This window comes from Hemicordylus capensis, chromosome 4 (genome assembly GCF_027244095.1).
Source record: "Hemicordylus capensis ecotype Gifberg chromosome 4, rHemCap1.1.pri, whole genome shotgun sequence".
NCBI classification, from domain to species: Eukaryota; Metazoa; Chordata; class Lepidosauria; order Squamata; family Cordylidae; genus Hemicordylus; species Hemicordylus capensis.
In genome coordinates, this window is record NC_069660.1 from 70,789,816 (window position 1) to 70,861,904 (window position 72,089).

At 44.6% G+C, this 72,089-nt stretch overlaps 1 protein-coding gene across 4 annotated transcripts; it reads left to right on the forward strand.

Moving 5' to 3' along the window:
- Positions 1 to 18,948: 18,948 nt before the first annotated feature.
- On the forward strand, positions 18,949 to 57,584 carry FMOD (fibromodulin). Of its 4 annotated transcripts, XM_053313555.1 has the most exons (5): positions 18,949 to 19,139; positions 20,225 to 20,348; positions 24,684 to 24,773; positions 38,324 to 39,328; positions 55,153 to 57,584. In XM_053313555.1, the coding sequence occupies exons 3-5, from the start codon at positions 24,692 to 24,694 to the stop codon at positions 55,302 to 55,304; spliced, it is 1,239 nt and encodes a 412-aa protein (XP_053169530.1). In that variant the 5' UTR covers positions 18,949 to 19,139; positions 20,225 to 20,348; positions 24,684 to 24,691; the 3' UTR covers positions 55,305 to 57,584. The 4 variants fall into 4 exon arrangements, with proteins under 4 accessions (XP_053169530.1, XP_053169529.1, XP_053169533.1 ...); XM_053313554.1 differs by lacking the exon at positions 20,225 to 20,348; XM_053313558.1 differs by lacking the exons at positions 20,225 to 20,348; positions 24,684 to 24,773.
- Positions 57,585 to 72,089: the final 14,505 nt, after the last annotated feature.

The window sequence follows — 72,089 nt, forward strand, 5'->3', positions numbered from 1 at the left end:
CAGCCCTACCCAGATAGGCTGCCCAAGTCTGGGTAGGGCTGCTCATGTGAACAGCTTCATTGAATGTGATACAGGGCTGTGGCTATAACTGAACTGTTAATGCAACTGTTTCCGGGGACTTGGCGGGACCCTGAGCTACATTTTAGGCTTGTGTGGAGGAATTAGCTATCTTAAATGTCCAGCTTCATAATAAATTTTTTCAAAGCTTTGGTGGCAGAAAGAACTGAATGAAGAGGTCAAAGTTCAAAATAAAATGTGGTTTATTGAAGGGTTTACAGGAAGAGAAAAAAATGGTTATTAAGCAATGATATTTAAATGATATGGACCAACAGGACCAACAAGTTACAAAGACTAAGTTACGGCTCACAAGGAATTAATCTGGCTTGGGTTTTCGAATTAGGTTCACTCAAGGCTGTCTAGCAAGAAATGAACCGAATTAGATTTTAGGAGAAATTAGCAGAAAGGTAAGTAGAGTTTAAGGATAGGGGTTATATTCTCACTCTTTCCAAGATAAATGCATTAAAACCTTGCAGCTCAGTCTTTACCGAGAGGCTTATCTTCTCCAGGGCAGGAAGGCAGCAACAGGGATCCAGAGGCCCAGCAGGAGTCCAGGAACCAAAAGTAAATTTAAAAAAAGAACGGGTTCCCGAAGCCATGAGTGCTGGGCAGGCTGGGTTAGGAAAAGCCAGTGTGGAGGTGCAGGGCAAGACAGGGCAAGATGGAAGCGCCAATGCGAAAACGTGGGGGAAAGAATGGTTGTTCCGAAGTACGCAGAAGGCACTGGTGACCCAGAAGACACATTGATTGATGGCGTCTTCACCAGTTATAGGCAAATTCTTGCCTGAGGGCATTATGCTAAGTGAAGAGTAAACTTCTTCCTGGAGAAAAGTTATCTTCTTCTTGGGCGAAGTCTAGGGAAGGTCTGAAAAGACCTGTGTGGGGAGAGGCCAAATGAATGCATCAAAGTTTATCTCTCGTGTCTGTTAGAATATCTGTAAGTAACTAAAATCTAAACAAGCAAACTTCCAGTGCCTTGAGCTAGCCATTCATGGGCTCATTATCAAAGGAGACAACCTGTTGCTTTCTTATCACTCCTTCCTGAGGAGGTGCTATCTTGACTTAATTTGCTGTACCAACACAGGGAGAATACTTGGCTTATTCTTTAAATAATAGCTCTTGACTAAATCGCAGATTCATAGTGGACAGGTCTATCAATGGCTACTAGTTTGGTGGCTGTGGGCCATCTCCAGCCTCAGAGGCACAATGCCTCTCAATACCAGTTGTAGGGGAGCAACAGCAGGAGAGAGGGGCATGCACATACCTCTTGCCTGAGGGCTCCCAAGAGGCATCTGATGGGCCACTGTGTGAAACAGGATGCTGGACTAGATGGGCCTTGAGCCTGATCCAGCAGGGCTGTTCTTATGTTCACACCTACTTCAGCTTCCCACCTGTTGAGTAATCAGGGGGCAACTGAGCGGGGAGGCCCTCCTGCAGTCTTATGCTTTGAACTTAACCTAAGAGTTCCTTCTCCCAAGCTGCTTGCCAAAGTGACATGTCCTTTGAGTTAGCTACAGGTGAAACAAAATGGAGAGCTCATGATCCCGTGAAGTCCAGGGTGCAAACAGTGGTAACTACAGTCTTGTACTTCCAAACATAGAGGGGTGCTTCATGGGGAGTCCCTGAACAGGCTCTCATGGTAGCAGAACCCAGGCCCCTGAGCTCCTGAGGGGCCCTCAGCTCCACCCCTCCCTATTTTCTTCATTCCTCACTCTGAGTGGCTGATGAGGAGAGGGCAAATACAGAACCCACTCTCCCCTAGTTACACCCCTGATGTGATAGAAAATAACTTTATTATTTCCATATAAAATAAGCAGATATAAAAGTAGGCAATATTAATCATGGTCCAGACTGCCTTGAGGCCTCAACCCCACCTTAAAACACTTCAGGGGTGCCTGGGTCTGCTGGCTGTTAAAAAGATGGAAAGAAGTCTGCTTCCCTTCTGTTTGTTTAGGACTAGGAGCAGACTTTGGAGCAGTGCAAAATACTCAAAGGTTCTTTCAAAACATGAATGAAAAACTGTGACTAAGGAACTGCAACATTTTCCCCTTTCCAACATCTTGAAGAGCTGTTGGCGGTTCTGGATCCCTTGATATGAGAGAGAGAGAGAGAGAGAGAGAGAGAGAGAGAGAGAGAGAGAGAGAGAGAGAGAGAGAGAGAGAAATGAACAAGCCCACTACATTGTGCCCACTGTGTGCGTGGTGAAAGCACTCCAAATACCAAATTAGGGCAGAATTAGTCGATAAAGACCAGACTACATCAGGTGACAGGATCTAAACATCTTGTCCTGTGGCGCCGCTTCATGTCCTCTTCAACCAAATGTTTAGGCTTTTTAGTGTTCAGGTCTTTTATCCCCTTCATCTAGAGATGAAGGCAATGTCTGATGTGTTTGGCACAAATATGGCCTCCATATGGAATTATATAAGCTTATGTTAGGGAGATGCACTTCACCATTATTATAGATGTGCCCCACCAAAATTCACAAACAAATAGACACAGAAGGGAGTCTGGAACTATGTACCAAACAAAATTCTGAAGTCTGTCACAAATTTGAACATCTGCAACTATTTGTCATGCTCAGAGATTTTTGTATTGGAATGCTGCTCTGGACCTCACTTCTCTGAGCAATGAAACGTTCCAGGTGTTGCAGTGTGTCTTGGATTCTGGTTTCCATTGAGGAAGGATTACTGGAGACTTATGATGTCTTCATAATATTTGGTTTATTTACACAAATATACAGGCTGAGCATTAGATGTAATTGGAAGAGGAGAGCATTCCTTATAGCACAGCGACAGTTACATCCATTCCTAGAGAGCCCAGCCTTGCATCCTAAGATCCCTCAGCTCTGTTTGGAGTCTTCATTCTAGGCTCCAAAAATAAGTTTGTCCCTCTTTCACAAAGCAGCTGCTTCACAAACTACTCTTTTGGGGGGTGGGGTGCAGAACATTCTGAGGTCGGAATGTTCCATCTTGAAATTGGCTGTTTCATGTGTCCCAAGCTTGGAACAGAACACCCCTAAAGGGGGTGGGGGGGCTGTTCCAAACTTGGAATGGAAAGAATGACCCATTCTGAGGTGGAACGTTCTGACCCAAACACAATTTTGGAATCCAAAATGGCGCTCGGAACAGGATCGGACCATTCCAACACACTAGGGTTGTTCCGACTGAACGTTTCATGCATTTTGCATTCCATTCCAAGGGCAGAATGGAATGCAATATGCTTTTTATGCATACCCCAATTCTATTTGCCAATCTGCTAATGACCCCAATCTCTGAGCAGTATTAATGTTATCATTTGTTAGACAAAGAAGATGGCAATATTGCATTTGGCTTTCAATAACATCTGCTGAGTTCAAATGTAGCAACACAAACCATAAACTGGTAAACAGAGTCATGCTTTGGGCTTGTGTGCTTCCTCCCACCTTGTGTGCTCCATATCACTTCCTTCCTTTCCCTGGTTTGGGCAAACTATAGCTTGCTGTTATTACTTATTATTTATTATTTATTTATTGCATATATAAACCGCCCCATCTTGGGTGGTGTACAACAAATTTTAAAAGACCTAAAAACACACATCATTTAAAACACAGTTCTAAAAACAATATAAAAACAATTCAAAAACCATTTTAAAAACCATTTAAAACTAATTAAAATACTTTAAAAAAAAAACAATTTAAAAACCTTGGAAGGCCAGGCCAAACAAGTAAGTTTGTAGGGCTCTCTTAAAGGCCGACAGTGAGCCTAAACTGCGGATATCTGCCGGGAGTGCATTCCATAGGCCAGGAGCAGCTACAGAAAAGGCCCAGTTCCAAGTTGTCACCAGACGGATCGGTCGCAACCGGAGACGGACTTCTCCAAATGACCTCAACAAGCAATGGGGATCATACCGAAGAAGGGACTCTCTGTGGTAGCCCGGGTACAAGCCATTCAGAGCTTTAAAGGTAATAACCAGCACTTTGTATTTCGCCAGGAAACATATCGGCAGCCAGTGCAGCTGTTTTAAGACAGGCATAATATGGTCTTTCCGGGTTACCCCAGAGACCAATCTGGCTGCTGCATTTTGAACTAACTGAAGTTTCCAAACTACGTACAAAGGCAGCTCCACATAGAGTGCATTGCAGTAGTCGAGCCTGGAGGTTACCAGCTGATGCACCACTGTTTTCAGGTCATTCTCTTCAAGGAATGGACACAGCTGTCGAATCAACCAAAGTTGATAGAAAGCGTTCTTGGCTACAGCCTCCACCTGAGACACAAGGGCGAGGCCAGGATCCAAGAGCACTCCCAAGCTGCGTAACTGTTCCTTCTGAGGGAGCGTAACCCCCAACCAGCACAGGAAGATCTAACTCATCCCTTAAATTCCGATCCCCCACAATGAGCACCTCCGTCTTGCTTGGATTCAGCTTCAATTTGTTATCCCTCATCCAGCCTATTACTGCCTGTAGGCAGGCATTTAGGGAGTGAATGCCATTTCCTGAGGAGGAGGAGGAGGAGGAGGAGGAGGAGGAGGAGGAGGAGGAGGAGGAGGAGGAGGAGAAATAGATTTGGATATCATCAGCATACTGATACCAAATCTCCTGATGACCTTACCCAGTGGTTTCATGTAAATGTTAAAAAGCATTGGTGACAGAATGGAGCCCTGAGGGACTCCATATAATAGCCCCCATTTTGAAGAGGAATTGTCACCAAGCTCCACCATCTGGAATCTGCCTGAGAGATAGGAGCAGAACCACTGCAGAACAGTGCCTCCTATTCCCAATTCCACCAGGCGATCAAACGCTACCGAGAGATCCAAAAGAACCAACAGAGTCACACTCCCTCTGTCGATTCCCTGGTAAAGGTCATCCATCAGGCCAACTAAGGCAGACTCTACCCCATAGCCCGCTCTAAAGCCAGTTTGAAATAGGTCTAGATAATCAGTTTCCTCCAAAACAGCCTGAAGCTGGTTAGCCAGCACTCTCTCAATCACCTTGCCCAACCATGGGAGATTGGAGACCATCCTATAACTATCCATCACTGAGGGATCTAGGGAAGGTTTCTTAAGAAGCGGTCTAATCATTGCCTCCTTCAAACAAGAAGGCATCCTACCCTCCCTCAGCGATGAGTTAATGATATTAACTAGGCCCTCTCCAACAATTTCCCTGCTAGATAGAAGCAGCCAAGTTGGGCAAGGATCCAGAGAACAAGTGGTAGGCCGCACCGCCCAAGCAGCTTGTCCACATCATCAGGCATCATAGATTGAAACTAATCCTAATACTGAATACTTGAAACTAATCTAATACTGCAAGAGGGATTGCTAGACACCCCCTTCATAGGTTTTGCAGAAACAGTGGAATCCAAGTCAGCCCAAATACAAGAAATTTCATCCACAAAGAACCCATTAAAAGCATTGCAGCAGAACAAAGTCCCCAGGGATTGGTTCGAATTGGAAGGAGCCTGAATCAGACTCCTCACAACCCGGGACAGCTCTGCTGGATGCAAACCTGCAGAAGCAATGCAGGCCGACCAGAATTGGGTTTTTTGCCACATGCACCGCCTCCACATAAACCTTCAAATGGTAAGGGAAATGGTAGCCTTATGGACCACAGCCACTCCACCACCACCACCCCGCTGCCCACTTCCCCTAGCCTGCTCCAAAACAGAGTAGCCTGGTGGAAGAAGCTGGGCCCAAAGTGGGCCACTAGCCTCCACCAGCCAGGTTTCAGTTGAGTTATGCAAGCCAGGTCAGCTCCCTCATCCATGATCAAGTCAAGTTATGGCCTGAAGAGCAAACTGGTTTTATTCCACATACTGTTGTGAGAAAACACCTGTCTAGAAAACCAGATCATAGATTTATAGGACAGTAAAGCCATATATTGGACACTGAAGATCTGCAGGGCTCAAGTTACTGGATTGAAGTGCTTTATTGTGATATTATAAATATGTCACTGGTGTCCTTATGAGCCAAATGAAATACATCATGGAGCCAAGATGGACTTATTTTTAAGTGCAGTTGTGGGACACTGACACAAATGCCCCTTAACTACCACTCTTCACATGTTTTAATGCATGTTTACATATAGAATAGTGATTGTGAATACAGAACCAGGATACAGAATCCACTTATTAATCTGGAATAAACTCATGCAGTTCTGTGTATGTATAGAACTGCTTGATTGAATGCACTTTTGTTCTACCTTGACTTCTTCACACACAACATACAACCAAGACCAAGACCTGTGGCTGGTATTATCATAATTTCTACAATTCCTATTTTGTGGTACCATGCTTATACACCTCACTCATGAGCTATATAGGGTTTCATCCACATCAGGTTTCTGCAGTATTCTGTGAATGACAAAATCAAAAATTGACTTTCTAATGGATTGATCATCAATAACAATAACAGAGGTGCTTCAAGCATTTTGGGGGAGATTGCACTGTTGACAAGCTGACAAGTGCATTGAGTGTGGGAAATAATGATACAGAATTCTTTCTTTGGCTTATTTATCCCATTCCTAATGAAATCACTCAGAATATTTGTATATCACTTTTAAACAAAAGGTTTCCATGGCAGTTTACATTTTTTAAAGCCCTCTTCCTCTTATCTTTCCCTCCTCTAGCATATCATGGAGCCCTTTCATTGGTTAGGAGGAGGCAGCAACAATAAAACTAAGAAAATTTAAAATGGTTTCAAAAATGAATGGGAATGAAAACAATGAGCCCCATTCATTTTCACTTGGCTTCCAATGAGAATTAAAAATGAATGGGCTCTGAAATCTATTCATTTTTTTTGTTTTGTTTTGTTTTTCTTTCATTTTCATTCATTTTTATAGGAGCCTTCGGGAGCTTTGACACAGCCTGTATAATGTGTAGGTTACAGAAAGTTCGCAGGGAGGACTGGGGGGGGGGAGAGAGAGGGGGGGCTATCTTGGTTCCCTATACAGCAAGCTCCTTTTATTCCAGCTCTCTGAAAGTTGCAGGGTCTGACTGATCTTTCCTTTGTAGGGGTCATAGAATACCTTAACATTTCATGCTAATAGGATGGAAAATGCAGAAGAGGAGTTGCTAGAGGAGGAAGAATATAGAAGGATCATTGAGGTTATATTTTTGTTAGACATTTTTACATTCCTCAAGCCTGTACAAGCCTGAGATCATGGGATCTCAATGACACAAGTCACCCTCATTCTCGATGGGATCTCAGATCTGTCATTATAGAACTGAGGCCTTGGGTTTTCCCAGCATCTAATCAACCTGTGAGGAGACAGTGTTAATTGCACTAGGCTCCAAGGCCCATGTTCTGAGCTATAATTAACATGGGCCAGCTCAGAGTGTGGACCAGCAAACTAGTTTCCCAGCACTCAGAGAGTCAGGAGCTGGATGAGAGTTTAATGTGAGGCTTGTGTGTTGTTCCCTTCTCCAAAGAAAGTTCTCAGTTTAGTCAGAAGCCCTTTGTAGTGACCCCACATTTGAACTACTTGCTTTGGGGCACTTCCTTTTTGCTCTTTCTGACCTCTTTGTTTGCCACATGTGCTTAGATTTCTATTCACTTTTCTCAGTAATCCTTTTAAGCCGGGCAAAACCAGTTCAATCCCACAAGGTGCGGATTACCTAAATCACGAGAAATCACGAGAAATCTGGCACAGAACCTCATGATTTTGATGGTTCCACTTAATTCAGCCAGCTCTTCCCAAAATATCAGATTGGAGCAACAGAGCTCAGATAGAATAAATCAGGGAGGTTATGCAAGAGTACTGTCAGGTAATGCTAAGAATGAGATTCAAAAAGCTTCATTCACATTGGGGTGGTTCAGGCGAAATGTGGAACAGTGGGTCCAGTGGAAGAAGCACTTTTGCTTTCTGTGTTGAGGGAGGGTTGCCCAAGGCCAAGTCACCACCCTCCGTGCCCCAAAATTACTGAATGGCGAGCTGACCAGTAAGGGTTCCATTTCCAACTACCCCCAAGCCATGAAACCCTGAGGAGAATCCCCCTTCACTGTAATGGTGCTTCTGCTTGAACACCATTGATGCAAGCTTACTTCCTCAAAGCCCACATGCACCCGCCATTGTGATCAGGGCAGTGGCGTAACTAGGGAAAACGGTGCCCAGGGCAAGCACTGAGATTGCGCCCCCCGCCTCCCCCCCCCAACATACATCTGACTGACACACATGTTTCAGAAAACTTTTATTTTAAAAATTACAAAAATTACAAAAATTACCAATATCATACATGTGGTCAAGCTCCTATCTACCACTTCAGATTTATTTTTTAAAACTATCCAAATTGTGGGGCTATCATTAATTTGTTTGGATAGCTCAGGTTAAAATGCTGGAAAATGACAAATTTCAGTATTCTGGGGCTCATGAAATCCCCAAATATTATGTGGAGTTGTACTTGGAAAAACTAAAAGAAGTGCCTGTCTAATTCTCTGCTATGCATTGTAGCATCACGATTACATAAGTTTTAAAAATAAATGGAGAATTTGACTTTTCCCAGATACTCTGAAAATAATTAAACGATATGCAGAGTAAACTGTGTCACTGCTTGGAATATATTCTAGTATTTCAGAAAGACAGTAAAAATGAGAGAAAGAGCAAGAAACTCCCAGTGGGCCTTAATACTAAGGATTTCACATTGATTCAAAGACAAACTGACCATTAATAGCCATATTATTAAGACATCACATTTAACTCACTTATCACAAGAAGCAAAGTAAGAGCAAATGGATACAATCTTAGTTCATAAACTTCAGCTCAGTATTCACAAGCCCTTATTCTCTGTACATAGTGCCAATCTGAATATGTGTACAGTGACATATTATATTAATTAAAAAAAAATTACCTGTAGCCCCTTCGGGGGACATCTTAAAAGGCTGGGGGGGGTCTGCAAAGTTTTCCCCTCCTCCCACTGGCCTCTAGGGCCTCGCAGGCACCAATTGAGCATGTGCGGTGGTCATTAAAAAAATTTTTTTTTAAAGAAAATGGCCGCTGAAAACAAAATTGCCACTGTGCATGCTCAAATGGCCTCTGCGAGGCGTGGCATGCCCTAGGGCCTCACAGAGGCCATTTGAGCATGCCCAGTGGCCATTTTGTTTTTGGTGGCCATTTTTAAAAAATTATTTAATTTTAAGAAATTGCGCCCCCCTTCAAGTGGTGCCCGGGGCATGTGCCCCCCCTGCCCCCCTATAGATACGCCCCTGGATCAGGGCTACACTACACTTCAACAGCAAGCACCACTAACCTAGTGTCCAAATTAAAAAGATGTAGTGGAAAGTAGGTGGGGGGAAATAATGTGTGGCTAATCAGGTCGGGGGGGGGGGAATCCTACTCAGCACCAGGCAGGTGACCGGCTATCCCCCACTGAGCAATGGGTGTGTGGATGCTGAACTAAGCGTGAATGGAAGGCTGTGGGTGATACCAGCCGTCATGCCCCCAGCCTATTTGGCATGCAAATCTTGAGCCTCATAGATTGTGAACCAGTGTGCCCCCCCCCACAAGGCTGGGTGAAACCTTGCCCCTCTGACCCTGTGCAGGGTGCTGGGGGTAAGAACAGCTATATAGCAACTGCATAAGATAGGTCATCATTATAATACACATTACAAATGGGGGCTGAAGCTCGAAGACAGCAGCTTCTTTAAGGTATCTGATGAGTTAATGCATGATTCCTTGTATGTTGTTGGACTACAACTCCCATCATGCATGGGTTTCTAGATATTGTTGGACAATGGGACAATGGCCAATGGAAATGATAAAAGTTATAGTCCAAAAAGAAGTTATAGCTTGTTAGTCAAGCATTTTCCTGCTGTGCCACTTAAGGTGGTTACATCTTAAGTGTAACCCCTGCTAACTTGGCAAAGAGGCACCTTTTAACATGGTGATTCTCTTTTATTTAGCAGGGGGAGAGTAACTGGCCCTATCCACCCCCAGCACAGTACCTCCAGTGACTGTTGCTGGTGACTGTCTTATCTTGCTTTTTCAATTGAGAGCCCTTTGGGGACAGGGATCCATCTTATTTATTTATTATTTCTCTGTATAAACCACCCTGAGCCATTTTTGGAAGGGCGGTATAAAAACTGAATAAACAAACAAACAAACAAACAAAAATCTTAATCATCATTCCACATAAGTTACAACCATCCAAGTCTTCCCAAATGTAATGCAAATCAATGGAAAGTCCATTGCCTCATGCACACTGTTGATTTAGGGTTAAAGGAAAGCAGGAAAAAAAGAGGAAGATGGGTAGGCGACATGGGTGGGCACTTTAGGGATTAAGAGAAAAGAATTCTGGGAGAAAATTATGGTTGCACCAGTAAAGCACAAGAGGTACAATCAACAAAAGGGCAGTTAGCTTGGTTGCTGTCTTATTCATGACACACCCTGGTGGTAGTGATAGTAGGGAAAGGGCTGTAGCTCAGTAGTAGAGCATGTTTTGCATGCAGAAGGCCCTCAGTTCAACCCCTGGCATCTCCAGGTATGGCTCGGAAAAGAACCATTTGAAACTGTAGAAATCTGCTAGCAATACTGACTTAGATGGACCAGTAATCTGATTCAGTATAAGATAGCTTCATATGATGAAGGTAGGGAATCAGGAAAGGAGCTTTCCTAGTAAAGTCCACTTCACAATTATTTCATTGCAGGTAAGCAAACATTTGTCAGGAGTGCTGCTGCTGGGTATTGGCAAACTGTAACATAATTGGAAACAGACTACAAGCATCCCATGGGAATAATGTGACAAAGTAGAATATGTATAAACATGCAATAACTGACACCCCTCCCTTACCATCCCATTCCTGTTCACTACAATTCTAGGCCCAGAATATAGAGGCCTTGTTTCAATATGCCAAAAGATTTAAAGTATCTCCTAATGGACTCTGAAGATCTAGACAACAGGGATGTTTACACACAGCAGGCTTTACTGCAAGTTTACTGGGAGACTTAACTGTGAACTCAAAGTTGTCCCAAAAAACCGACACAAATAGTGGATTTTTTTTACCCCCAATATAAATTGGGCTATACTCTCACAGGCAGTGAAAAACCTGAATTGTGTGTGAACTGCTCCCCGATAATTTGCAGGGACTTCGGGGTAAATCTGGCCGATATGTGAATGCACCCCCTCCATTCTGGAGAAGATGCGAGTTAACGGGCTTTAAAAGCCCCGTGTGAAAAACTTCCAGCAGTGGCAAATGTTTCCTCTTAACACACAAAGGAAGTTTATTGAAAGAGAACGCCTACACTCCTTGGATTCATAATTTCCAAGAGTGATGATGGAACTGACTGCTTTAGTCACTTTGTTTCACAGCATTTATTTATCACTTTCTTGAATTGAAATTTCAATTCAAGAATGTTGTTTGGATTGAAAAAAAGGTTATTAGGAAAAGTGAGGTCATGGGTAAATCGAATCCAAAAGGAGCCCATCCAATTTCATCCATGACCTTTGCATTGACTGAGAGAGGGTAAAATAGCTACATGTTGCAGACAGTTTGCTAACATCAATATGGTGCCTCTTCTGTACATCTTAAATAATATTTCATAGACATTATGTCAGAGGGCTAGTACATGCTCCTCCTCCCCTGAATGAGTATTTGGATCCATCAGTTACCTGTTGTGACATTATAAATTAGTTTTTTGCAGATAATATCTCTCGTATTCGAGCTGACCTAGATTCATCAGTTATTGCAGAGTCTTTTGTGGAGGTGTCCAGCTGCTCCTCTTGTGCAGTTAAATTGGATCAATTTCAGTTTGTGACTCTTGAGGATGAGGACAAGATACTTGGGACGTTGTGCCTCACCACCTATTGTCTCAAGCCTTGTCCAACATGGCTTATACGATCTAGCAGCGAGTTTATTGGAGATGGCCTTGTTAAGATCATTAATGCTTCTATGAGGGGGGGCAGGATGCCTCCTTGTCTCAAGGAGGCGATTATTCGACCGCTCTTGAAGAGGCCTGCATTGGCTCTCTTAGAATTGAGCAATTATAGGCCTTTCTCCAACTTCCCATGGTTGGGCAAGGTGATCAAGAGGGTGGTGGTGTCTCAGCTCCAGGCTGTCTTGAAGGAAGCAGATTATCTGGACCCATTTCAAACTGACTTTTGGGCAGGGTATGGGGTCCAGACGGCCTTAGTTGGCCTGTTGACTGATCTCCAATTAGGAATTGACAGGGGGAGTGTGACTCTTTGATCCTTTTGGATCTCTGGTGGCTTTCAGTACCATTGACCATGGTATCCTTCTGGGGCACCTGAAGGAGTTGGGAGTTCCAGATGGTGTCAATGGGAGACTGTTGCTCTTCAAAACAAGAGCTCCAGTATGGAATCCCGCAAGGCTCCATACTGTCTCCAATGTTTTTTAACATCTACATGAAACTGCTGGGAGAGATCATCGGGGATCTGGTGCAGGGTGTTATCAGTATGCTAATGACACCCAAATCTATTTCCCCATTTCAACTTCATAAGGAAATAGCCTAACATCCCTAAATCGAAAATAATAATAATAATAATAATAATAATAATAATAATAATAATATGCCTGCCTAGAGGCAGTAATGGGCTGGATGAGGGAGAACAAACTGAGGCTGAATCCAAGAAAGACTGAGGTACTCATTGTGGGAGGTCAAGACTTAGGAAGTGGTTTAGTTCTGCCTGTTCTGGATGGGGTTGCACTCCCCCAGGAAGAGCAGGCTCATAGTCTGGGAGTACTTCTGGACCCTAAGGGGTATACTTGTGGGTCAAATGGGTCGTAACTCAAAATTTGGCTTAAAATAAGCCAAATATGGCAACAGGAGCCAGCATGGTGTAGTGGTTAGAGTGCTGGACTAGGACTGGGTAGACCCGAGTTCAAATCCCCATTCAGCCATGAAACTAGCTGGGTGACTCTGGGCCAGTCACTTCTCTCTCAGCCTAACCTACTTCACAGGGTTGTTGTGAAAGAGAAACTCAAGTATGTAGTACACCGCTCTGGGCTCCTTGGAGGAAGAGCGGGATATGAAATGTATAAACAAACAAACAGAGGCTAACCAGGTTGGGCGTCCCTAGCCCAGGTTAGGCTGCAGTTGAGAACAGCCTCTCCTTGTATACCTACAAATCAGGATTGTCTTTAGAGTAGAACTATCATCCCTCCTAACCTGCTTTTTACGAGAGAGAGAGAGAGAGAGAGAGAGAGAGAGAGAGAGAGAGAGAGAGAGAGAGAGGCTCAGATTCATTTGGAAAAAGGGCACTCGCTGCCAGTGTCAATATAAGATTTTTTTTGTAATTTCAAAGTCGGCGGGGAAAGCAGAACTGGCAGGAAGGAGCCTGCATGGATGAAAACACTCAGACAAGCCAGCCAGGAAACATGAGGCCTGTTATCCACAGTCCTGCAGGGAACCATCTTCTGGGTCTGAAGTCAATTAGTCTTGCTTTTCTTCTTCCCACTGAAATCCTCCAGATCTGAAGCTCTGTTTATTCCGGCCATTTCTTAGTTTCATCCAGTCTGTCTGCCTACACGTGTTTCTAATACTTTGTTTATATATTGTATTCAAATAAACAGGCATCTCATTGTTTTGCTTTTATTTGCTGTCTGAGATGGAATAAGAATTTAGCTTTGGCTACACAAGACAAATCAAAACCATACAGGTGAATTCATAACTTGATTTTTTATTTAGACAGATTATTATGTGTTTCCCCGAAAATAAGACAGTGTCTTATATTAATTTTAGCCCCAAAAAATGCACTACGGCAATTAGCGGTACATCAGAAATTACTGCTTGGTCTTACTTTCAGGGGAAACAGGGTCACAGACACAGACACACACACTCATACTTCCTAGGGTTAATCATTTTTTTAAAAAAGTTAATGACAACTTCAAAACCGCCAGATTTGTCTGATATTGTATTGATCATACAATATTTTATTCATCATATTATATGGTTTCATAAAATTAATTTGTGTTTTTATAAGTGGATTTTTTTTTCTGCAGAAAATTTTCTGAAATATTTTCTATTTCAGGAAATGTTCCATGGAAATCTTTCCACACCACATCACTGGTCAAGGGAAAGGGTAGGTGGAAAGTACAAATGCGCAGCAGAAGCCATAGCTGTCTCATCTCCCATGTCATTGGTAAAGACATTTAAGGTAAAGAGCAAATGTCCAGATTGCCCCCTGACAGCTGTATATCTAATAAACACAAGAAATGCCCTTCATCAATGCTAAAATGGAGATGGGGGAATCTAGAGAACTGAGGTACTGGAGGTGTAATGAGTGGGCATTTGATGTTGCCTTGTTCAAATCTGTTCCCCTTGAGTTACATCTGAACCCAGCAAGTCTTTATTTCTCAAAGCTGAAATTCATTTGCTTCATACTCAATTTCCTGTAACTTATTCGGTTACAACTTCAGTAAATAAGAAAACTAAGGCAGGGACTGAGTGGCTGAGGTCCAAGTCAGAAGCCAAAAGTTAGGGCCAAGGCAAGAGGCATGACAGGTTGGCACAAAATTCAAGGGGGAAGAGTCAAGTAGAGGCTGAATAATTTGGTCAGGCTGTTTTGCTATAGAAGTCAGAACCACCCCATAAGCTGAAGAAAGAGACCTTCAGGCTACTGTATCAGTTATTGCAGCTAAAATTAAGCTGCCACATGGAAGGTGCTTTGAATTACTCATGGTGACTATATCATGTGGCAAGGGAGGAGAGCTGGTCTTGTGGTAGCAAGCATGACCTGTCTCCTTAGCTAAGCAGGATCCACCCTGGATGCATATGAATGGGAGACTACATTTGTGAGCACTGTAAGATATTCCCCTTAGGGGATGGGGCCGCTCTGGGAGGAGCATCTAGGTTCCAAGTTCTCTCCCTGGCAGCATCTCCCAGATAGGGCTGAGAGACATTCCTGCCTGCAACCTTGGAGAAGCCGCTGCCAGTCTGTGTAGACAATACTGAACGAGATGAGCCTATGGTCTGACTCAGTATATGGCAGCTTCCTATGTTCCTAAGCCCACCACAACCTCCAAACCTCTGCAAGGTGAACCATATATGAGACTGCTTTATACTGAGACAGACCATTGGTCCAACTGGCTCAGTACTGTCCATTCTACAGTGACTGGTGGCAACTGTTCAGGGTTTCAGCCGGGGCCTTTCCCAAGTCCAGTCTGGAGATGCCAGCAGGGGCGTATCTACAGTAGGGCAGGCAGGGCACGTGCCCAGGGCGCCACTTGAAGGGGGGTGCCATTTTTTAAAATTTAAAAAAGATTTAAAGGCCACTGAAAACAAACGTCCACTGTGCATGCTCAAATGGCCTCTGTGAGGCTCTAGGCCATGCCAGGCCTCACAGAGGCCGTTTGAGCATGCACGGTGGCCATTTTCTTTTCAGTGGCCTTTTTAAAAAAAAATATTTTTAAAAATGGCCACCGCACATGCTCAAATGGTCCCTGCGAGGCCCTAGAGGCCAACGGGGGGAGGGGGAACCTTTGCATACCCCCCCCCACGGCCTTTAGGAATCTCCCTGAAGGGGCTACAGGTTAAAAAATAATTTTTAAATTTAATATAATATAAGTCACTGTACACATATTCAGTTTGGCACTATGTACAGAGAATCGGGGCTTGTGAATACTGAGCTGAAACTTATGAGCTAGGATTATATTCATTTGCTCTTACTTTGCTTCTTGTGATAAGTGAGTTAAATGTGATGTCTTAATAATATGGCTGTTAATGGTGAGTTTGTCTTTGAATCAGTGTTAAATCCTTAGTATTAATGCCCACTGGGAGTTTCCTGCTCTCTTTCTCTCATTTTAATTGTCTTTCTGAAATACTAAGAATATATTCCAAGCAGTGACACAGTTTACTCTGCACATCCTTTAATTATTTTCAGAGTATCTGGGAAAAGTCCAATTCTCCATTTATTTTTAAAACTTAGGTAATAGTGATGCTACATTGCATAGTAGAGAGTTAGACAGGTACTTCTGCTTAGTTTTCCAAGTACACCTCCACATAGTATTTGGGTATTTCATGAGCCCCAGCATACTGAAATTTGTAGTTTTCCAGCATTTTTTGGTCTGGCTACGTCCACTGCTAAATAGTTTTTGAAATATTAAAAGATTAATGAGCTTGACTTGTATTTTTGAGCTGATATTATGGTAAAGTTATCTGAAAGATGGGTGTCAGATGTTTGGACAGAGGGTGCAATTTCAGTGCTTGCCCTAGGCGCTATTTTCCCTAGATACATCTCTGGATGCCAGGGATTGAACCTAGGACCTTGTGCATGCAAAGCGTGTGTCCTACCACTGAACTATAGCTGGAACAATTAAGCATTTGCCAAATACTTGTGTACTCTCTGCCCATTGCCCAGCATTGGGGATAAGCTTAAAGCAAACCGGGAGGCCACACACACATACACAGCAGGGCTGAAATTTGCTAGATAGTAATCTCTTTACTATTGCTTATCTTTGCTTATATAAGGACTTGTGAAGAAGCTCTGATAAACTCCCATTTGGACCCCCGCCACTCAGCAGCCCAATTCTGTACAGGTCTTATTGATACAGTGAGAGGTAGAAGGAAATATATGATGGTGAGTGTGAAATAGTAGCACCAACCCAACGTATTTGTATTGCTCTGAACATTATTACCTGCATCCCAAATCAGGATAGAGTATTGTTTTTCTCACCTAATGGCGCAGTGGGGAAGTAACATAGGAACATAGGAAGCTGCCATATACTGAGCCAGACCATAGGTCCATCTCCTTCAGTATTGTCTACACAGACTGGCAGTGGCTTCTCCAAGGTTGCAGGCAGGAATGTCTCTCAGCCCTATATTGGACATGCCAGGGAGGGAACTTGGAGCCTAGATGCTCTTCCCAGAGCGGCTCCATCCCCAAAGGGGAATATCTTACAGCGCTCACACTTCTAGTCTCCCTTTCGTATGCAACCAGGGTGGATCCTGCTTAGCTTAAGGGGACAAGTCATGCTTGCTACCACAAGACTCTCTCTCTTGCTCCCTCTCTTGTGAGGGAGCAAGAGATTGCTGGTTCGAATCCCCCCTGGTATGTTTCCCAGACTATGTTTTATAGCAATTGCATATGGTTCTCCCTCAATATTTGTAAGGAGCCTTGTGCAGTTTGGTCTGTCCTACATAGTCCCAGACTATGGGAAACACCTATATATAGCGATATAGGCTGAAAGGCATCATCTCATACTGCACGGGAGATGGCAATGGTAAACCCCTCCTGTAGTCTACCAAAGACAACCAAGAGCTCTGTGGTCACCAGGAGTCAACACCAACTCGACGGCACAACTTTACTTTACTGCTTATAGTGCTGCTTTTATCCTCATGCTTTTAAAACATGTCGTATTTTATACTGTTGTTGTTTTAATGTTGACATGTTTTATTGTTTGAATTATGATAGTCATCTTGAAGTCACACACACACACACAGAGAGAGAACTTAGAGTTTCCTCCAAGCTATTTCTTCACACTTGCCATACTCTAGTCCTTCTAGCCAGTAGCCACCCCATTCCTTCCAGTCAAACTCCATCCCATATATTTATAGCGCTGTAAGCACTGTTCCCTGCAATTAGCTAGGGCAGTGATTTTTAAGTTTCTACCTTCAAAGAAGACTTTTACACTGACATAGCCACAAAAGAACCCTGGTGCATTGCAGAAGAAATTGTGGCATGTTTTAGGGTGCATGCTCAATATTCACGCAAACCACTGACCAGGCCTTTTGTGCTTCACAAAAGTCTTAGCCTTGCAAAAGCTAAGAGTGTGACCTAGAACTCACCCAGCCCATTGGCTGCATATTGCACAGGAAGGCTCATAATGGCAACCTTCCTATTCACATATTATGTTCAACACTTATACAATCTATGTACACTGTACACACATATAATTGTACACTTCCTATCTGCACCATGCATTTGAAGAGGCCTGTGTCCAGGTTCACTTTTTAAATGAACACTTTTACAGTTCTTCACACAAAAACATCTACATGCATACAGAAACGTTTACATGTATACAGCATGATGTCTGAATAGGGCTATAGACAAACTATCTTTCTGGGAAGTTTATCTGCCATTAGGGACCTCCCTGATAAGCTTCTAAGAATCCACAAGGTTCCCAAGAAACTACTGAACTAGGGAGAGAGACCCAATATGACAATCTTCCAGTTCCATGGATTTTGAAAAGGCTGGGAAAACAGTATTAGCTTTACAGTAGCTGGAGTTTCAAAAGTTCCTAATTCTCACAGAATTGCAAAGGGATTTGGGTGGTCAGACTCTTTGAAGAAACCCTTAGAGCAAAGAGTGGAGTTATCTCTGGGATTTATTTGCATTTGGGCCTTTCTATTTTCAGTAGCAGAGAGAATTTTTCAAAAAAACAATAACAACAGTTTTATCCTGTTGCTTCGAAAATATCAAATGCATTCTATTCTGGCAGAAAGTAATGGCCTTGGATGGTAAAGTTTATTGCTTATCCTGAGGCGAGTTAGCGAGAATGGAATGGAATTTGGGAGAGGCTTGGACCATAGCAGCCCACTGTGTAGATAAACAATAATACCGGTAGATTACTTTGAAGCAGGAGTCCTGAACCCTGACATTTTCTTGAAATAATGATGATGATGATGATGATAAGAACAACTAGAAGAAGAGAAAAACAACAGTGCAGAGCTACCTTAAAGGTATAGGGTTGATTCACATAAATTGTACAGCTCAAGAGAGTCACTTTTTTCTGTAGTCTGTGATAGCCCCTTGCTAATGGCGAAAGAGTGATTTGATTAACCATGAGCACAAATTGCCCACTCTGCAAGCTACCACAAATCAGCTCAGTATCCTAATATTTTTACAGATAACATGATGGGTATATACAACCTTGTTGGACTTTGCCACCTAGTGGCCAGCAGAAGGAAGCACTTGCACTCTTCCCGTTTCCTGTCTCTTTCCTATTGCTTCCTGTTTGCCTTGTCTGCATAGTCCCATCTTTTCCTCTGCACGGCTAGTTTGGAGAATATTTGGGAATGGGCCCCAGCATTTGCGGCAGCCAGCCCCAAAGCAATGCCAAGAGTTGCAGAGGTGAAGGGGGCCAAAATTGGAGGTGAAGGGGACCAAAATGGTCTGAAAGACGTTGGCCATTTGGGAGACTCGGGACTGTGCTTGCAAATGGTGGGTAGAAAGAATGGTCAATATGTAGACCGTGGAGTTGGTTGAACTGGCTGCTGTACACCCTTTGTTCCTACTGATGGGATAAGAGTGGAATAAAAATTCACTGAGCTGTGGCTGCCATCTATGGGAGGAGCTGAGAATGATGCATGTTGCTACTACCACCTATGGAAAGCAGCTGTGAATTCCAGAAGTTGTGCAGTGCTGGTTTACCTAGGAGTAGGATTTGTAACAGGTGTAGCCTGGTTGATCCACAGCTGGTATCACTGTTGCTGAGTTGAGTGTTAAGTGTGCCCAACTGCTACCTCAGCAGCTGCCAGTATACTGTGAATAAGCAATTCTTGTTTTGTCCCGGTAGGGATTTTATATTTTATGGGGGTACTTGAAGGCCTTGAAGGATAGGTCAGTGCTAACTGATAATCTTTCTGTGCCAAATAATACTTTATTATATGTGCATGGATTTGTGTAATCTGTTTAGCAATTTGTCCTCAAGATCCACTTGTTCTTTCTTTTCACCTTCCACTAGAATAAATATGCTGTCCTTTGTGTCTAGCATGTGTATTGGAAGTGGGGAAGAATTGATTTCTAAAGGACTTAGTTAATGTTAGTGAGTTCCCATGTTTCAGAGTGTGCTTGTGCCAAATCACGAAGAACTAGTTCGTAGCTCTTGTTTCTGCAAGAGCAGAATGATTAATGGTTATACTGTATACAGTATACAGTATACACATAGCTTGAAATCCAATGGAAGTCGTATTTCAAATTAATATTGTGAAAACATAAAATATTGAGTGAGAATTCAAAGGAAACATCCTAGAAGCTTGACATGGATATAATACATAACTCTAACATTTGCAGGGACATGAAAACAATTCCTGGGATGCTAATCATGAATAATATAAGTAACCCACAGAGAGATAATTTCAAAAAATAAAGGATTATCTGAGCTTCTTCAACAAAGATCAAACAAATATGGCTCAGCTAATCTTGGTCAATCCCACCTCTGTCTGGTGCAAAAGATCAAAGAACGTGTGTGTGTGTGTGTGTGTGTGTGTGTGTGTGTGTGTGTGTGTGTGTGCTTGTCCTCTAAGTTTTCTAAGGGATGATCTCCAAGAAAGCAAGAAGCCCTTGAAAAATATACTTCCCACACTGCCAGTCAGTCATTACTGAGGAAAGAGAACATACAAGGTCCAGGACTGAACTAACTAGAAAGAGGTAAGTTGATTAGCCATTCACCTCTTTAACTAGGCAAGGTACTGAAAAACTGAACTCAGGAGATGTGACTGTGGTTGAAAGTGGATGAAGGAAAAGCTCACACATTGTGCGGGGTGGGCTGCCTTTGAACATCCTAGCTTTAGAAAACATCACAGCCCAAAGGAAATAAACCACTCAAACTATCTATAGTAAAACTGAACACAATACAGTTCGGGAGGTCATTCACACAATCAAAAACTATGTTCTATCAGTTCTAACACCCTATGAACTAAGTTCTAACACACAGTTTGGGAACACACAGTTTGGGAACTGTGTGTGCTCTCAATTTTCGGTTGTGTGAAAGCAAGGTAGGAGGAAAAGGTTTTCCTCCTTCCTTGCTTCCACACTACCAAAAATTAGGAGCACACACAGCTCCCAAACCTGGATATAATATATTTTGTAATTGTGTAAATGGCCACTAGGTAGCCTGCCTTTTGCTTTTCTAGGGCACTCATGAAATGCTGGTTTTCTAAAGAGAGTTTAGTTTTGCTCTGAGCCTTCCAGCTCTTATTATGGAGCATAAATGGGATCTGAGCTCTTTTGAAAATTTGTAGTCAGGAGCCTATAAATCATATTGTGTGTTGTGTTTTGTTTTGTAACCTGACTGTCCTTGTTAATAAAGCAGTTGGGTAAGTTAAGAATGTACCTGGGATGCTGGTGTATTTGAATGCTTCTGACAGGGCTGCTAGTTTTAATCTTTTGTTATGGGGATGCTTGTGCTGAGTCAAGTGAAACCTGGGCTTTTCAAAGTAGATTTCTAGCTAAAGGTGTTTGTTGCATGGTCATTGATGTTCAGTTGATATTCTTACAGCAAGGAATACAAGCCACACGTCACACCTATCTGTTAGAGTGGGGGCTGAAAAAGATACTTTTGTAATTTGAAATCTGATTATTGGAAGAGGCAGGCTTAGTGTTTACACCTGGTTAGCAAATAGCCTTAGAAGCTCTTCTCATGATCGCGTGAGAAAGCTACCCTCTTTTGCGGGTAGGAAACCTGAAAGCACTTACCTCCCCGTAGAAGATCACAGCCAGGACTCTGGGCGGGTGGATCAGTGGTACAACCGAGCGGCAGCTCTCCTGCCATCCACCCACACCCCACCCGGCAGCTTGGGGTCGGGTGAAGGGAAATGCCACTGCGTCCCCCCCCCCGGTGCCCCAGTAATGCACTGCGCGAGTTCATGGTGCATTTCTGGGATCCCCCTCCCCCGCCCCAAGTGTGTCCGCCGTGGCTGCAAGCAGCCATGGCAGACACACGATCCGGTAACCTGTTTTTTGGGCACACTGGCACCCAAAACCCGGGTTAAGAGGCGGGCTCCGTAAGTGGGCTTGCCACCAAGCTGCCTCTAGGAGCCACACGGCTCCCATTGGTGCACACGAGCAGCAGAAGGCTGGGCTCCCTTATCCCGGTTTCTGCTGCTCGTGAGAATAGCTTCTTAATGAGCTGCAAAAGCATAGGGTTGCTTTGGGGGAACAGATGCTACTTAAAGATTGTGCTATAGTGTCTGCCTCGTTGTATCTTCCTGCTGCTCAGCTTATATATTTCTGTAAATAAACAGAAATTACAAACACAGCATAAGGCTTGCCTCATAAGGGAACACACTTGCTTGCTTGCAGAAGGTTCTAAGTTCCCTCCCTGGCAGCATCTCCAAGATAGGGCTGAGAGAGAGACCTGCCTGTAACCTTGGAGAAGCCGCTGCCAGTCTGTGTAGACAATACTGAGGTAGATGGATCACTGCTCTGACTCGATATAAGGCAGCTTCCTACATACCCACCACTCCCTTCATTGGGCCTAACCCACTCTTCCTCCATAGAGCCTAGCACTTCTGTTGCTACTGGGCACAAGAGCCACGCACCACCCGCTTCATTGAGCTTGTCAGCTGTTGTATTTCTGGGCACAAGGGGCACCTGCTGCCTGTTCTATTTAGCCTAGCAGCTCTGTTGCAGTTGGGTATGGAGTTTGCCCACCACCCTCTCCATTGAGCCCAGCAGTGTCTTGCTGCTGTTCATGAGGCCAAACACACTGAAAGAGCCATCCCCAGGAGGTTTTACAGACAGGGCTTTCCCCCCCGAATCCACTCCAGATTGGAGCATGCCACACCACATATTCACTCGATTTAACCCAACCTCTCTGTGGGCTATCAGGGACCAGGACAGATAGGACTTTGTTTTTCTCCAAAGGGAGGCTGTGAATTCTGGCTTAGCCCAAGTTATGTCCGGGGTAAAAAAAATCCTCTATTTCCAGCAGCTTTTTAAAAAAACCTCCAGGGCTTCTGCTTTCTCCAAAGGTGTTGATGGAGATGCTGATGGCTATGCGAAGGAGGTGCTGATGGCTATGCGAATGGTCCATCTAGAATTAAAATGCCTCGAATTTGCTGCGAAGGGAAGCAGATTCGCTCTTCAGATACCCCGAGGCATAGAGTGCTGTGTGAAAAACCTCCAGTGCAACCACCTCCCCCTTCCCTTCCCATGCAAATTGAAAGAGAGGTGGAGAGTTGCAGTGGAAATAAGGAGAAAGCACTCTGCTCCCTCCACTTCCCTTTCTTACAAGTGTATGGAGAATGGAGGTTCAGTGGCAGAGGAGGTAGTGATGGGGAGCAGCAGCTGGGCTAGTATTTTTAATTCCAGCCCAGCACATCTCCTTGCCACTTCCGCCTGCTTCATCCAGACATGGTCGGTGGTGGGCAGTGTGGCAAGCAAGAGGTTCGGGAGCCTAGCTAAACATTTGGGGCATGTGCTTGGTGCTAAGCTATGCTGATGGTGGCGGGGAACCTTAAAGATGAACAAATGTATTCTTTATGGTACTACTTTGTTGTTTTTGCTGCAACAGATTTACTATGGCTCCCCCTCTGGAAGAAAAGCAAAATAAATACTTCATGACTGCATGGATACAGCGTGATCTAAATAATATTCTCTGCATGTGTTGGAACATCAAAGTATGAATACTAAACAAAAGCTGTAGCACCACATGGGGAACTATTACTTTTCGTAGTGAGAGAAGAGAAAGATAACAGTGTCAAATGTGTTAATGGACTCTAATTCTGCATCAGCTTCTCATTCTGTCTGTTATAACTTTTGAGGAGGGGGGATGAGATCAGAGATATAATATGCCAGGGAGATTGAAATGTTTCCCTGCTAGTTTCCACATTTTTCAGTTCTAGTTTGATTTTCTTCTGCAGAGATGGTCCTCCTGTGTTGTCTGTATAAATGGCAAGCGTGCACTGTTGGTATGACACTGGTGGTGTTCGTGTAATCCATTGACAGTATGACTGATGTTGTTAGGCCCAATAATAGCATTGCCAGAATACATGAAACGTAGAATCAGCCCTGAGTTATATTCGTAGGTGTGTGCCTCTGGTCAATCCCTGTTGAGTACAGTAAGCACACCCTATGCTTACTGTACTAAAAGGGGGGGGGGACAAATAAAATATCCATCTTATTCATATTCTTTTCTGCTGCCTCAGAGAATCATTTCCCCAGCCAGCTAAAGAAGTTGTTTTGCCTTACTATGGAACACCAGAACTGGAATAGTGATACCCAGTGTGGAGAAAACATTGGGCAGGATTGTGGGGAGAATCTAGGGTCAGGAATCATGAGGGGGCAAGATCATGTGAGCCCAATGAGTCCAGGAAAAATGGAACCTACAGCTACAGGCATTTCCTTACTTAGGCTTGACACAAATGCTGTACATTTTGACACAAATTTGTCAGATGCCTTTCGCAGAACGGCAGGTCTTCCCCCTTTCATCAGTGTGTCTGTAATGGTGTAAATGCTGAACCTTCATTTCGAAACACCACAACATATCTTTACCATTTTAGCCTCATCCCCAGATTTTTGATTTCTTTCATTCCGGCTTTATTCTTGATGAGAAATACAGGCAAAGTTTGCAAGAGTCTGTTAAAAACAACAACCAGAGTTGGTTCCACTAACTTGTTAAACAGAGAGGCTGAAACTGCCAAGCCCTCTGCAAGGAAAAAGAGGAGAGAGGGAGAGAAATCTCTAGTTATTTATAACGCCAAGCAGCATTAAGGTCTCTTCACTCTGGTTTGCAACTGCCTGCTGCTGGGAGGTCACTCCAAAAACAATCCCTGCAGATCCCATGGCCTTCCAGCGCAATATTTGATCAGAAGTCTGGGCGGGCACCAACCTTGGCAAATTGAAACTTGCACACACATGCTCTTTAATAGACAGAAGGATCACACAGGCGAACACTGAAGCTCTGGAAAAAGGTGTCTCTGAACCTAGGTGAGTTGGTTTCTGACTTGCATATTTTGTAAATGGCTGTGTTTGCATTCCTAGGCGTAAACATGCCAAAGAGGAGACTGCTGCAGTTCTTTGGTGTGGACTGGCATAGTGGACTGGTGTGGACTAGCATTAAAGTGTCAACATGTGAGTAACACAACAATGTCATAGGTAGCAAGGATGTGAACCTGTTTTGGTGATTGGGGAAGGGAACATTTTGACCTCATTAATGATGACTGCTCTTCTTCCATGATTTGTGAAATTTTTGGCAGTGAGAGGCAAAATGAGGCACCCACCCAATCTTGCCAGCCCCATTGCTCATCCTCCTTCCACTTAATGTCCAGGACACCGTGTACTTGGATGCAGTGCTCTTGTAACTTCTACGTCAGATTCCTCACAAAGAAAAATGCATCTTGGTGACAGTGAAACCATGGAAAGGAATTGACAGTTGATACTTGCTGATTTGTGACTAGTGCATGGCAGTTATCATTCTAATTCCCACATTGCAGAACTCTTGTTGAGAAGTCTTAATCCAAATTGAAATGAATGAAGAAGCTAAAATGTGTTCCTTTAATAGATATGATGAGACTCTCATACACAGTGTGAGTGGACTCTGAAACGAAAACTAGACAGTGTACGGTGCAGCAGATGTGAGAGAATCTTCCATAAACCTAGCACTGCAAAAGGAGCTATCAGGCAGGAGAAGCTCCCGGTGATGGTGGAACAGAGCCCTTTTTAGAACGGCTAGAAGGACAGACATTCAGTGTAAACTGAGTAGTAGAGAGGAGACCTGTTCTAAAAGCGATGCTCCATGAAGACAGTTGACTTTTGATGTGTACAGAAGTGGCAGAAGTCCATTTTCTAATGGAGGGAGGAATTTTCTAATAGGGGAGGAATGTTTTATTTTTTCAGGCAAGGTGACACTGGAATGGTTTGAGGAGTGGCATTTTCTGAAGAGTTTTCTTAATGCCAAGCTTCTCCAGCGTACAAAGTGTAAACACCCTGGGTAATTTTTCAAGCACAGCTGCAGAAGCTCATGTAGGTGTATATAAAAAGAAATATTTCCATCCAACACTGTGTGTGCATGTAGAAAACACATACCTGATATTCAGTACTTGGATGAAACTCAGATATCTTGCAGCACTTCTGTTGAAGGGATATATTTTTTCACAGCATTCAAACAGCAGTGTTTTGTTGCAGGGAAATAATTCAATATGCCCCCCCCCCCAGCAAGTGAATACAGGAGAACCTCATTAATTGTGGACTCCATAACCATGGTTTTGCATATCCATGGTCAGGGAATGAGCACCCAACTGAAAAAACCATCAACTAAGGGGTTAATTTTTGCATATCTGCAGGTTGAAGGTGGCCATAAATGACCTTGAAGGTCATTTTCAACAGAGGTTGCATTTTTAAGGCCATGACCTCAGAGGTCATTTTGAGCCGCCATTTTGAGATTAGGAGCCTCAAAATGACTCTTTTTGCTGGAACACAGGCAAAAAAAGCACCCAACCCCACAATTTTTGGCCAAATTTTTGCTATGGGGGGGCATTGCTATGCCCCTGGGGACCCATGGATCAAGGTAGGCCACTCCCCCCTGCATTTTTAGGGCCATTTTGGGAACATTTCCCCGGCCTCCAGGAACCTAATCCCATGATCCTACTGCCCCAATGCCTCTGTATTCACAGTTTCCATATGCACAGTAGCAGCATAGAATAGAACCCCTACAAATACGGAGGTTCTCCTCTATACTGTAATTGTGCATTTTGTGTCTGTGCATTATATTGGTGCTGGTTGCACCAATGTTTGAGGCATTTATTGGCTAGTCTCCATGACATCATTGTGACAGGCAACACAATGAGGTTGTTCTCACGACTAGCCCTCCTGCGATAGGACAGGGCTAGCCAAGGTAAGCCCTGCTTGTGAGAAGTGTTGGGATCGCTCCCAATCTCACTGCTCCTCCCCTGGGTTATCCTGATCCTATACCCAGGCAGAAAATGAGGTAGGAGGACAAAAGTGTGCCTCCTGCCTCACTCCCTGGATGTCTGGGTGCTTATGCTGCTAGCAGCTGCTCCCAGGCTGTCAGCAACCATCTTGGCAATAGAGCCCAGGGGAAGGAACAGTCTGACAGCAGGAGAGGTTTCCCAATTCACTGTGCTGCTTGCATGATGTATTGTGGGATACCTGGCAGCCTGGCTCCCCTCCACCCGGATTGCTGCCAGACTTGCTGCAGCACCGGTTGTGTGGGCATGTAAGCAGCGGAGCCTAGAAAAGGCTCAGAGCATCTGGGGGAAGGCAGGTAGGATCCTGCCTTGCCTGCAGCACTCCCCACTTTGATCGTGTGAATGACTTTAATGTCTTTCCATTGCCATTTTGTGTCATGTAACTTGGGAAAGAGTTTGCACCCCTGCTAACTTGGCAAAGAGGCACCTTTTAACATGGTGATTCTCTTTATTTAGCAGGCGGAGAGTAACTGGCCCTATCCACCCCCAGCACAGTACCACCAGTGACTGTTGCTGGTGTCTATCTTATGTTTCTTTTTAGATTGTGAGCCCTTTGGGGACAGGGATCCATCTTATCTTATTTATTTATTATTTCTCTATGTAAACCGCCCTGAGCCATTTTTGGTTGGGCGGAATAGAAATCAAATAAATAAATAAATAGTATAAAAAGTTCTAACTTTTTCCTCTTGCAAAAACAGTTTTTCTTCAAAAGAGTTTTTAAAGATAATTTAAAGTATGAACCTTCCCTGTGTAAGTATGGATGGATCTTTGTAGGACATAAAACAGCCCTATTTTCCCCACTCTGCATACATGCAGCAACTAACATTCTTTGACCAAGCAGATATGAAAGGACCAGATGCAGGTGTATGTAAAGACCACCTTTTTTTTTTTTTTTTTTGCAGTGGCCTGGCATGATACCATACCAGCATACATGTTGAAAGGGATGGGGGGAACAGAATGCTGTACTACACTATAGCGATCCTGCTGTATGCGAGCACATGATCTTTTATGGTTATTCTTTCTAACTTTAACAGTACCACTCAATCATAAAGTGATACCCAGCCTGGAACCTTTCAGGGTCCTAAAGTAGGACAAAGAATTAGGATTTAAAAATGAGCTGTTCTTAGCATGGATTTGTCAAAAACAAATTATGTCAGACTAATCTTATAACCCTCCCCGCCTTTTAAGTTAGTAGTTTAGTAGATGATGGGAATGCTGTGGACAAAGTGTATCATGATTTTGGCAAAGCATTTCACAAAACATGCCACAATATCCTTGTTGACGAGTTGGTAAAATGTGGGCTAGATTTTGCTGCTGATGCTAGGTGGATTCATAGCTGGTAGGACAAATGTACCCAACAAGTACTCATAGGATATATATTTTAATTGTGGATTTTTTAATAGTCTTGTTTTAATTTTTGTGTGAACTGCCTTGGGATTGTTTTAATGAAAGGTGGTATATAAATGTAACAATAAAATAAATAAATACATTTAATCATAAATAAATAGGACAGGTGCCTGTCCTGGGCCCTGTGCTGTTCAATCTTTTCAAAATTGACTTGGAGGAGATTGTAGAGGGGAAGATGATCAAAATTATGTATGTATTTATTTAGCAAATTTAGTGACACCTGACTTCCATAGACTCGAGATGGTTTACATAAATTAAAACAATGAAAACAAGAGGGAAAGGGGTGAAACAGACACACGCACACACACGCGCACACACACACATTAAAAACTAGGCCTGGCAAAATAAATAAGTTTTCAAAACCTTCTTAAAGGACAGAAGGAAGGTGGCATTACAAATCTCAGGAGGCAGGGTGTTCCATGAGAGGGCTGCAACAGAGAAGGCCCTCCCACGAGCCCGGGCCCCACATACCTCCCCTGGGCCCAGAACTCTGAGAAGGTCCACCTGAGATGACCTCACAGGGCAGGTCAAAGTTGAACGGGAAAGATGGTCCTGAATTTGCAGATGAAATGGAGCTGGGGGGTAGCGAACCCATTAGAAGACAGAACCAAGTTTCAATCCAACCTGGGCAGACTTGAATCTTGGACCAAAACCAACAAGATGCAATTCAGCAGACAAATGTAAAGTCTTTTATTTGAGTAAGAAAAATCAAATGGACAAGAATAGGATGGAGGATACCTGGCTTGGTAGCAGTATACGTGAAGGGACCTAGGTATCTTAGAAAGGGTCCTGGGTATCTTAGTGGCTAACAAGTTGAACATGAATGAGCAGTGGGATGCAGCTACTAAAAAAGCTAATGCAATCATTGAAACTATCCTCACAAGCAGCCTAATCCAAACTGGGGCAGCCCAGCTTGGGCTATGCTGCTTATGTGGAGCACCAGGATCACTCTTGATCCCAGTACTCCCGCCCCGCTTAACCCTATCTTTTTGCCCCAGCCTCTAGCCAGGGTTAAGGCCCAAGCATGCCCCTAACCATGGCGCTGGGGTCATGTGCATGCTTGGGCTGCACACATGCACGTGTGTATGCTCAGGCTGCACACTGAGCCGGGTGGCAAGAGTACCCAGCTGAGAGAGGATCCCTCAAAGTACCGTGCTCCTGGTGAGGTACATTGAGGGATGCTGGAGGACTTCCTCCTCCAGCTCTCTTCTCTGCCACTCGCCGTGGCACCGATCTTGCGTAGTGCAAGCAGCAGAGCCTACAGACTGATTTCGCTCGTGTCCAGACCTCCACCCTGCCAGGTATGTTGGCCATGTGCATGACCTTCTATGCTGCATTAACAGAGGCATTGTGTCCAGACCACGAGATGTAATTGTTCCACTCTGTTCTGCACTGATCAGACCTCACTCCTTGTGTCCAATTCTGCGCCACACATTTTAAGAAGGATATTGATAAACTAGAATGAGTTCAGAGGGTGTTGGATATGTTGAGAGATCTGGAAACAAAGTCCTATGAGGAAAGATTGGAGAAGCTGGGTATGTTTAGCATGGAGAAGAGACAACTAAAGGGGAATATGATAGCCATCTTCAAATATCTGAAGGGCTGTTACAGAAAGACAAAGAGAACAAGGAGCACACTTGTTCTCTGTTGCTCCTGAGGGAAGGATTTGGGCATAGGAAGGTTGGTGGTGGCCCCAGGACAGGATGTGAGAGTGGGTGCTGTGTTGAGCCCACCCACCCCCACCCCTACCCTGTGCATTCTACCCTGTGCCGGCCACACCCCTTCTGCCTGTGTCAGCATGCCTACACAGGGGGTATTGCCAGCACCAGGCATGGACATGTGACCTGTCCAGCTGGCAAATTTGCTTTCCTTTCAATTGCAAGCAAAGCCTTGGCTGCCTTGCACAGCTTTGCAGGCATTGGCTGAGTCCTGCACCCAGGAGTGCCTATATCCCAGGTAAGCCTAACTCAAAACAGGAGGAATCAGTTTGCCTAGAGAGAGTTGGAAACCCAGCAGTGGTTTTCTATTCCTGGAGTAAGCAATAAGAAGCTGGAAGGCTAAGCTAGTTTGTGCCTTTGCTATCTTTTGGTTTGTTTGTATGGGAGTGTTGTTAATAATAATAATAATAATAATAATAATAATAATAATAATAATAATAATAATAATTCAATTTTTATACTGCCCTTCCAAAAATGGCTCAGGGCGGTTTACACCAAGAAATAACAAACAAATAAATAAGATGGATCCCTGTCCCCAAAGGGCTCACATTCTAAAAAGAAACATAAGATAGACCCCAGCAACAGTCACTGGAAGTACTGTGCTGGGGGTGGATAGGGCCAGTTACTCTCCCCCTGCTAAATAAAGAGAATCACCACGCTAAAAGGTGCCTCTTTGCGAAGTTAGCAGGGGCATCCTCTCTTACCCCCTCACTCCACTTAAACCAAGGCCCTTATCCGTTTGTTCAGATATGTTTGGTAACTGCTGGTCTGCGTTTAGTTTGATTAATTCTAAAATCCCCAGGGCCTAGCTGCAGATGAGTGTAAGGAAGGGGGCAGCCCTAGGGCTAGCCTCCTACCCTGTCAGGAGGGCCATTACAGCCGGTTCAGTAAATAAAGTGCATGCCAGGTGGACGGGCCGTGCATCTGTACCTGGCACTGGCTGTACCCCCTGCATTAGTGCAGAGGGAAGGGGTGTAGCCAGTGCAGGAAGCACACCTGGTGGTGGTGGTGAGGTAGCATCCCTGCTGGCAGCATGCAGCAGCAGCTGCAGAAGCAAGGGGGTGCCTTGGGGGCAAGAGCAACCCAGGGGCATCTGTCTCCCCATATCGGCTATGCCACATGCAAGAGAAGAACAAATTGACTGAAATTGCAAGGAAGCAGATATAGGAAAGATTTCCTGACTGTAGGAGTTCGACAATGGAGCAGATTGCCCCATGCAGCGGTGGGCTTTTCTTCGCTGCAGGATTTCAAATAGAGGCTGAACTGATATTGTATCAGTTTCCTGCACGGAAGAGGGGGTTGGACTAGAAGACCTCTGTCCATTCCAACTCTAAAATCCTATCATTCTGTGATCATATTCGGCTTTATAGCCTGGAAGGACCCTTAGAGCGCAGCCAACAAGACTTTCTTCCAGCAAGAATTTGATGTCAGGGAGTGAAGATCTTGGCCTAGGTACAGATTACAGGAGCCAAAGGACTATATCTTTTTCGTCTGATGTGTCAGAGTATAAAAGCAACATGTTATAAATATGGTTCACTAGCAAGCCACAGCACTGTACATCAAAACACGTAACATAGTGAGATAGCCAAAAGAGAAAGTAATATAATGATGAGTGATTTCAACTAGGGTCATATTGGTTAGGTAAAATGTATGTTTGGACACGACAAAGACAAAATGTCCAGATACCCCAAATATTTGTGCCTTGGATCATGGGACTGACCAGCAGGGTGGTGACACTGGACTTAATCATGAAAAGTGTGAAGAATCAAATGTAAGATGCAAATGTTGCCAAAACTGACTTGGAACTGTGATCATAATGCCATTAAATTCAACATATATGTCAATGGAAAAAATGCCCCAAAGAACAATATTTAACTTCAAAAGTGGCAACTTCTAAAAAAAATAGAGAGAGGAATAGTCTCTCCATGACATTTGGAGGTTATTTAAAACAACAATAATGGAAGTTCAAATAGAATACGTATAATAGTCTCAGAAAGGTACCATCAACAAGATGTCAGTGTGGTTAAAAGCAGTGAAGGACTATCCAGATTGAAGGACAGTATGGCACAAAATACCAAATACTGGAAAGCAATAATTGGAAGGAAGGCTGTTGTCTTTATGTGTCATGCCTTCACTATGCCTGGGACAAGCATGCTCTATTACAGAACAGAGGACCAGAGAGAAGAGTCAAGGACAGGACAGGGTTAAGAAGTCAGTCAGGCTGTGGGCCAGAGGCAGAAGATATAGGCCAAATTCTGATGTAACACAAAACCAGAGTTAAACGGGGCAGGGGTTGGGATTCCATTACGTATGAATTAATGGAACCGTGGTTTTGAGCCGAAAGTGACCTGTGGTTTGGCTTGCCAACTCAGATTTGAACCTTTGGTTTGCACAAAGGTTTGCTACCAAGACTTCCAGTTTGGCCACCAAAGGGTTACATCCCAACTTGGACGGCGCCATAACCACCGTTTTGCTCTGTTTTTGAAACCACAATCATAGAGATGGCAGTGCAGACCCACCCAGGATCACACCCGCTCCAAGCCTTTGGCACTTAGCACTGGCTGCCTCTCCAAGTGCCAGCCCCGCCCCTCCTGTCACTTATCCAGCAATGCAGTAGCCCAGCAACAGGGACACAACCACATTACCTCCCCAGCTTGTCAGCCAGTCAAGTGGCAAAGTCACACAGGGGCATTCCCGCTCGCTCCATCGCTCCACCTTCCTGGCAAGCAGGAGGGAACAGGGGCAGGATGACAGGGCGAGCATTAAAGTGCTTCACTCCCTGAGAATAAAGCAACAACGATGTATGTTCACAAGCACAAAACCCATCCCAGCCCCTTCTCTTTGGAGAATATTAGTGCTCCCTAGGCTTACTCATAAGCAGGATCAGCATTGCTCTGCTGAAAGGAGCGATTCCTCATATGCAATGAGGATGGGTGCTGACCCAGGGTGGATCACGTTCGCTCAAGAGAGTGGCAGGCCATGGGGATGCCCCCTCACAACTCATGAGAAGAACCATCTGTGGGGGCAGGAGTGTCTGCCACAATCACTAATAATGTGTGATGAAAAAACAACCCCTTCTCCCATGGACAGTTCTCTCACGAGAGTGTCAGGCCATTGGGGCTCTATATCGAGCCAGGTTGCTCTATGGAGGAAAGCCACGGGGGCGGGTGCCCGGGCAGCTTCTCTCCTTAGCTTGGCAACTGCCGCCAAGTAGCTGTCAAAGCATGCCCCCCACCAGACTGTCAGCCCATGTGGACATGTGCATCCTTGCTTGTGCCCTGAAACGGCGACGCTGCTCTCCTGTGGTTGCTGAAAATTGGGGCTCCCCTCTCCCGCAATTCCCAGCGCCAGCAGATCTGCATATGGTGCAACACATTCCTGAGCCTTTTGGAAGGGCGGTATAAAAGTTTTAATAATAACAACAACAACAACAACAACACTAGAACGATTCTGGGAATTTTGAATGGGAGTAAAGATCTATCCCCACACCGGTGTTCCCCCCAATCCGTGCACGTGGCCAGGCTCTGACACATGGAATGTCAGCATCTCCTTTGGATGTGTGCGAGGCTTCCCAGGGGAGGAGGGGGTTGCAGTGCAGAAGTTCTGTCTTTTACCAGAGAGAGTGGGAGCCCCACGCAAGCGAGGCCACTTTGTTGGGTTAACAACACAGTCTGATGGAAGACCTAGGGTCCACAACCCCATGGTCCTCCCCAGTAGACTGTCATAAGAGTGCTAGCCTGCCGGTAGCAAGCTGACAGGGGAGCAGGAGTGTGGTTTGTTCTACATGGACTGCTTTGCCCTCACAAAGAGAGGCAAAGGTGAGCCCTCATACGCGCATCCTAGGTCACGGCGGGACAGACCCCTAAGGTTCCTTTGCCCTCCTTAATATGCATCTCCCCTCCTAGGAACTTATCATTTCCCCTTCCCTTTTCTGACTAACAGGGAAATAGTGCCCTCATCCCCAAAATTGTGCTTGTGTGGGACTGTTTTGGTGCAGGGCGCTTAGGAAGCCAGCGGTGCCATCACTGTCAAAAGAAGTGCTGGCATGGCAAGGCATGGCATTTAAAGGGATTTAAATGCAATTTCCATGCCGAGGATGGGTGGACCACTCCAAAAATGCACGATTGCACTCAGCATGCCGTCTTCATGATTGTGACCAATCATAGCTGCTCTGCTGACATGCTGACGCTTTGCCCACAGACTAGTCATGGAGCTTGCTGGGATCATGTACGCAGAGGCCCCAAACAGGCTGCAGCAGAGATGCCCAGTCATTTGGGAGACCGGCGGGGGGTGGTGGAAGGAGCCTCTGCCCCCGCCTCTATTGTCCTTGCTGCCGAAGCTGCAGCTGCACCGCCTCCATCTGAGGCCCGAAACAGGCCACTGTGTCACTTGGGAGGCCAGTGGGGGGGGGTGGAAGAAGCCCCTGCTGCCGCCATCCCCCATCCCTGATGCCCCAGCTGTGGCTTTTATTTATTTATTTATTTATTTATTTATTTAGTTAGTTAGTTAGTTAGTTATTTTATTTTATTTATATACCGCCCTTCTGAAATGGCTCAGGGTGGTTTACAATTAAAACAAAAAACATTAAAAACAATTAAAACAGAGATACAAATATAAATACCAATTTTAAACAACTTAAAAAACAATTAAACTATCAAAACAATTAAAACCCTGAAAACCAGGTATTAAAACAATTAAAACTGATTAAAAACCCTGAAAGGCCAGGCCAAACAGATAGGTTTTAAGGGCTCTCTTGAAGGACAGCAAAGAATCAAGATTACAAATTTCCGCTGGGAGTGCATTCCACAGTCCAGGAGCAGCTACAGAGAAGGCCCACCTCTGAGTCGTCACCAAATGAACCGGTGACAACTGGAGACGGACCTCCTCGGATGACCTTAACGTGCAGTGGGGATCATGTAAAAGAAGGCGCTCTCTAAGATATCTTGGACCCAAGCCGTTCAGGGCTTTAAAGGTAATAACCAGCACTTTGTATTTTGCCCGGAAACATAAGGCAAATGAAAACAAGGTTAGCTTTTCCCTCCCCCACCCCCGCATTTAACCCTTTAATTGTAAAGGGGAATCCTTGCAGAATTCCCTTTTGCAAGTATCCCCACTGAGCCAGTTCACTAGCTGGGGGCTTGGCTCGACTCACTCCCCCTGGTCCAGTTTGAGGGTGAGCCTTCAAGCTGAGCCTGCTTGAGTGCGAGCAACCTCGATTTCGAGCTGGCTCGCACATCCCTACTGGCCAGCATACAGCCTTATTATAATCATACATAATCAGCATGGAGCAAGATAAGAAATGAAGCTTGGCTTCCCGTTGATGAACTCCATTGACACTTTCTCGCTCATTGTCCTGCTTAGACGGTATTGTTCCTATTGTGTCCCTACTTCAGATCCTTTGTGCCTGTGACCAGTTATGCAAACATTTTCTGCCTTCCCTCTTCACTCCTCAAGTCTCACTTTTTCGGGTTTCCACATTATTCACAAAGTGCCTTTGATCTTTGCAGTATGTCTGCTATTATTTTGGCATATGACAGCCTCTGAGCTGCTCGCTGCCTGCCTTGATCTCAATTGGTACTTCAGGCTTTTGCTAATCAGGCTGCATAATCAGTCACATAAACCACACAGAATGACTTGTGCTTCCAATTAGGATGATACTCAGTGAGATTTCCAGGGCATCTTAAAAACATTCTTGGTACAAATACCCGAGTAAGTCTACTATGCATTTAATATAATACATACTTACCATTTCACTTAGGGCAGTTTTCACACATCACGATGGCAAGGAAGGTTCTGCCAACCACCAATTCCCTGTGAGTTATGTGCTCCCAGCAAATTCCACTTCTGATGTGTCATCTGAACCCACCAATCTTATGTTCCCCAAATGCGCTTTCCTCCGGGTTGTAACGTAGATTTGGTTACATATATTGGGTTCCCCAAGGGAAGTGCAGCTGGGAAACCCCTCATTGTTGGGTTCATATTGTTGGGGTAATTACTTATATAGCAGAGTATTTCAGGAGCTAACTCACATCCATTACAGCAGACATTAACAGAGTCTCAGGGGCAACAGCTTGTAAATGATAAGAATGGAGATTTGTGTAAGGTTAAACTAATCTACTTTATTCAGAAGTTCATTATGATAGGAAAGACCTATATCTAACCACTGGCTACATGGTGGTCAGAGAAAGACCTAGAAGCATGGTGCTCAGAGAGAGAGCTAGAAGCATTCTGAGGAGAAGAAGAAGGAAGTCACTCTCAGGAAGTTCCTGAGTACATTCTATCAATAGAGGGGTCATAGAGGCAGAGATAAACAGGAAAGAGGAGATCCTAACTATCTATCTCTACTCCCAATGCCCCAGTGGTCATTGGGGTTACTGGTGCAAAAGGTCGATGGCATCGAGCTGGATCTCCAACACCCCTTCACATCACCTGTCATACCGGTTCACAATAACCATCTTATCACAAAGCATCTGGAACCGATCTCTTGGTAGTGGCTTGGTCAGTCCATCTGCCACCATCTCTTCAGTTGGGCAGAACTTCAACTTGACGAACCCCTTCTCTTGTGCATCTTGAATACAGTGGTGCTTTGTCCCAATGTGCTTTGTTTGAAACTTTATCCATAAGTGAGATCTGAATACAACTTTAGTTGTCTTCAAACATCTTGGTAGGCTTTGGTTCTTCAGTCCCAAAGTCCAACAGTAGCTTGTGTATCCACACAGCTTCCTTGCATGCTTCTGTGGCTGATATGTACTCTGCTTCTGTGGTTGAGAGTGCAACAAGTGACTGCTTGCAGCTACTCCAATTTATGGCTCTGTCTCAAAAAAAAAATCAAAAAAAAAATCAGGTGTCCCCTGGTAGACTTGCGGTCAGCTTTGTCTTCAGCCCAATCTGCATCCATGTATCCCACTAGTCTGGGGTTGCTGCTTGCTGGAATCTCTCATGTGTAGTGTGGTACCCTTCAGGTATCTCCCCAGCCTTCTGACTGCAATCCAGTCATTCTTGGTTGGTGCACTTACTTTTCTGCTTAGGATTCCCACCACTGTAGCAATATCTGGCCTTGTCACTGTGGCTGTATAAAGAAGCTTGCCAATTGCTTTTCTGTATTGGTTGTTGGTTGGTAAAGGTTCACTATCTCCATCTTGCTTCAGGAAATTTGTATCCATTGGTGTACTGACTTCATTGGCATCTGTCAGTCCCAGGCATTCTAAGATCCTTTATTTTCTGCTTCTGGTTGTGAAGGAATGTCCCATCCCCTTCTTTTTCTGTTTGAATGCCAAGATAGTAGGAGATTCTTCCAATTTCCTTCACCTCTGTTTCCTTGTTCAGGTGCTGTACAACCTCATGGCTGTCTTGCTTTTCCTCATATGCAATAATCAGGTCATCAACATAAGTCAGGATGCAAGTCCATTTATTGTCTCTGAATCTTGAAAACAGGCAGAGGTTAGCTTGTCCTTGTGTGAATCCCTCCTTGAGCAGCAGTTGATTTAGCTTGTCATTCTATGCTCTAGCAGCTTGCTTGAAGTCACAGATGCTCTTTTGAAGTTTGCACACAAGCTTCTCTTTTCCAGGTTCTTCAAAACCTGGTGGTTGCTGCATATAGATGCCTTCCTCAATTTCTCCTTGTAGGAAGGCAATCTTTACATTGGCCAGATTTACCCCGAAGTCCCTGAGAGCTATCGGGGAACACTTCATACATGATTCGGGTTTTTCATTGCACGTTAGAGTATAGCCTGATTTACATCGAGGGTAAAAAAAATAATTTTTGTCAGTTGGGGGGGGAGGCAACTTCAGACTCACAGTAAACCCACGGTAAAGCCTGCTGTCTGAGAATGCTCCAGAGTAGAGGTTAGTAGGACAGAGCAGATGGAAATGCTCGGTGCTAATTGGTTCGCAGCCTCTGGAAGATTCCAGTTGTCCATAAATGCTTATCAGGCTCAGATCCCCTAAATGGCTTGGGACCAGGGTAGCTAAATGATTGCCTACTCCCACATGAACTGCCTGGATTCATCATCTTGGGAGGCCCTGCTCTGAATCCCCCTCCCACCATCTGAGGTAGGGCAAGTAAGTGGTTATCAGAAGCAGGGCCTTCCAAGTTGTAGCATCTAACTTTTGGAATTCTCTCCCTGAAGAACTTTGCCTTCTCTGTATTCCTTTCAGCACCAAGTAAAAACATTTTTACTTGCCCAGAATGTGTTTGATGTGATTTTATGCTGAAACTTTATCCCTTCTGTTTTGCTTTTTACACTGAGTATGTGTTCTTGGTTATATTTGTAATGGTATTTTTTTAATGCTACATCTGACTGAAGAGTGGCTAATAAATATGAGTAAATAAATAATAAACTACAAACACGCATGCACGAGCAGAGTGGTGATTTCTGGTAATATGCATTCTGAGAACACGTTGCTGAAAACAGGAGCTACAGCTAAGCACCATGACTTCTGAAATCCATGTTTAATGCATGTGTGAAGCCCCACCCCCTAACCATAAGTCTGCATCTGTTCTTTCTTCATTTATGCCTGAGTTAACGTTTTCCATGGTTCTCCCCCACTCTTCCTACACCCTTTATAGGTTGGTCCAAGGTTTGCAGCAAGATGCAGTGGGCTTCAGTTCTTATCATGATTGGCCTCTGTGGAGTGTCCTTGAGCCAGTATGATGACTATGATGACGTACTGTGGCTACAACATTACCTACGCAGCCAGTCCTCATCCTATAGCTATTCACCATATGAAGATGAGTCTCCCCCTTATGCTTCTTACTCTTATGTGCCAGCTGGGTCTTCTGTTGGGGAGCCTGTCCCTGAACCCCCTGTATCTAGGGAATGCCCCCAAGAGTGCGAATGCCCTCCCAACTTCTCTTCCGCCTTGTACTGTGACACTCGCAACCTCAAGTATATTCCTTTTGTGCCTTCGCGGATGAAATATGCCTACTTCCAGAACAACCAAATTGTTACTATCCAAGAAGGAGCCTTTGACAACGCTACCAATCTGGAGTGGCTTGCATTGCATAACAACCAAATAACCAGTGAGAAAATGGGCAAGAGGGTTTTTGCCAAGCTCAAGAACCTTGAGAGGCTATACCTTGACCATAACAACCTGACCAAGATGCCTACCCCTTTGCCACGCTCGCTGCGAGAGCTTCACCTGGCTTATAATCAGATCTCCAAAGTCCCATCCAATGCCCTTGAAGGCTTAGAGAACCTCACCGCTCTGTATATTAACCACAACCAGATTCATGAAATAGGATCAAACCTCAAGGGGCTAAAATCTCTGATTCTTGCAGACTTGAGCTACAACCAGCTCAGAAGAGTTCCTGATGGCCTTCCAAGTGCCTTGGAGCAGCTCTACCTGGAGCATAATCACATACACACTGTCCCTGATGATTTCTTCAAAGTTTCCCCAAAGCTGCTCTATGTACGGATGTCCCACAATAGCTTGACAAATGACGGACTCTCCCCCAATGCTTTCAATGCCAGCAGCCTCCTGGAACTGGATCTGTCTTACAACAGGCTTCAGAAGATTCCACGAGTCAGTACAAGCCTTGAGAATCTCTACCTCCAAGGAAACAAAATAAATGGTGAGCAACTGCACTTTGGAAAGCTCTTAGTTGAGCACATATGCAAAGGATGAGTAGTACATATTGGAGTACCCAAGAATAGAGTAAAGTGACCCAAAGATCTCAACTAGGGGTAACCAACCTGAGACTCTCCAGCTATTGTTGGAGTATGACTTCCATCTTCCCCAGCTGTAATAAATTGTGGCTGGGGATGATGGGAGCTGTACTTCCACAGCAATTGGAGAGCTTCAGTTTAGCCACCCCTTGTTTAGGTTTTGGTCTCTTAACTCTTTGGGAAGCCACTGTAATGGTTCAAGCACAACATAAGAGAAGATAAATTGAAAACAGAAGCTGCGAGCTTTGTTCCTGTCTCTCTCTGAGTTTCTATGTCATTTGGAGTGTGGGGCTTATGGGGCACCCTCACCTTCCCGAAGCTCCTAGGTATCCAAGCAGGGTGCCTAATAGGGAGCGGGAAGGCAGAGGGCTCAGAGCATGCAGTCAGCCCCACTCATCTATCAAAGCTCCCAGGGTGGCATACAATTAAAAGAATAAAACAGTTTTATAGAATACAATAAAGCACCAAGACATATTATTATTATTATTATTATTATTATTATTATTATTATTATTATTATTAATGTCTTGTTTACACAGTCAGACAGGTGCTATTGACTGGTTTGTTTCATCCAGACATCGAGTCCTTCCCAAGGACCTGGGATGGCTGAATTTTATCATCAATACTGTTGGTTATTATAGATATTGTCGCAAAATGTAGGCTGTTCCCAGTAAAGTTGCTTTTTGTAATTGGCTGATGGTGATTATTATTTATTTACACAGTCAGACAGGTGTTATTGACTGGTTTGTTTTATCTAGACATCGGGTCCTTCCCAAGGACCTGAGATGGCTGAATTTTATTGTCAATGTTGTTGCTGTTGTTATAGATATCGTCGCAGAATATAGGCTGTTCCCAGTAAAGTTGCTTTTTGTAATTGGCTGATGGCGATTTCTGTGGCCCCTATGGTGTTGAGGTGCTCTTCAAGGTCTTTTGGAACTGCACCCAGGGCGCCAATTACCACTGGGATTATCGAGTCCTTCCCAAGGACCTGGGATGGCTGAATTTTATCATCAGTACTGTTGGTTTTATAGATATCATCGCAAAATATAGGCTGTTCCCAGTAAAGTTGCTTTTTGTAATTGGCTGATGATGATGATGATGATGATGATGATGATGATGATTTATTCAATTTCTATACCGCCCTTCCAAAAATGGCTCAGGGCAGTTTACAAAGAGAAATAACAAACAAATAAGATGGAACCCTGTCCCCAAAGGGCTCACAATCTAAAAAGAAACACAAGATAGATACCAGCAACAGTCACTGGAGGTACTGTGCTGGGGGTGGATAGGGCCAGTTACTCTCCCCCTGCTAAATAACACTGAGACAAAACAAAAAGGCCAATTCCATGCTTGGAATCATTAGGAAGGGGATTTAAAACAAAACTGCTCATATTAAAATTCCCTTATTCAAAACTATGGTGCAGCCACATTTGGAGTATTGCATGCAGTTCTGGTCACCATGTCTTAAAAAGGACATTGTAGAACTGGAGAAGGTGCAGAAGAAGGCAGCCAAGATGATCAGGGGCTTGGAGCACCTTCCTTACAAGGCAAGGCTACAACACCTGGGGCTTTTTAGTTTAGAAACAAGCATTTTGTATTTTGCCCGGAAACCTATTCACAGCCAGTGCAATTGTTTCGAAACAGGCATAATGTGATCTCTCTGAGAAACCCTGGAGATCAATCTAGCCGCTGCATTTTGGACCAACTGAGTTTCCCAACCACATACAAAGGCAGGCCCACATAAAGCTCATTGCAGTGGTCAAGTCTAGAGGTTATCAAAGAGTGCATGAGAGTCATGTCATTTATTTAAAATAAAATAAAATTTATAAAGCACACTAGGTAGAGTCCATTCAGTTTCTGGATGGAATTGCATAGTTGTTGAAGGATCAAGGGACTGAGCCTTCAAATTAATGATCTGTTTTGCATAGTTATAGTATGTAGGGCTACTAGTTGCCTTTCATCTTTCAACTGCATTAAAATTCTCCTTTGAATGGCAATCTTTTATAGATCAGGGTTCCTGTTGTAAGTATTGGCCCCACAGAATGAGAGACCAAAAACAGGTGAAAAAATATGGGGGGAAATACTTACTTTAATGTCTTCCAAATCTGGAATAGTTTTTACAAGTTCATGGGGTCCTTGGAGGGGACACCAGACTGTTTTAATTAGTTACATTAAATAATATTCAGTTCAAAATAATACATCATTTGCTGTTTTGCCTTATAAGGTCATTGTAAGCCTTCAGTAGAATCAAGAGGTGAATGCTTAAGCCAAACATGAATTGGATTTGCCACTAAAATTATTAATTGTCATGATTCTCTCAATACAAATATCTCATTTAGTTTGTCCCTAATGTATTCACAGTTTGACATAGAATTCAACCTTGCACTTTTGAATTCTAAATTCCAGTCATGACGTTAAACCCTTTTCTGTTGTTAATTCTAAGGCGCTAATTGGATGTGCCAATGGGAAGTCTGTGATAGCATCTCCAGTATTTTTTAAAGGTGAAATGTAACAGCCATAGTCTTCCCAGTTCAGATCAGGACTAAGGCTCTGGGGGAAGAGGGACTCCGCTCTTTTCCTCTATGCAATTTCCCAATCCAAAATGCCTCCAGGCTGCTATTTGCTTTAGAGAGCAAAACATACTGGTACCATACAAACACCTGCTGCTGCTGCTGCTGCTACTACTACTACTACTACTGGATGACACACTGTGCAAATTTCCACCTACCTTGTAATGAGGCATGCATTCAATTGCACAGGGATTGCAGAATTGTAATTGCACAAAATTGCAGAAATGCAGTTGTGTGATGGCCATTATTTCAATTTGCTTTTTTGAAAAGCAATATATGCCACTTTTCAACAAAATGTTGTGGTTTGTACAGAAAAAAACAAGTTGTTCTAGTAAGAAATAATTTGCCTACTTTCCTTTCACTATCCCTACAACTGGACTAAATTTGGTCCAAATCAGTTAGGCAGGTCACAAATTAGCCCACTTGTACCTCAAATGTTCATGCATGCACCATTTTGAATTGGGGTGGGTGACATCATCACAAACTATATGTTTAAGGTGTCCCTATGTGTCCCTACAACTGTACCAAGTTTGGTCCAAATCACTTCCCACCTGCACCTCAAACATTCACATGTCTGCCATCTTGAATCAGGATGACATCAGCACAAACCACGCCATTGATGTGTCCCTATGTATTCCTACACCTGTAGCAAATTTGGTTCAAATCGGTTAGGCAGTTCACAAGTTAGCCCACTTGTGCCTCAAACGTTCATGAGTCTGCCATCTTGAATTGTGGCAGATGACATCATCAAAAACTATGCCATTGAGGTGCCCATATGTACCCCTACTACTGTACCCATTTTGGTTCATATTGGTCCAGGCATTGCAGAGTTGATGGGGGAGGGGAGGACAGACAGAGAGACACACAGAATGCCAGGTGATCTCATAAACCTACTGGAAAGTAGGCTAATAATAATAAGATGGTTCTCTGTCCCCAAAGGCTCATCATCTAAAAAGAAACACAAGATAGACACCAGCCACTGGAAGGACATTGTGCTGGGGCTGAATAGAGCCAGTCGTAGGGAAGTGCATGAAATGTGGTTCCAGCAGATTTCGAGAGTGGGGCCCAGAAGCTTTAAGAAAGAGGAAGGCGGGTCCTTACCTGTTATCCATGACCCCATGCCACTTCCTGCTGGGGTGGTGCACATCCCAAGAAGCCCTGCACAGCACCAGCATGCACATGGCATCCATGGGCACCATTTGTGTGGTCAGCATGGTGTTGCTGATCACACAAATGGTGCCCGTGCATGCTATGTGTGTGCTGCACCATGTGGGGCTTCTTGGGATGCATTTCCCCAGCAGAAAGCTGCATGAGGCAGTGCAGGCCAGGTAAGGACCCCCCCCCCCTTTCTTAAAGCTCTTAGGCCTCACTTCCAAAATGTGCTTGAACCACAGTTTGTGCACATCCCTAACCAGTTGCTCTCCCTCTACTTAAAATAAAGATAATCTTTCAAAGAGAACTTGGAAAGATACCTCTTTGCCAGTTAACACCTGTATATGTTGTCTCACAGAGAAAATAGCACTCCAGAGAAAAGGAATCAGATCAAGAAAATGGCAAGTTGGGGAGCTATTTATTTACCCTCAATCTGAATTAAGACCACACTGGCTGAATTTGCCCTTGGGAAGAAGTAGTCACAGATTTCATTGCAACTGTTGTTGACAGTTTTAGAGGATCTGTTCAGAAGATCTGTTGAGACGGCAGTTGAACATATCATATAAGCTAATGGCTAGATATGCTTCCTGCCACTGATGGGTACTGTTGACATTTGTTAGGAAAATTTTATTGGAGATAGGTGATTGGTTGCTGAGTTCCTTTGCAGGTGAGCCTGAGTGATGCAAAGCAAAGTTTATGAATACAATTGCAGGGTCGTACTAGTTCTGAAATTAATTATTTTTGTTCAGGGTCATTTGGCATTTCTCCCCACTCCAAATTACACACACAAATAAACTATGTGTACTCGAAAAACCAAAATGTCTGGAGGAAAATAGTTCCCTCTTGACTCTTATCGGTTGAGTTTGTCAAAGTTAAGATTTCTTGCAAAAGACAATAGCTTTACATACATCTGAGCAGCAAGTGGGGCTTTCTGCACTTTTAAAATAAAACATTAGTGACGCTATTTGTCCTCAAAGGGGAAAGGCCCAGTTTTGCACCTGGAAAGACTTGATGAATATCGCAATAGTCTCCGTGTAGCTGGCTCTGTATAGCAGCAGTGCCCTTAAACCATCTCTCTCTCTCTCTCTCTCTCTCTGGAATTCTCTTTATTTATTCACTCATTTTTCAAGCAGCTGACCTTTAAAGTCTGTAATGAGTTTCCCAGAAGACCTCCCCCCCACCAAGTAAACGAGGAAAACTGCAGAGCAACGGACTCAGTAGCTGAGTTTGTTTTTTATATAGACCTTGCTGCTGGACTTTTAGATAATGTTGTCTTTATCTTTTGGGCGCAATGCTGTTCTTCTGAGGCACATCTCGGAAGAAGAATTATCATTTTTATTTCTCTGGGTCCTTTTCACTGGAAGATCTGAAAGAACTTTGCAAACCCTAATCACTTCTGCATAGGCAGAGCAGAATAGTAGCTAGGAGACTAGATGGGAATTTAGGAGAGAGAGAGAAGCAGGCTGGAGATAGACGACAAGATTGGTCCAGCACTCCTTATCACAGAGATAATTTCTCCTTGGAGTAGTGTTTATCTCCTCAGACAAACTTTGTACTCAGGCTCAGTGGGGGGAGCTAACAAGTGCATTGGCATGAGGGCGGGGCTTGCTGGCATGCTCTCATAGAGACTGTAATAGTGTAGAGCCTCCACCCACGCTTCCAGTGATGTCTGATTAGGGCTTCGTTCTTCTGTCTCCATTCCAGTCTCTGTCTCACTCCAACTGCCTGCCTTTTATTCTCACGTTCTCACATCAGCCCCTCCCATTAGGTGGCTATGTATCAAACTACCAGCATAAAAGTGTAGGTAGTGTAGTGTAGTTAATAGTGTAGTTAGCAACAAATCCCAGGCTAGGGACGCCCAGCCTGGTTTTCGCTGCATGTGACAACTGCCGGGAGCTGCACGGCTCCTGGCAGCAGCAAGCCCTCCTAAGTAGCCCGCTACTTAAGGAGCCCACCACAAGCAAGCCCCCAAAATGGGCTAAGTTATCATGTGTCTGTTGTGGCTGCTTGCAGCTGTGGCGAGCACACTTGGGGTAAGAGGGGGGTCCCAGTAATGTACTGCATACTCATGCTGTGCATTATTTGCACTCTGGGGGTGGGGCACGTCTCCGCACCCAATCCCCGGAGTGCCTGAGTGAGGGACAGGAGCACTGCAAGGAAGTTGCCGCTCGTCTGAGTGGGCGATCTGCCCGCCCGAAAAAGGGTAAGTGATCATCTGCAGGGAGAGCGGGTCAAACCCGCTCTCCCTGCAGACCTGCTTTCAGCACTTCACACTGCTTGTGCGCCTCTAGGATTTGGCAGACCCAGGTTCAAATTCCTACACAGCCATGAAACTCCAAGTGACCTTAGTCCAGGCAGTCACACACTCTCAGCCTAACCTGCCCCCAACCTGTTGTGAAGATAAAATGGTGGGCCATGCATACTATCTTGAGTTCCTTGGGAGAAGGGTGGGTCAAAAATGAAGTAAGTAAATGAAACCTCACATGGTTTCCCCGTGATAATAGAGAACAATCTGTTATGGGGTGGCTAACAAATAAATAAATAAACAAACAAATAGATTGTTTACTTTTATTTATTTATTTATTTATTTATTTATTTATTTATTTATTTATTTATTATATCTGCAAATTCAGAAAGATCTCGGCAGAGCCCTCAGCCATTAGCTCGTATTAAGAAACAGGAACTGATATTCCTCCCCAGCCATTAAGGAATGTTAACCTTCTCTTGTCGGATTACAGGGATATCCTGTTAGGGTGGGCATTCTCAGCCTTGGATCCTGGGATGTTGTTGAACTACAACTCCCATCATTTAGCCATTTTGTTTGGGGCAGTAGTAATCTAGGGACCCAAAGCTGAGAACTCCTGCCTTATGGCTGAACCATAGTGAGAGGCTAAAATAACAGACTGCATTAGAAGCTTGTAACAACGGCCTTTCTGGGAGCTGCTTTGAAATATGAAAGTTCAGATTATGAAGAACAGCAGTCTCCAAGGGACACCATCTGGAACCTGCCCGAGAGGTAGGAGCAGAACCACTGCAAAGCAGTGCTCCCAACCCCCTCAGACGCTCCAGAAGGATACTATGGTTAATTGTATCGAAAGCTGCCGAGAGGTCCAAAAGGACCAACAGAGTCACACTTCCTCTGTCCATTCCCAATTGGAGATCATCCATCAGGCCAACCAAGGCAGTCTCCACCACATAGCCAGCCCGAAAGCCAGTTTGAAATGGGTCAAGATAATCAGTTTCCTCCAAGACTGGCTGGACCTGGGAGGCCACCACCCTCTCAATCACCTTGCCCAACCAAGGGAGATTGGAGATTGGCCTGTAACTGTCCATCACTAAGGGATCCAAAGAAGGCTTCTTCAGAAGTGGTCTAATAATTACCTCCTTAAGACAAGGAGGCATCCTACCTTAGAATATATGACATTCTGCTGTCCTATTTGAAATCACATAGATGACTTTTCTTTCTGTTGTGTACAGACGCACACTATACAATGTATATATACTTTAGTATATAGACATACACTATAGTTGCATATGATTTTTGCTTAAATGAAATGTAGTCAATAGAAGAGATCAAACTGGATTGCTTGCTGCTGTGACATGTGTAAAGAAGCTATATGAATTTGCTTCTGAAACTTCCGTAGATAGATAGATAGATAGATAGATAGATAGATAGATAGATAGATAGATAGATAGATATCCCCCATATATATCCCCTCTTTAAGTGGCACAGCGGGAAAATGCTTGACTAACAAGCAGAAGTTTGCTGGTTCGAATCCCTGCTTGTACTATATCGGGCAGCAGCAATATAGGAAGATGCTGAAAGGCATCCTCTCACACTGCGTGGGAAATGGCAATGGTAGACCCCTCCTGTATTCTGCCAAAGACAACCACAGGGCTCTGTGGTCTCCAGGAGTCATGGTAGTGTACATGATCTTCCTCCCCACGTTTATCCACACAACAATCATGTGAGGCAGGTTTGGAGGATGGAGGGGGAGAGAGAGAGAGAGAGTGTCAGCTAAAGTCCCACAGTGAGTTTCATGACTGAATGAGGAATGCAAGTCCCCCAATCCTAGTCTTAACACTCTAATCAGTACACCACACTGATTTTCAACTCTGTGTGTATTGATTGCAGGAGAAATCTGCTGTCTGGAAAAACTGTTTCCAGTTTTCCAGGAAACTGTCTGGAAAAACTGAAAACTAACAAATCACCAGGGCCAGATGGCATCCATCCAAGAGTCCTCAAAGAATTCAAATGTGAAATTACCGACCTCCTTGCTAAAATATATCCCTGCAATCGGGATCTATACCAGAAGACTGGAAAGTAGCAAATGTAACACCGATTTTCAAAAAGGGATCCAGGGGCGATCCGGGAAATTACAGGCCGGCTAGCTTAACGTCCATTCCAGGCAAATTGATGAAAAGCATCCTCAAGAATAAAATTGTAAAGCACATAGAAGAACAGGCCTTGCTGGTGTCGGGAATTCTCACTGGTCAGAGAATCCCTTTTTCATTATAGCAGAGTGCACAGAGGCACAACACAGCGGAATTTGGTTAGGCATGCATGTATGTTGAGAGTAAAGTAACTTGGAGCCAGTTCATAGTTTCAAATCAATATATAAGGCATTTATTAGAGAACTCCATTCTAGATAGGAAAGTGAGGAGTTAGGATCTCTAATCTAGCTATCTAGCTGGATGCAGATGGATTCTGAATCTTCTCTGCACACATGGTGCAGGGAGAGGAGCTTGCTTGCATGTTGCAAGGTAGAAGGAACAGGAAGAGAAGAGAGAGAGGAAGGAAGTTAGTCCCTAAGAGTAGCAATCTACATTCTAAAGGGATAGTGTCAGAGCAGTAGAGAAGGGATGACCAATGTCTTGACCCTCTAGCCCTCTGACTCACTCGTCTGTCCTCCACTGTCTTTGAGAAAAGAGACAGCGCAAAGTCCTTAACTTCCAACAGCTGGGAGTGAACCAGCATGGCTTCCGCAAAGGTAAATCTTGCCTCACCAACCTTTTGGAGTTATCTGAGAGTGTCAACAAGTGTGTGGGTCAAGGTGATCCAGTTGACATAGTACACCTGGACTTCCAAATGGCTTTTGCCAAAGTTCCTCATCAAAGACTCCTGAGGAAACTTAGCGGTCATGGGATAAGGGGGCAAGTACATGTGTGGACTGCTAACTGGTTGAAAGACAGGAAACAGAGGGTAGGTAAAAATGGAGCATTTTTACAATGGAGGGAAGTAAGAAGTGGGGTCCCCCAGGGTTCTGTACTGGGACTGGTGCTTTTAAATTTATTCATAAATGATCTAGAAGCAGGGGTAAGTAGCGAGGTGGCTAAATTTGCAGATGATACCAAACTCATTCGGGTAGTGAAATCCAAAACGGATTGTGAGGAGCTCCAAAAGGATCTCTCCAAACTGGGTGAGTGGGCGACAAAATGCAGTTTTGCGTGGGTGACGCAAATGTGGCTCAATATTGGCAGGTGTAAGGTAATGCACATTGGGATGAAAAACCTCAGCTTCAGGTATACACTGAAGGGATCTGAGCTGTCGGTGACTGACCAGGAGAGGGATCTTGGGGTCATGGTGGACAGCTTGTTGAAAGTGACGACTCAATATGTGGCAGCTGTGAAAAAGGCCAATTCCATGCTAGGGATCATTAGGAAGGGGATTGAAAATAAAACTGCTAATATTATAATGCCCTTATACAAAACTATGGTGCAACCACACTTGGAGTACTGTGTACAATTCTGGTCACCACATCTAAAAAAGGACATTGTAGAACTGGAAAAGGTGCAGAAGTGGGAAACCAAGATGATCAGGTGCCTAGAGTACCTTTTCTTATGAGGCAAGGCTATAACACCTGGGGCTTTTTAGTTTAGAAAAAAGACGTCTGCGGGGAGACATGACAGAGGTCTATAAAATCATGCATGGTGCGGAGAAAGTGGAGAAAGAGAAATTCTTCTCCCTCTCCCATAACACTAGAACCAGGGGTCATCCCATGAAATTGATTGCCGGACAATCTAGGACCAACAAATGGAAGTACTTTTTCACACAATGCACAATCAACTTGTGGAATTCTCTGCCACAAGATGTGGTGATAGCCAACAACCTGGATGGCTTTAAGAAGGGTTTGGATAACTTCATGGAGGAGAGGTCTATCAAAGGCTACTAGTTGGAGGGCACCTCCAGCCTCAAGGACAGGATGCCTCTGAGTACCAGTAGCAGGGGAGTAACAGCAGGAGAGAGGACATGCCCTCAACTCCTGCCTGTGGCTTCCAGTGGCATCTGGTGGGCCACTGTGCGAAACAGGATGCTGGACTAGATGGGCCTTGGGACTGATCCAGCAGGGCTGTTCTTAAGTTCTTAAATCTGATGCAGGAGGAAAAGGTGATTCATTTTTAGGGTGAAGAAAACTAATGGGGGAAAGAGCGTTAGATATCTTTAAGAGAACATGAAAGGGTTTAATTATCAAAATGTGTGGATGCTGTGGGCCCAAGCCCTGGATCTTTTAAGTACCTAGTAACACCTCAGTAAGGGAGAGAGGAAGAGAGGCAGGATTGTCCATGCAAAATCTGGTATTGGCAGGGTATGTTTAGAATTTCTTCTAAAAACACACACAAAAAATTATGTTTCCCTGAGTGTATTTTAGTGTAAAAAGTAGTGAATTCAGCTAATTTAAGTCTCATGGCAAGGGGGGGGGGGGTTGGAAGAAAAGGAATGAGAGAAAGAGCAGAGGGGAGGAGGAAGACAGAAGGTGGTGTGAGGTGGGTGCAAGGCTATGTTTGGCTCCCCAGAGGTGCATCAGGAGAGGAGAGCTGGTCTGGTGGTAGCAAGCATGACTTGTCCCCATAGCTAAGCAGGGTCTGCCCTGGTTGCATATGAATGGGAGACTTGATGTGTGAGCACTGCAAGATATTCCCCTCGGGATGAAGCCGCTCTGGGAAGAGCAGAAGGTTTCAAGTTCCCTCCCTGGCTTCTCCATGATAGGGCTGAGAGAGATTCCTGCCTGCAACCTTGGAGAAGCCGCTGCCAGTCTGTGAAGACAATACTGAGCTAGATAGACCAATGTTCTGACTGACTCAGTATATGGCAGTTTCCTATGTTCCTATGTTCCTAATCTAATCTGGCCCACCACCAGATTTGAGTTTGACACCCCTCTGGCATAGTGCATTTGCAGGAGATGGAAAATCCAAGCCCCAATATTTTTATATATTGGGGGAGAAGGAATCTTTTGGGGAGGGATTCCTGTTGTAACCCCTGTAATTTCCTGCTGGATCTACCCCTGGGGAGGAGGAACCTCTGCTAACACACACCCCTGCTGCCGCCTCAGAGACACCACCCCCGGAGGGAGTAAGTAAAACAATTTTTTTTTTAAGTTTGCAACCGCCCCCCCCCCCCCATCAGACTGAACCAAACTGGGGGGTGGTTTGAGGGAGATGCTGGACTGAACTGGCCTGCTCCAGTACAGCTCTGGTTAGGACCAGCTGGTTCTGTGCACACCCCTAGTAAGATCACCCCCTTTAAAAATACAAGTTAAATACAGTGTGTACTGCATTTACGTGACGGGAAGAGGTCTCTGAGGTGCTTCACACGACACATGCGAAGCTCCTGATGGGGTCATGGAGCCGGCAGGGACTGCAGGGATCGGGGGTTGCGCGGCTCCCGGAAGTTCCAGGATGCCCCACGCAAGCGCTCCGGGCATGCTGGAGAGACCCCTGTGCTTGTGAGGCTGGCTGCAGCCTCCCCGTCGGGGATCTACTTGTGTATCACTATGTGTCGCGGCGACACACAAGCAAAGAAATGAGGTTAATGGAGCGCTCGCTTCTTTAACCTCATTTAAGGGGAGAGTGTTCTAGGCAGGCTAGCCGCTTTGGGAGCACCGGGCTCGCCTGTGAGCCTGGTGGTTCCCAGGATCAATGGAAAGCAAGCTAAGCTCCCCTAGCCCGCTTTCCGTTGATTGTGGGAATAGCCTCTCTGAATTCAAGATTATCCCCCAATTACTAACATCAATGAACTTAGAAAAAACCTAGAGGCAAGTCTCATGATCAGTGAGACTCGCCGGAAGGGGGTTTGCAGGGAGAGTGGGCTTAGCCTGCAGACGATCAAGCCGGCCCCCCACACAGCTGCCAGCTCAGTCACGGAGCCAGTGGGGGCTACGGGGATTGGCAGCTGCGCGGCCCCCGGAAGTTCTAGGATGCCTCGACTCCCAAGCCAAGGTTGAGGGTCTACTTGTGTGTTGCTGCGTGCCATGGTAACACACGAGCATAAAGATGAGGTTAACGGAGCGCTTGCTCCATTAACCTCATCTTAGGGGAGGGGTAGTTCGGCGGGCTAGCCACCCTGGGAGCACCGGGCTCGCCTGCATGTTCCCTGGACATCAGGCTAAGCTCCCTTAGCCCGCTTTCCAGTAAGCGTGAGAATAGCTTCTTTGATCGTGTGAATGACCTCATTGTTTGTCTCTTTCTGCTTACACCTCGGTAACTCAGAACTGATCATGCTACTTAGCCCAGGAGCTTAACGGCTCACAGCATCAGCTAATCTCCTCCCTTCTCACCCACACAACAATGGGGAAAAAACACTTCCTACATTTTAAAAATTTCCCTTTACCAAGGGAACATATGCAAACATGATGCACATGAAGACAATTAATCCGAATACTTATGTACACTAATCAGTGCTAAAGTGACTGCAGCTAGTGAAAGGGGGAATATGCTTTTAAATATTTTCTCCACCACTACATCTCATCCCCATTTATTGATCGGGAGGGGCATGGACAAGAGGCCAAACCTCCACCCTTATTGGCCTGCAATTGTTTGCTCTTTTTCACGATTCACCAATTATTTTTCACTTCTCAATTCCTTTTTACATTTATTTGCAGCCCTAGTTGGCTGCTGCTTCAGTGGCAGTGCCATCCCCCCTCCCAAATTGGCCTAGAAACAGTAAGTTGGTCATATTGCCAATCAAACTGACTACGTTATGACATCACTGAGGGCACACGAAAGCTGATGGGCAGTGCCCTCACAAAAATAATTTTGCTTGCCCTCAGTGATGGCGTCATGTAGGCAAACTGGATTACCTCTATGAGGACCTCACCATTTCTGGAAAGCGGACGGCTGGTGTTTTCCTCACACCCTTTTCTTTTTGTGTGTTGCTGAAGAAGCAGGCTGTGAATTGTGAACCCAGAAAAAAGAGGGAAAGATTTGGGATAGTATCAAGAAATTTAATCAAACTCCATCCCCAAATCCTTCTTTTCGCATCAAATTTGAATGTAGAAAAATAATAGCTGTAATGAATCAGGACAGAGCCTTGAAGTAAGAATAAATTTGGAGTCATAAAATTGAATCAGTGTGCTACATGCAGTCTCAGGAGGTTTTATGGAATGCAAATAGCAAATGTCATAATGGTTTTATATTTTGTTGTGTCTACATCTGGAATATCATGTGCAATTTTGGGCATGTGTCCCACTCCCCACCACCACCACCACTTGAAAAGCCACCACAGAGATGAGGAAGGGCACTCTAAGAATGTAGGGGGATGGATAATCTTACTCATGTAAAAAGACTTGAATAATTTGAAGGATTTAGCTTGGAACAAAACGTAAATGAAAGGGGAACATGATGAAAATTTGGAAGACGTGTGGTAGCATGAAGAGGTTGAACAGGGAATTATTCATAGTGTCTGGCATGATGAGCAGAGTGGGTGGTTTTGAATGACCTGTGCTGCTGCAGGCACCTGAAGCAATGGCTCTGGTGTTGCACAAGAGCACTCTTGCACTGATACTTAAAACTGCTCAATCGCAGTTACATGGCAGTACTTCCACTGGAAATAATGGGAGTATGGCCATGCAAATGTGATTGCACAGTTTTAAGTATTAGTGCAACACCGCTCTTGCACAGCACTGCAGTGCAGGCGTTGTTTTAGATGCCTGTAGAAGCACAAGTTTTGCAGAACCACCCACATCACTCTGCTTGTCCCGTTAGCCACTATCTGAAAAGAAAACATTTTGGGCTCATCCATTGATTTTGAACAACCAAAAGGAAGTACTTTTAACAAATCAAGTAATTAACTTATGAAAGTTATTGCCATGTTGCTATGGCTAGTAGAGTAAATTATTTTTAAATGGATTACATAGATTCATGAAGGATAAATGTGTCCAGTTTTAGTATATGTGCTGCTGAAGCAAGCTCGGATAGATTTGTCCGTTGCTCCGTGACAGCGAGAAGTACATCCACCATGTTCCAGAAAGTATGCCTTAACAACCAGTACAAGGTGAATATCACACCTAGGTTGTGAACTTGACCATTACCCAATGGTAGAGGCCAGAACGCTTCCAGATAGACCACTGGTCTAACCCAACATGACAGGTCTTTTGCTCTTGCATTCTTCTGCTTTCCCAGTTGCTTCTTGACTCTCTACTTTTTATTCCAATATAAAGGGATTTCACTTTCTACCATTACTAACAATGTTGTGAGGCATCCCTGGCCCATTCACCTGTCTGCCCCTCCTCCAGACAATATGTGAAAGGTGGACTCTTATGGTTCTGGACTTGTCCATCATGATATTGCCTCTGCAACATGTGTAATTTCCCCCCCAGAGTTAAACTGGGAACAGCTATTTCAAGGAAGTATCTTCCAATGTCTCTGTATTTGCTGCAAAGTTCTAGACCTTGATTGCCCTCTGGCTGTTTAAAGGAACATTACAGCACACTCCCTCCAGGCTACATAAAATAAAGTTGTGCAGTGAGTTGTGACTCCTGGGTGCATTCCAGACTAGTTACTCATCATCAGCAAAATGCCTCCATTTGGGCAAGTTGCATTCAAAACGTAAACAGCAGGGGGAGCAGTCTCGCAGCAACTAACAACCTGAAACAACCGCAACTTTTTCACGCCAGATATACGAAGTCCTAGCTTTATATCGCAGTGATTAAATTTGAAACAAGGCATTGAATATATGAACGGTATCCTGCTGTCCACATAGGGACTGCAGTGTCACGGCACAGGAAGTGTGGAAGCATACTTCCAAGATACGTCCTGACCCCATTGTAGGGTCTAGTCTGGAAAGCACCCTGGAGACCACATGCAGATTTTGTGCTTGATGTGCTGTTTCAGTCACCTGTGAATGAGCAGTTGGGTCTAGCTAGTGCAATACTGCCATTGCCAAAAATGAAGCTTCTGGTCCCCAGTTTCCTTACAAGGGAGAGAGGATGCCCTCTCCCAGCCTAAAGAATGGTGGAAAGATGCTGTAATGTGAAGTGTTCAGGATTCATCATAGACAGGTGTGAAATTTAAATTCTGATTTTTGCCTCATCTGTGAAAGTGACCTAAATGTTAGATCTTCAAAAATATGAAATGCTCAGCTCCTGTTAGGTCAGCATTATGATGAGAGCTCACTGCATTACCTAAGGAAAGCCTGGACCTCACTGAAGCTTCATCTTCAGGATGTCAAAGGCTAGTGTGCTGAGCTCCCAGAGAACTACCTTGTTAATTTTACACTGACTGCCCTTTCTACTGACCAGCGAATGATGAAGATGTTATTATGCTGCAAAAGCAGAGTTTGCAGCTTTAGGGCAGCTGTAGCTCCCTATGAGCTAGCTGATCACTGAAGTTGCATTGCGGATTAAATGTTGCCAAGGCTGTAGCCTGATTCAGATATTATGCTGTATGAATGTACAAATGTCTGTACACTCAAACATATGTTTGGGTGAATGACTGTACCTGTGTTTATTTTAAAAGTGAACCTGGATACAGGCCTTTCAAATGCATGGTACAGACAGGAAATGTACTTCATTACCTACCTGTGTTCACTATAACATGTGAATGAGTGTACCTATGTACTCCTCTGTACCTGTGTACACTGTACACTCGTTGAACACGTGTGAATGGGTTTGGTGTGCCTCTGTTTGTAGGAATGGGGCATATAGGGCTTGTCACTGAATGAAAAGCACTGATCAGACCTTTAGATAAAGGAGAGCAAAGGTGACATTGGATTCTTTCTTTTCTCTTCGCAGAGTTCACCATCAGCAGTTTCTGCACCATTGTAGACATCATGAACTTTTCCAAGCTACAAGTCTTGAGGCTGGATGGGAATGAAATCCGTCGGAATTCTGTGCCCTCAGACGCTCCACTCTGCCTGCGATGGGCCAGTGTCATCGAGATCTAGCCATTGTCCTTGCTCCTGTCCTTCACCCCCACTTTCAGAACAAGGCCATCCGGCAACCACACCGGAGTGGGGGCCTTCTTATTTAACACGGCTTCACTTGAGTTGGCTTCTGCAGTTGTATAATGTAGGAGGGGTTGATAACTTGATCCAACAGGTGCTGCTCCTATTAGCCAATGAGGTGACAGCAAATATGCAGGCAAATCTTTGCCCACCTCTTCCCCACCTTCTCTCATCTGTCTCCCTCTTTTTCACTCTTCAGCAGACAGTTATCTCAGCTTCATAACATGCTGTCAGGCAGCGTGTGACTCTTGGTTTGGGTGGGTGGGTGGAGGAGCTTTTGTTTCATTTCATCCACTTCGCTTTAAAAGTTTGATGCCAGCTGGGACGCCTTTGGGATTTGTCTTTCCATGTAGGAGGGTCGTGATGCAAATGGAGCGTGTGTGTAGAGGGGGGCGGATGAAATTGAATCAAAACAAAACGAAAACAGATTAAGCAGTTGGCCACACAGCAAGGAGCAATTACAGAGACAGAGTGGGGAAATAGGAAAAGAGTGAGGGAAGAGAGAAAATTACTGACAGGATAGGAGCCAGCTCTTCAGCTGGTTTTCAAAGATGAATATAGCTCCCCTGGTGTCAATTGCTGACTAAGTAGCATCTTCACAACATTTTCCCTCTCTTTTCTTTTTATTAGTTTTTCCATTCTGTTTACAACACACAAAGATCTAAAGATGAATCAGAAGCCCCACTGCCATGCAATAACATTACCTTAATAATAAAGCTGCATATCAAATTATACCACAAAGTTATCAAAGCACAGAAACTCTTATCACAGCTGTAGCATTCACAATGTATTCTCCAGAAAGACGCAACCATATTGTAATACTTCCACAGCTCCAGAGAGAGTAATTTTCCCTCTTCTCACCTTCTTACTCTCCCTTAAACTTCAGCAGCCGTGTTTTATTGTTGTTTTCTTTATTTCTTACAATTTTGTGCAATCCATAATTGTGGAGCAGAAAGATTAAAGTGTTTCCATTTGGGATGTTTAGGCTATTGCATATAGATGGCTAAAAACAGAGTAATTATTGGACTGAATTGTAACAGTGGCAGACATGCTTCGCAACATTACACCCACGATGGAATATAAGATTCACTGAGTTGCACAAGAGTGCTGTTGCAGAAATGCAAAATTGTGCAAATGGAGTTGTGAGTGTGTCCATTATACATAATGGTTGCACTGTCACAACTCTATTTGTCCCATTTTTGAGCTTGTGCAACAGTGCTCTTGTGCAGTTGCGCACATGTTATGTTCCACTGCATGCGTAACATGTGCAGTATGTCAGCCAGTGTCCCAAAAATCTGATACAGCATTTACAACATTTCCCCAAGTTTCTCACAACCAGGCAAGTCCACCATATGTGCAGACAATCTCCTCTATTCACATGTCATCTATATGGGGGAATATCCTTTTGTTTCTGGAGAACAAAAGAGTATTTTTAGAGATGCATACAACTCTGATGGCATTAGGCTGCACTTGTGGCTTTGAATGCACTGCATATTATTAACCCCTTCTGGCCTAGGGATAATAGCCTGCTACATCAGCAGAAAATTTTTCCTTTTACCTTCTGCTATGCTGCAGATCAGTTTATTAATCAGTGCTTGCAGAATACATAGTTCATATTTCTTTCCATGTGCTGCTTGGGCGCATATAAAGAATGCTACTTTTATTGAAGCAACATTCCCAGCCAGTTATAAAATGCAACATGAGCCAGTCAGCATTAAAATACCTGGCAGGATTCATGGTCATTCAGCAAGATAGACGAGTTGCCAAAATATCATGAGAAACTGGGGGCTTTATGGCGATACTGCTCTGCCATTTAGGTAAAGCAATCCAGCAAAAGTTGTATCCCAGATTTATTCTTGTTACAGAACTTCATTCTAGCTTCCCATGTGTTTAATTGTGTTTGTAATAACCATGCTTGCTTGGCTGCAGAATTGTCTGGACTGATATTTTATACAAGTTGCAGCACCAAGTCCTGATCTCAGAATGGACGGTGCTTCCAACTTGAAGTTCTCTTCTCTCAAGTATTGAATCCTTTCTGTAGGGTTCACAGATGAGGAGAGGAGGTGGAGAACAAGGAGAACATGAGTTGTATGGGGAGAATAAGCAGCTCAAGATGCCATCAAAACCTTCTGCATTTAAAATGCATGCTGATAATATAAAAATGTGTAGAAGCATGAATTGTAGATATTACTGATCAATAAAACCCTTTTTATAATTGCATGGAATGCCTTGAGAACTACAAGGTTTGGGATATGACTACCAGGAATAGCCAGGAAATAAATGAAGCCCACCTTGGATCTTTGGAGGGGTTTGAGGCTGGCCTTCTAATGGTGTCTCTCCATAGGGCATGTGGGGGAATCAGATCTGTGCATTTCGTTAGCATGCCCATTCTTGGCAAGCCAGACGGGAAACCATGCTTGGTGGACTCAACATGAGCACAATCGGTGTAGTTCACACACAAGCATTTGGAAACTCCACACTACATTGTATTTTCGGGGAAGAGGGTGGTATTGCTTCTCTCACTCACTTCTGCTTCAGTGTTCAAGTACCAACCTAGAAATACAGAAAGTTCCCTAACAGTATACAGTCACCTTAAGTGGCGCAGCGGGGAAATGCTTGACTAACAAGCAGAAGGTTGCTAGTTCAAATCCCCGCAGGTATGTTTCCCAGACTATGGGAAACACCTATATTGGGCAGCAGCAATATAGGAAGATGCTGAAAGGCATCATCTCATACTGCACAGGATGGAGATGGCAATGGTAAACCCCTCCTGTATTCTACCAAAAGAAAACCACAGGGCTCTGTGGTCACCAGGAGTCGAAATTGACTTGATGGCACACTTCACCTTTAATCAGTATACACATTGGTAAGTCTCCACCTCAGAAACTGAGCCAAGATTCAGGGCACTGTGGTGTATGAATTGCCTTCCGGCTTCAAATGGAAGGGCAGAGAGATCTCCTGGGTAAGGTTCTGATCTCTGAATTCTATTGGAAAGACCTAGTTGCTGGTCCCAGCCTCACCACTGAACTGCTGTATTGCCTTGGAAATGTTGCTTAGGATCCACTACACACTACACACCACATCTTTTTTAAGCTCTTAATTTATTGGGATAAAGTTATTTCTTACAGAGACATACATAGGGCAGGTTCACATATGGTGCTGAACCTGAGGTTCGGCAGAGTAGAGAGCCCCAGAAATGCATGCAAGCCCTACTTCTGGTCTTGGGAAGGATATACTGAGATTGGGCAGGTTCAATGAACCCACCAATCTCAGCATATTCTACCTACTTTCAGTATGGAACCCATCTGTCCCTCACTTTAGATCTTAGTTACAGATGTGTTCTGCAATGCAACCAGGGCAAAATATACTGAGACTAGTGGATTCATTTAACACACTCAGTCTTGTCATATCATTCTCAAAACTAGAAATAGGATGTGCACATGTTCCTGGGGCTCTGGCCACACTGCTGAATCCTAGGTTTGGCACTACATGTGAACCCACTCATACAAAACACAGCACAACAGAGTTTTGAGTTCATTTGGGGAATTCCATTGCATTCTGTCAAAAAGAACATATGAAAAGCTCACCTACGGCAGCTGGCCATGATCTTGGCTGGGCAGTATAGTGTGCATGAACCATGAGCTACATGAGTCATCTGAGTCCAGAAAAAGGTGTCATCATACCAAAAAGTTATTAAGAACTCTTGAAAAGTCTGGAAACAGCAAGCATACCACATTCTATAGCAACATGTAGTTGAACATAACCCAGTGGTCCTTATTTACCAGTGGTGAATTGTCTAGTTACTGGTAAATCACTGCTCCTATATTTTACCTTGGAAGAATGCCTTGTGAAAGTTTTGTTAGCACAAATTCCAAGAATGGCTGTTCAACTTTCAGTCCCTGCCCTGGGTCTCTAGAAACAACATAAGGGGGTAAGAGGAAGAGGTCTTGACTCCAGCATGTGCATCAACAGCCCTAAGCATTTTGACCTCTATACAACCCATTACTTCACCTGCTGCAGCAACTGATGACGTTCAACTTGAACTGTTATGTATGATGTCATATTATCTAAGGCAAGTGCATTTTTCTAGCATACCCAAGTAAGGCAGGCTGGAGGCACAAGCTCTGAAACAGAATTGCTGAACCAGCAGAAGGCTAGTGCTGACTGAGGACTTGTGTAGCTGTTGTGAGCACCAACCCTTCCTGAAACCCTGCTGTGACATAAGAGACCCCTGAGCTAGCCTCCTCCATCTCCCAGTAGTCCCACCAGTAGGAAGACCGATTTCACTCCTAGGGACTTGTGGCCAGCGGTGGGGGGGGGCAGTCTCCAAGGAAAGGGTAGGAGCCTCTCTCTTTGGGGCACCAGGCTCTTCTTAGGGGCCTAAGGATTCAGGCTGGTGGTGGAGAGGCTTCTCCTCCTCTGATGAAATCTCCTCCTAGTTGGAGTCCAGACAAACCCTGACAATCTTTAAGCAAGAACAAATACTCTATCTGCTTTTAAGTCAGTGTAGGATGGGCTATTTCAGGATAGACAGAGGAATACAGCAGACAGCCATCTAGAACAGTGGGGATGAGGGGATTATGTAGCAATACATACACTGATGCTAGGATTCAAGTCTATCTGGAAACAACATTGTCTAATCTGGAAGATCTGTAGTAGTTTGTAATAGTAATCTGGAAGATATTCCTCATCCTCAATCTTGGGTATGTAGGGACACTTTCTACTTATTTAGTGGTGGTAGAAATGCATTCTGAACAAATTTCATGTGTTCCAGGATTAAGCCTTGACACTGAAAACAGATGCCAGAACTGATCCAAGGTGAATTTTGGCCTGATCCAGCCATGCTCCTTGGTGTGAGAACTGGGGTGTTATTAACAAGTAATAGAGTTTTCTTTGAAATGTTGGAGGAGGGTATGAAATTGTTCAGCAACAAAAACCATGTGATCTAGTTTTGCCCTCTAGTGGCCAAAACCTTGCACTTCCAACAATTTACTCACATATCTACTTTCTTGCCTAGAAAAGTTTCAATATAATGAAGACATGATGATATGATGAGGAAAATTATTCATAGTAGTCCTGTTGGAATTTAAAAGGACAAGTTAAGCATTGCCTAATAACCCTTTAATTTCAGTGGGACTGTTTTGAATAATTTTCCTCATCATGTCAGCCAGTAAAGCAATTCATTTCTAAAATTTATTATTATTATTATTATTATTATTATTATTATTATTATTATTATTAATTCAATTTCTATACCGCCCTTCCAAAAATGGCTCAGGGCGGTTTACACAGGGAAATAATACCGTAAATAAATAAGATGGCTCCCTGTCCCCAAAGGGCTCACCTTCTTAAAAGAAACACAAGATAGACACCAGCAACAGTCACTGGAGGTACTGTGCTGGGGGTGGATAGGGCCAGTTACTCTCCCCCTGCTAAATAAAGAGAATCACCACGGTAAAAGGTGCCTCTTTGCCCAGTTAGCAGGGGCACAACTTTATGGCACAACTTTACAGAGTAACACAGGTGCTCTACAATCTTTTTTTCTTTTTTACTACTACAGATGTGGGTCTGATTATATATGTCACTAAACATGAATAGTTGCCAATGGAAATAAGTGCATGTGCATTCTTCAGACATTATGCTGAACACTTGTACAATGAGCATACAGTGTACACAGGTACCGTGATTCACACATTATGTTGTGATTCACACATTGAAGCTATTCACACATGCATCGAAAACCGGGCTAAGGCAGCCCAGCCCAGTTTTCGGTGCGTGTGTGTACCACTGGGTGTTGCATGGCTCCTGGTGGTGGTGCTATGACCACCCCCCATAATGCACTGCACATTCACTCAGTGCATAATGGAAGCTCTGGTGGCCTCCCAGCCCCCAAGCCTCCCTGCTACCAGCAGCAGCCAGCAATTGTCTGGGGTGGCTGATCCGGCTGCCCAGCAACATACAGTAGATGGGATCATCTGCAGGGGAGGCAAGCTTTTCACAGCTTCCTCTCCTTGCCCCGTCCAAGCCCATTCTCCAATCGTGAGAAGGTGCTAATTACATTGCAAATCACTTCCTATCTATAGCCCTATTCAGACATAATGCTGTATGTGTACAGATGTCTTTACATGGATATATGTTTTTGTGTGAACAACTGTACCTGCATACATTCATTCAACAGTGAACCTAGGTACAGGCCCCACAAATGTGCAGATAGGAAGTGTACTGCTCTACCTGTGTTCAATATAACATGTGAATAGCTGTACCTGAGTACAGATCTCTACCTATGAAAACTGTATACTCATCGTACAAGTGTTGAATATAACATGTGAATAGGGCGTGTGTCATTTCTGGGACCTGTATCCAGTTTAGAATGAACATAGGCACAGTTATTCATACACAAACATATACAAGTGTACAGACATCTGTACACTTGTACAACATAATATCTGAACAAGGCTAGAAACTACATGCATAAAACATTTATGTGCACAGTCTCCTTCCAGAAGTGCACCTAGGTAATTTTGGAGCCTGGACCTAAAAGTCTTTGGATGCTCCCCCCTCCCCCTGCAAGTTAAGCATCATTTTTTTTAACACGTATGTTCTTCAGGGCACAAACTACACCACTCAGGACAGACTAAAGAAGATTGGGGGGGGGCAGGGCATTTGGAGGCCCTGGACTTTGGCCCCAAAGTCCAGGGGTAAGAGTGCCTCTGCCTCCTTCCAGAGATATGATGAACTATTTGGTAGCACTCTTCAAATACCTGAAAGGCTGCCACATAGAAGAGGGCAATGGTTTGTTCTCTAGTCCCCCCAAGGCCAGGCCTAGATCAAAGGGGCCAATAGGAGTGTAGACTGCAACTGAACATTAGAAGACACATTTAATGATAAATACAGTTCAACAATGGAACCAATGACCGGCGGTGTGGGTAGAGGTGGGCTCTCCTTCATTAGAGGTCTTCAGGCAGACACTGGGTAGCCATCTGTTGGGGATGCTGTGGCTCTGGATTTCTGCCTGCATTGAGCAGGGGGTTGGACTATAGGGATGTGCCCGGTTGGCTCAAATCCAGACTGGATTCGGACTACCCCAGGCAGCTCAGGCTTTGGCTCGATCCCAGCCCGGCTGTCGATCCAACTCGAAGGGCTCCACAGGGATACTTGTAAAGGGCGGGGGGTATTGCAAGGATTCCCTTTTACAACTAAAGGGTTAAATGGGTGGGCATGAGGGAAAAGCTAGCACTGCTTTCAATTCCCTGGAAAACAAAGCCGCAGCTGCGGTAGTGGGGACAGAGGCTCTTTCCACCCCCACCTCCTACCAGCCTCCCAAGTGACGCATTGGCCCATTTCCAGCCTGGGATGGAGACGCTGCAGATGATGGAAGCGGCAGGGGCTCCTTGCACCTCCACATTGGCCTCGCAAATGACCGGGCAGCCATGATGTGGCCTGTTTCAGGCCTCTGCATGCACACACAGAGGCCCAAAGCAGGTCACAGTGTGGCCGCCCAGTCATTTGGGAGGCTGGTGGAGGGTGGAGATTGGAAGGAGCCCTCACCACCACCTCCGTCATCTGCAGCACTGCCTCCGGCGTCCACGCCACCACCATCCCAGGCCTGAGATGGGGCAGTGCATTACTTGGGAGGTTGGCGGGGTGTGTGTGTGCGGAAAGTGCCCCTGCCGCCGCCCACCGTCCTCACCACCACAGCTTGGTTTTCAAGGTAACTGAAAGCAATGCTAGCTTCCCCCTCACACACACATTTAACCCTTTACAAATATCCCCGTCAAGCTGGCTCATGAGGCAGGGATTGGCTCAACTCATCCCCCTGGACCACCCACCGGTCCGGTTTGAGGGCAAGCCTTCGAGTCAAACCGGCTGGAGTGTGACTAAATGACTTACAAGACCCCTTCAACTCTATGATTCTACAATACCTGTAGGGGGCTGCACCACCTGACACAATTCTGCACAATTCTCCCTAATGCCCATTCAGGGTATATTGATATAACATCTTCATAATCCTTATGTTATACATAATACATTCATATTATGTATAAATGTACCCATACATTCATAGCTGAATACATTTGATCCGTACTGAAAACAGGGACAAAAGCAGGATTACCAGTCTTTAGCTAAAATGTCCTAGCTCTTATATTCTTTCTCATGGGGAGGAGGTGGAGGAAAAGGGGGAGGGGAGGGGAGGGGAGTGGGGGAGGACACCAGCAGGAGGAAACTTGAACATCCATTTTCACTTTTCCAGCCAGTCCAGCTTGTGACAAAGCTTCCTTTATAACAGGAAAGAAATAATCCTTTTTTCATAGAAGTACTTAGAGATACCTCACTTAAAAGAGTCTGCCCTTTATTCCTTAAAAACAAATAATCAAATTAAATTAAGTCACCAGGCTTTGTCTGCATTTAGATTTCAAAGCTGAACTCTTTCAGCTACCTGGAGGGAAAATGTGATGAAGATAAGACTTTGGGTTGTTATATTTATTAAATATGCTATGACAGATTACAATAACCTCAATCAAAGGGTCTTGCTGCACCCATTCATCATATAGGAAAAAGAATATATTAGCAGTATAGCCTTTTGACTAGGTCTGAATTGTTTGCTGTCACTCCTCCAAAACCACCAGAATTGGAGGGAAGTGTTAATAAACACCATGCACTTCAGGGGAAAAATCAGTTTGGAGGACTTTTTATAACCATCTTTTTCATATAGTCACTAAAACTACTGCCAGGTTATATGAAACTTCCAGCATTTTTCCTATCACAGAGAGAGCCTTTCTGCATGCAAGTGTTGGTCTCGGCTCCTTTGGTGAGAAATGCTAGCACGCTATGAGCCCTTTCTCACAAGCAGTGTGAGGAAGTAGTGTGAGGAGGAAGCCCTAAAGAGCTTACATCCCCACAATCATTCCGCCTTCTCTGAGCCAGCAGTTCTGAGGGTCAGGGTGCCAGGACGCATCGCCCCATGTCGCACCACTCTCCCGAGCTCCAATAATGTACTGCATGGGTGCTTATGGGGATTCCCCCCTCCACTTCCCGAGTCTGCTAGCTGCAGCGATCTGCCTCCCCTCCCCGAGTCTGCTAGTTTGCAACAGACTATCTTAAAAACAGGGTTAAGGGAGTGCTTGCTTCCTTAACCTCATTTTAAAGGGAGGCTTCATAGGCAGGTTTGCCGCCATGGTGTCTCCAGGATTGGCCCAATCCTGGTGGTACACACGTGTGTGCAAAACCAGGCTGGGATTCCTTAGCCTGGTTTTGCATACACGTGTGAATAGCCTCAATAAGTGTATCATGCCGCAGTTATCACATGAACAGCATTGACAAATTCATTCTTATTTTCTCATCTCCCACAATGAAGCTATTCTCACGATCAGTAGAAAGTGAGCTAAGGGAGCCTAGCCCACTTTCTACTGATCGTGGGAACCACCGGGCCTGCGGGTGAGCCCAGTGGTTCCAAGGCAGCTAGCTCGCCTAATTCTCCCTGCCCTTAAACGAGGTTAATGGAGTGAGTACTCTGTTAACTTTGTTTCTTTGCTTGTGTGCCATGGTGGCACATGGGAGCACAAAGTAGACCCCCAACCAGGAGGCTGCAGCCAGCCTCCCAGCCTCGGGGAGCGGGAGGTCTCTCCAGAATGCCCCATGGACTCACATGGGGCATCCTGGAACTTCCAGGGTCAGGGCAGCCCCTGATCCCCACAGCCCCCACTGGCTCTGTGACGGAGCCAGCAGTGGTGTGGGCGGCCAATCCGTCCACCCAGGGCTTGGAGGCTGCTCGTGTGCAGGGAAAGCAGGCCACACAAAAACCCTCCTGGCGCTTTGCATGTGTTGTGTGAACCGCCTTACAGTTTCTCGTCTCCTTCTGAAGTCCCACTACATACAATTTACCTGAGCTTGGACCTAGGCCCCAGTTCACATATCCATTCAAAGAGTGTAAGGCTGTTATACCATTCAGTGAAATGTGAATTTGTCACAAAAGAATATTCCAGTTGAAAATTCATTCTCTGGTTCTCCAGGCTGCTCTGCTACTAAGCCAATGACCATTTCCGTCTTGCATGTATTTGTGTCTACCATCAGATGTCAGTATTGTAGTTCTTATGCATGTGGTCGTACTCCTATATGAACAAAAATTCTAGAAGTATACCTATGCTGTAGCAAAAACTGTCCGGCAACACTTTCAAGGACGACAAATCAGGACTACTTGAGCTTTTGAAGGCAGGACCCCACTACACTGAAAGCAGGAGCATTTATCTACATTTCTACCCTGCTGTTCCTCCAGTGAGCCCAGAGTGGTGTACACGGTTATGTTTATCCCCACAACAACCCTGTGGCTGAATGGGGATTTGAACTCGGGGTTCCCCACTCCTAGTCCAATACTTTGACTATTACACCATGCTGACGTTAAAATAATTAGTGATCCAAAAGCTTTTGGTTTAAAATGAGAGTTAAGCTGCTTAACATTTTCACTCATGCTCTAAAAAGAATGGAAATTGCAAGTTAAGGTGACCATCTTAACGTCTGTGCCATATAAGATGATGGCAATCTGGTATAAGATGATGGCTTTAGAAAAGAGGCTCCATGCACCCACACTTTGCCTTGGTCTTTCAGTTGTACATTGGGCTGGGGAGGGATGCATCCAGGCAGACATTTAACAGGAACAGTTTCCCAAATCACTTCCTAGAGATGCCTCTAATGAATTTCTGCCTGATGCATCTCTGATAAAAGCAAAGTGTGGGTGCATAGATATACACAAAGGCATGCACAGGTAGGCACAGTCAGAGAATGCTGGCTTGCTGGAGCCGGGGCGAGGCGCATGGCCAAATGAGTGAGGAGTGTTCCCTGCCAGCTGCCCCACCGCCAGGGCTCAGATGGCCTCCGCACATGTGTCTGCACATGCATGGAGGCCATCTGAGCCCTCGTGGTGGACAGGGCAGTTGGCAGGGAACGCTGGCTTGCCGGGGCCAGGATGAAGTGCATGCCAGAATGGATGAGGGGTGCGCACTGGAATGGAGCGGTGGGTGGGAGCAGCAGGTGGCAGCATCAGGGTCAGGGCAGGGTTGGGGTTGGGGCTTGGGTTGCCAACATTCCATTGCCTGAATACGGGACACAAGTGGAAGGGGTCTTGTGGGGGGGGTCATCCTAGATGTGTGAGTAGCAATACAGTTGCAAAAACAACAAAACAAGCCCCATGATTTCACAAAGCTTCTTGTTCATACAGACCATCCCACGTAGACATAGAGCAAGTGTTAGGTGAAAGAGTAAGAGAATCCCCCAGGTTTACTCACACACCACAACCCTGCACCTTCCCCACTGAAAGCCTCACTGAAAGGCGTTTTTATCTGCCAGAAGTGGTGAGTCGGTTAGAAGAAATCTGTATGCCTATTTACGTTTGATAAGTAAACTATTACCAACTTGCAAGAGGCAAATAAAAGCAGGCAATTGCTCCTACATGTTTGCAGAGCAACTGGGGCTTTTTGGTGAACTTTGTTGTTTCTTTTACATTATAATATGGACTTCACCCAGACTTCAAAGGGCTCGATGCAAATGCAAATTTGAGGGATGAGGGAGAGCCCCAGGCTCTGCCAATAATATGGGGAAAACAGCACCCGTTTGGGACGAGAGATTTTTGCCTCAGATATGGGACTTCCCATATAATACGGGACTGTGGGGAACGCTCCTTGGGGCAGGAGGCAGCAGGGTCGAGGCAGCTGGAGTTGCAGAGCTGTGAGTCAGCTGCCAGGTGGGCAGCTACTGCACAGACTCTATTAGCACTAAAAATGCCCTTTTCTACATCTTAAAACCCAACTTTGAGGAAATCACTTGGGTCTCAGGGAGATATACAAAAGGCACTTTTCTGGCACGCAGTCTAAAGACTGAAACTATGCAAATGGACTACAAAATCATTTAAATAGCACTTCAAAAAATGTCGTCAACCCTTTAAGCCCCTGTTCAAAAGAGAAAACCTCTAAACTGCTCTATCTAAGCCATTTTCCAACAGATTTTCACCAAATTTGCAGGGGAGGTGACTCTTGTCACATAGTGAATGTGTACTAAAGGCCAGGAAGATCAGACAAATGGTTTTGATTTTATAAGCAATAGAATGTTCAAGGCTTTTTATGGCGGAATGTTGAAAACACTCTCCAGCTTAACTATACTGGGACAATCGTGCCAGTATAATAATAAGCCTATATAATACAACAGTAACAATACAGTCCCTATTCCCTACAGTAAGCTTAAATAGATGTATCTGAGATAACAGCATATTCTTCCTCTTTACCAAAGCTTCCATTTCCTTTCCCTTCCTTTCTTGTTTACTTGCGTCAATATGTAATTTGTAAGGTTCTCAGAGCAGGGTCCTGTCATTTCATTCTTTGTAAAGTGCCAGGTACATGGTAGTGCTATATAAATAATAACAATAATTTCATGGAAATGACATATGGACATTTCCCGTGAGAGTCTTGTTTTCTCTTGATGCTTCACTTGCCCTGCAACCAAATAATGGAGGGGGACTGGGCTAGCATTGCTTTCAGGGAGAAGCTTTGTTGCGGGGAGATAATTGGGATTTATTTTTTAAAGAAATCATGTACTTGAGCACTGGAGAGGGTGAATGCAAAAGAGGCAAGTTGTTCTAGTAAGAACTAATCAGCCTACTTTCCTTTCACTGTCTTTACAACTGGACTAAATTTGGTTCAAATCGAGGTCCACAAGTTAGATCTCTTGGGCCTCAAGTGATTGTACCTCAAGTGAGCTTGTGTCGTGAGCAGGCAATCAACAAAATGGGGCAAAGAGAGCACATGCTCCCTTAACCTCATTTTGGAGGTGGGCTCCAGAGGCAGGTTTGCCACCATACCACCACTGGGAGCCACACGTCTCCCAACAGTTCACACGCACAGCAAAGAGCAGACTAAGGCAGCCAATCTCGATCTTTGCTGCATGTGTGAACTGTTTGCTGAAGATTTTCTCACACTCTCTTCACAAGATTCATAGAGATAAATTATAAGAAGGTCGTCATATTTCGACGGACTGGAAAGGTTCGTCTCCAGTTACCGCCAACTCGTTTGGTGGCGACACAGAGACAGGCCTTCTCGGTCGCTGCCCCAAGATTGTGGAATGTGCTCCCTGCTGAGATACAATCCTCCCCATCTCTGGCAAATTTCAAAAAACACCTGAAAACCCATCTTTTCGCCCAAGCTTTCTCGGCTTCCTAACATTTTTAGGTTTTAATATCTGGTTTATTTTTAAATTGTTAAATTGATTTAAGTTTTTTGTATATGTTTTTAACTTGTTTTATGCGATTGTTAACTGCCTAGAGATGAAAGTTTGGGGCGGTGTACAGATTTGATAAATAAATAAATAAACAAATACATAATTTGTCTCTTACAACAAAAATAACAGTCCAGTGACGCATTAAAGATTCTTGGAGAGGCATACACCACCAGCCCTCTTACAGATAACTGAAAAAGCAGGGCTGGCCTCAGGGGTGGGTGGCACAGGTGGATGCCCAGGACACCTACCTGAACGGGGTGCCAAGCTGAGCTTGGTAGGTTGTTTGTTTGCTGAGTATACTGCCTGCAGTGAAACTTCAGTGGGATCCTAGACTAGGAGCAGGCGAACACTGGCAGCGAAGCAGCAAATTATTGAGAGGTGGCTCTAGGCCCTTTTCGTGGGCATTGCTGGGAAAACCTGGAAACAGCAGGATCTGTTACAAGACTAGGGACCGGGTCTCATGATCAGTGAGACCCGGTTCCTAGCCGTGAGCAGGAAGAGTGGGCTAAGCCCACTCTCCCTGCTCACGAGTGGGCAGGGAGCCCTAGGCGGCTGGATCAGCCGCCCACACAATGGCCAGCTCCAAGACGGAGCTGGCGGGGGCTGGGGAGCTCGGGGGCTGCACAGCCCCCGGAAGCCTCAGTATGCCCTGCGCGAGCGTGCAGGGCATACTGGGGAGATACCCGAGCCAGGAGGCTGCTTTTAAGCCTCCCGGCCGGGGGTCTACTCACAAGTAGCTGTGGCGCGGAGCTGTGCCACGGCTACTCACGAGCAGATAGTCCGGGTTTGCGGAGCGCTCGCACCACAAACCTGGGCTAAGGGGCGGGCTACAGGAGCGGGTTAGCCACTCCAGAACCACCGGGCTCGGCTGCGAGCCCAGTGGTTCTTACGATCACAAAAATCGGGCTAGGATTTTCCTAGCCCAATTTTTGTGATCGTAAGAATAGCCCCTAGGTTTTGCTATCTGCACAAGCCTCACAGTTTGGCAACAATGATAAACTAACCAGAGCAGGGGACACCAAAGGCTCTCCTCCTTGCCCAGTGCACTATTTATCCTTTGGCCGGTCCTGGGAATAGAAAAAAGAAGAAATAAAGCCTTTGTGTTTCAGTGATTAATTGCAACCCTCACAAACAGCTTGTAAGACCTATGTTCCACCCAAGACACTAAATAAATCAAGGACAAGACACTAAATAAATTAACAATGAAACCCTCGGCGTGCTCAATCAAAAGTAAGTCCCAGTGTCTTCAATGGCGCTTGGTCCCAAGAAAGTGTGGATAGGGTTATAGCTAAGAGCAACAAGCCAAAGGGGCCCAGTGCTGGTGAGAATTCTATGTGGATCCATCCAGAAATGGAGCGATTGCAGTGGGAATAAACAGGTCAACAAAGCAGGAGACTGTCTGGCAGAGAAACTGGGACAGTCAAACAAATGAAAGGGTGGGGTGATGCAAACCTGACCCACTTGAAGTGGGTCAGGCTTATATCATACCGCTATTTTATTTGCACACCTGCCATGGTGCAGGTGTGCAGAACAAAGGTTCCTGATAGGGAAAAAAGAGGCAGGCAGTAAGTGTTCTCCTTCAGTCGGCAGTAATGCTCCTTCAGGCTTGCTGAGAGCATCTGAAAGGATCCGCTTTTAGCCTGACCCACATTGTGAGGCAACTTCAGACAAGCTGGAGGCAGCCACATAGGCAGGTCAAGGATACACACCTCTTAGGTTATAAGCAAAGAGAGGTGACCACGAGAGACTGAATGAATACACAAACAAACTGAGGCCTAATAAGGAAGCAAACAGATTGAACTGTGCTCAACCTGTGTGTCCTATTCATCCTAGCAGGGCAGTTCACACGATAATTACTAGGGTAGAAGAAGATGCCTCCTACCCTATTTCAGGAGTTGTGCGAGCTCCTGATGATTGTCTGCAAGGGGGAAACAAGGTCGGAGGCTCCTTCCATGATTGTGTGGTAAGCAACAGATGGGTCAGAGGGCTTTTCCTCCTACTTCATTCAGCTGCCGGGTACAGCTGCTGGGCAGGAGGAAGCCCTTCAACCCAGCTGCTGCTTACCCCACGACCACGGATGAAGACTCTGACCTTCTTTACTCCTCTCAATCAAACATCAGGAGCCCGCACAGCTCTCAAACTAGGTTAGGAGGCATCTCCTACGCTAGTAATCATGTTCTGAACCACCCTAATGTATTCTCAGCACAGGCCTACTTAAGGTTGACCAAATTATGCTAATATACTGCACACTTATTCTTCGCAGACTATTGTCTTAAGCTCATATGCATACTGTATAGCATTAGCTAGTTCTTCATCAAATTATTGCAGTCCCTATATCCATGGTTCAGGCTCCACATATTGGAGCCCCTGCTAACCCCTGCTAACTTGGCAAAGAGGCACCTCTTAGCAGGGTGATTCTCTTTATTGAGCAGGGGGAGAGTAACTGGCCCTATCCACCCCAACACAGTACCTCCAGTGACTGTGCTGGGGTCTATCTTATGTTTCTTTTTAGATTGTGAGCCCTTTGGGGACAGGGATCCATCTTATTTATGTATAATTTCTCTGTGTAAAACACCCTGAGCCATTTTTGGAAGGGCGGTATAGAAATTGAATTATTAATAATAATAATAATAATAATAATAATAATAATAATAATAATGGAAATGTGAAACCTTACAATTGGCACACATGAAGCCATTCCTGAGTACATTGTGGCTGTTCTGCATTTCAGCATGCAGTGGCTCCAAGAGACCCTTTACATCAAATTATTCGCACAAATTATTCACACATTATTCACACTATTCACAAAACTGTTTACATACCACCACAAACTTCGCCAATTGAATTGCAATTTGTGTTTAGAGGGAGAAACTCCTTATCATTTAGACCTTCAGAGAAAGTATGCATCTCCCCCACCACCCTCCAACATTACCTACACAGCTGCCATATCAAAGGTCGATCACATGACTGCCTCATATCATAGCAGCCACAATTTACCACACTGCCATGGACTAAGGCAGTCATGTGATTGCTAACTGGCACGTACAGAACTGTGCAGATCCAGTTTTAGTATTCTAATCACCTGAAAAACAGCAGCTGCAGCTGGGTGCAAAGTCTGCTGTACAAAGAATTCTCTACATGGCTGCTACTTGAGTCCATTCCCTGAGTCAAGGGTGTGCAGGCATTTGGAACCATTTTTTTCCCAATCCAGGTCCAAAACTCGTTTCCCTAGATCATATTAGTTTTCTAAAAAGCTGAACTATTACAAATATCAGCACAGAAGTTGTGCTATTATAGCAAAATACCTCAGTAAATTATGAAAAAACCAAAGCAGATTCCTACAAAACAGAAAGCCAGAAGCAACGATTTTATGTGGAGCCAGAGAGGAAAGTCCACAGCACAGAAGGGCAAGCCTTACTTCTGTTCAATTCTGTTCAATACATGTTGTTGCTGTTTTTAAGGACT

Coding starts and splice junctions, on each gene's coding strand:
- FMOD (XM_053313555.1), top strand. CDS start 24,692: ATGCCAAAGAGGAGACTGCTGCAGTTCTTTGGTGTGGACTGGCATAGT. Junction 24,774..38,323: donor TAGCATTAAAGTGTCAACAT/GTGAGTAACACA, acceptor CACCCTTTATAG/GTTGGTCCAAGGTTTGCAGC. Junction 39,329..55,152: donor CCAAGGAAACAAAATAAATG/GTGAGCAACTGC, acceptor TTCTCTTCGCAG/AGTTCACCATCAGCAGTTTC.